General features: G+C 43.0%; 2 protein-coding genes across 2 annotated transcripts; both read left to right on the top strand.

Annotated features, from left to right (window-relative positions):
* The first annotated feature begins 14,296 nt into the window (after positions 1-14,296).
* Positions 14,297-59,886, top strand: GOLGA7 (golgin A7). Its single transcript, XM_082254900.1, has 6 exons — positions 14,297-14,434; positions 32,120-32,237; positions 46,693-46,845; positions 49,029-49,130; positions 56,281-56,330; positions 59,310-59,886. Exons 2-5 carry the CDS (start codon positions 32,130-32,132, stop codon positions 56,323-56,325), a joined length of 408 nt encoding a protein of 135 aa, XP_082111026.1. The 5' UTR covers positions 14,297-14,434; positions 32,120-32,129; the 3' UTR covers positions 56,326-56,330; positions 59,310-59,886.
* LOC309554664 (uncharacterized protein) lies at positions 32,406-40,251 on the top strand (the record flags this gene model as incomplete). The annotated part of the gene is made up of 2 exons (XM_082256374.1): positions 32,406-32,452; positions 38,599-40,251. 2 exons carry the CDS (start codon positions 32,406-32,408, stop codon positions 40,091-40,093), a joined length of 1,542 nt encoding a protein of 513 aa, XP_082112500.1. The 3' UTR covers positions 40,094-40,251.
* Positions 59,887-62,652: the final 2,766 nt, after the last annotated feature.

A 62,652-nucleotide genomic window follows, 5' to 3' on the forward strand; every position in this document is an offset into this window, starting at 1 on the left:
ATTTGGACCTGAAACTGAGTCAAAGACCCACAGGACCTCTGTGCAGTGTGCTCCGTGGCCGCCTTGGAGATGTGTGAATCGGATCTATTGAGAGCCGGTCACAATCTCCTGTCATGCGAATTGAATGCAGAGAAACCCTCATCCAATTTGTATAAGTGTGAACTAAAACTTAAAGTAGATGTAAACCTAATCAACAGAATCTCAGCCTTAACATGTTAATGTAATTAGTAATTTTTAATATTTTTAAATGTGCAGCATTCACTAAAGCTAAAGTCCAGGAAAAATCTAAAGTTACCCCCACTGTGGAGCTCCCCAGTGCTGCAAATGTTAAATGCTTATTTACAGTTTGTCTAGGAGAACATTATAAAAAAAAAATTAGTTAACTTTAGGTCCCCATGACAAGGCTAACTTTAGATCCCCATGACAAGGGTGACTTTAGATCCCTATGACAAGGGTGATTGTAGATCCCCATAAAAAGGCTTACTTTTGATCCCTATGACAAGGCTAACTTTAGATCCCCATGACAAGGCTTACTTTTGATCCCTATGACAAGGCTAACTTTAGATCCCCATGACAAGGCTAACTTTAGATCCCCATGACAAGGTTAACTTTAGGTCCCCATGACAAGGGTGACTTTAGATCCCCATGACAAGGGTTACTTTAGATCCCCATGACAAGTCTCACTTGCATGTTTAAAATAATCCCTAGTGATTCTGCCATGAGAGTCCATTTCCGGCACTTCCTTTTATACGGTGGTACAACTCTGTACCTAAGGCTGGGTTTCCACTAGTGCGACTTCAAAGTCGCGCGTCTTCAATAGCGACTTTGTACTTTGATAAACGCGCGACTTGTGTACGAATTTACAACGACTTGTTGCGGCTACGACTTGTTGCGACTTTGATGTATGCGACTTGCACATAAAAGATTCCTTTTCCTGCTAGTGATGTAATTCCTTTTCCTGCAAGTGATGTAATTTCCTGTTTTGGAATAGTAGTGTATGTTGCAGGAAACATGTTGGCTATGCAGTATGTTGGAGCAGCAGTAATTATGGCTGCTGTAGCAGCTGTTATTGATGAGGAAGAAGAGGACAGGAGAAGGAGAAGGCATCGCTTCTGGATCCATCCTGTCATCTCCCAAAGGGAAGAGAGAGGCCAGTTCAGGATCCTTTATCATGACCTCCGTGCTCATGAAGACAAATTCTTTAATTACACACGGATGTCAATTAAAAGGTCAGAACATATGTTCATGTCAACTCTTTAACAAATATGTCTCTATGTATGTTATTTTTTACATGGATAATGTTGATAAATGCCATATATGTTTTTTTTTACAGTTTTGATGAATTGTTGGCTCTGCTCTCCACACATCTAGAGAGACAAAACACTAGATTCAGAAGGAGTATTCCGCCCATAGAAAGACTGATTATCACATTGAGGTAAATTTTCCAACCTACTTACCTCCTGAGGCATTTGGAGAGACACATTATCATGTAATTATCATGTAACATATATGTAGTAGTGGTTGTGATTATGTTTGCCATGTTTTTTTCAACAGTGTCTTTCTCCTGCCTATCTTCTTCCTTCATTTCCTCAGGTACCTTCGTCCAAGCCAGTTTATGCATCATTCTAACATTATTTTTTTATTTTTAGGTACCTGGCAACTGGACATACCTTTACAAGTTTACATTATGAGTTCTTGGTTGGCAAAACTACTGCCAGCTATATTATCCATGATACCTGCAGAGCCATCTGGAATGTTCTTAAGGATTTGGTCCTGAAGAAACCCACTACAGAAGACTGGTGCAAGATAGCAGAATATTTCTGGGACCACTGCAATTTTCCAAATTGTGTTGGTGCAATTGACGGAAAACACATTAGAATATTGAAGCCCATTGGCAGTGGAAGTAAATTCTTCAACTACAAAAAATACTTTTCTTTTGTCTTACTAGCAGTGGCTGATGCCAAATACTGTTTTAGCTATGTAGACATAGGTTCGTATGGAAGCAGCTCAGACTCGAGCATATTTGCGAGATCCACATTCGATGAGGCTTTCGCTCTCAGTCATCATCTCTTAAGGCCCTATTCAAATCGGTCTCTGACTGTGGAAAAAAGAGTTTTCAACTACCGCTTAACCAGGGCAAGACGAGTTGTTGAATGCGCCTTTGGAATTTTAGCTAACAAGTGGAGGTTCCTGCACACATCTATCAATTTAAAAATGGATAATGCAATATGTGCAGTCAAAGCAGCATGTGTTCTTCACAACTATGTTGCACTTCGTGATGGGTACAATCATGAAGATTGTGGCATGAATGACATGGAGGGTGCAAGTTTGAGTGCCAGTAGGGGCACAAGCAATGGTGCTACTGTGCGTGAGGGATTCACATCCTTTTTCATGTCTGCTGCTGGTTCTGTCCCCTGGCAGCTGGACGCTATTTCATAATGTATCACACGTTCCAACACAGTCCAATTTTGAATAAAATTCTGTTATGTTTTCCTTATATTTCTGTGCAATTATAACCAAAGTCTGCATATTGTTCCAGTTCTAGCTATAATAAAAATACATTGCTTAACCTTCTGTTTTGCTGTTTTCTACTGTAGATATAATTATATAGCATACACACATTATTGACAGTACTATAGAAGCAAAAATAATCCAAACAAAAACCACAGAGTAGAGTAACAAGGTAATTTTTTTTATTTATTTTTTTTTTCAAAATTTAGAAAAAAATAAACTTTTTATAACAACATCACCAATGTTTTGGAGATACCAGCACCAAAACAATGAAAAAATAAATTAACAGGTAAAATGTTAACAACACCAAAAACAAAAAAAATTACAATTCCTGGTATATAATTGGAGATTCAGTGGACCCAGAATGAGAAATATTTGATGGGCCAGATGGGCTTGGGTAATCACTTGCAGATCCCTGACGGTATTGCCTTTCCGGGAAAGGCGTAACCTGCATGGGAGCAGGTTGGTAAGGTCTTGGTGTGCCAAGGGTGGAGGCAATAGGGGGCGGTATTGGGTGCAACATGCGGGGCCTGGAGATATTCGGCATGTTGCCATACTCATCGTAGTATGGGCGATTAACTTGGTGCCCATACTGTGAACTTGGTGGTGGTGGTGGTGGTGGTGGTGGGTACTGGTAATTGGGGGGATATGTGTGGTGGGGGGGGGGGGTTTCCATACATGCTGTAGAGCTTGCCTCCCCAACCACAAAAGATTGGGCGGTTGACATGAGAGCCATCCTTAGTGCATACTTTTTCTCAGGGGGGACCTGCTTGCACATACCCAACAACACGGTCATGAAAGCAGTGTCATCACACATGCTTTCCTTCATGTGTGCGTTCATTTCCTTCACCACCTTCAGAACCTCCTCCATGGGTTTACCACCCCTAGGATTCGCCCTTGATGAAGACCTTGAGGAAGATCTTCGTGAAGGCCTTTGTTCTGTACTAGGCCCTGGTTCAGCCTCCACCGCAGCAGGAGAATCAATAATGGACAATGGTCTTGATATTACTCCCTCTGATTCCTCACCATCAGGGTCAGGGTCACCAGGGTCTTGGCATCCCTCCTCCTCCTCCTCCTCCGCTGCCGCCTCCTGTGACCCCTCCTGCTGTTCAGAACCAAGTGAGGAGTCTTGCCAGCTTGCTTGGGTTCTGAAATATAATGAATACATTTCAAATTTTAGGAATATTAATATATTTTATATGTCAACTACAGTATCAAAAAAAATGCTGACAACTTACTCTCGCATCTCCAACACCGGCCTTAAAAATTCCAGCTCCTGGGCATGCGCATAGGGGACAATCCTGGAGGACCCAGAACCACTCCTTGCTTCTCGTAATTTTCTGAGATAGCGGTTATAGCAGTCCTTTATGCTTCTCCATCTGGTTTGTAAGGAGTGCACTGAAAAAAAGAAAATAAAGGTACTGTACTGTACATATGGGGGCAAGCAGCAATGTGATAAATTGCATATATGAAACACTTACATTTTTCAGTCCGTTCTGTACTTGTAAGACAGTCCCAATTTTCAAAATAGATCCTTGCAATCTCCAGCCATGCTCTCTCCTTCCTCACATGGTCCTTATATAAGGGGTCTCGGGTGTCGTATATTGAGGGGCGAGCTCTGACCAGACGTATAATCTCCTCATTATCATGAGAAGTTCTTTTATTCTTCCTGGATCTTGGCATGCTTGCTGTATATAACACTCTCCTCTCCTCTGCTAACTATGGGAAGTGATGTTCTTGGGAGGTGCAGAGATCATGTGATTTGGGGCGGAACATAACAATAAAAAAAATTTACTGTAAACTTCCGTGCAAATCGCAACGAAGTCGAGACGAAGTCGCGTTCAAAACCGTGTACTGCGACTTCGTTGCGACTTACATTACCTTCTATGAGGGACATATCGCACTAAAGTCGGCCCAAAGTAGTGCAAGAAGCAATTTTGAAGACGCTGCGTCTTGAGTCGCAGCAGTGGAAACGGTCCATATTGAAAACAATGGGTTTTGAATTGTCATGCGACTTGACATGTGTCAAGTCGCACCGCAAGTCGCACTAGTGGAAACCGAGCCTAATTGTGCTCTTGCATTGTTACTCTACCACAGGGGCTTTTGTTGGAGAATACAAATGGGCAACTTAACATACACTGCATGTGTACAATTTACTGTTGTCACCATTAGACCAGCTCTGAGAAAGGCCATGCAACCATTGCTGGAGTGCATGTATGAAGACAGGAAGTGACAGAGCTGCAACAAAGATTGACAAAAGATGAACTAAAGGCAAATTATTAGATTAGGAAAGGTTATAAGCCCAATCAGTTTTTTTTTTTGTTTTGTCATCTTTGTCCCAATGAGGAAATTTCCCCTCACTTCCTGTCTCATAGCCACAACAGGAAGTGAGAGAAAATCCCTCCTAAGTGAGAGAATCCCTGATTGTCACCAGGGTGACTAGAACTAGTGTTCCCGCTGGAAAACTACCCCTCTATTCCTGTTCTAGGGACATCTCAATATTTGGGATTTTCTTTCACTTTTGTTGATATAAACAGGAAACGAACCTCCATCTATTTGCATCCCTCCCTCAAAATGCTAACTAAATCCTTAAAAAACACATTGGAATCCAAAAAGCAATAGATGCTTACTGTAGACCCTGGCTTCTGGCCAATCCACAAATTGCTGGAGTGCATTCTACCATGATTTGGGATCCTCGGTTTTCCTAGGTTACCAAAAACAAAGATGGATGTAAACTTCGCAAAGCTGGAGTCTGCGGTAAGTAACTATTATTTTTTTCTGTCTACAAAAGCCCAACACTGACTGCAACTTTTGGGTCAGCACCAGCTGACACAACGGTTTACCCAGGTTGTGTAACCCTCTGGCTCAGACTATTTATTCTGGCATTTTTAAGATTTGGGGATTTTAATGTGTCTCTGGGGAAAAATAAAGAGTACAAAAGACTCACTCTTCCAATATGTCTGTTCTGTTTTATTCTGCTCTTTGTATAGATCAGTGGTTGTCCATTAATGAGCTAAAGAAAGCCTCAAATGCGCCCCCTGACATTACCAAAAGCAAGGGCATTGCCCAAGCAACAATTTTTTGAAGGCTTCCCTGAGTGTTTTTCCTGCCGTTTGCTCTACGGCTGATCTCTGTGTATCGAATTTGGCTTGTACGCCTGACCATCCCTGTCTGCTTGTTGCCCGGACCTTCGGCTCGTCCTTCTGACCATCCCTGTCTGCTTGTTGCCCCGACCTTTGGTTTGTTCTCCCAACTATCCATTTTTGCCCTGGACTGCTGCTTCCTCTCCTTCCACCAGAGCCAGCCGTAAGCATGAGCTGGGAGACCCTGGGGGCCGCGACCTGGAGTCAGTTGCAGCCAAGTTCATCCTCACCATCAGATGCTCTGGTGAAAACCTACTGGCTCTTAGACTCCATGCCCTGGAAAATCTTATGGTCTAGCTCCCTGTCCAGGACCGTGGCTGCGACCCTGTGTAGCTGCTTCTCTGAGCCATTGACCCTCACCATTCAGCCATTGGGTTCACAACCTCCACGGTATGCTCCCTGTCACTTGGTCCCGCAGGGGACGCCGACAGCACATTTAACGCAGTATATTTCAGTGCGTTACTGCGCGTTTAACGCAGTATATTTCACTGCATTACTGCATGTTTAACGCAGTATATTTCTGAGCATTAGTACATGTTTAATGCGGTATGTTTTTGTGCGTTAGAGCAGTTTTACTGCAGTATATTGTAGCGTGTCAGTGGAGTGTGTCTGTGTAGTGAGTACTCAAGTCAACCACATAATGACCGCCCACCGCAGCTCCTGGGCAAAGCGACGTTATGTTACGTCGCTCGCTCAGGAGACTCTAGGGGGAAAACGCACTCCCACCCCCGCTTGTCAGCTGGGGAGCCAGTGCGTGTGACTGGCAGCTCCGATGGCCACCAGCCACTCGCGATCTCCCGCAGCTGAGAGAGAAAGACAGATGGCTGATGTAAACACAGCCGTCTGTCATTCTCCCTGAAGTGATCACAGAGGCTATGTGATCCTGCTATATAGGATCGCATGTCTCTGTGATTACTTCACAAGCCACGCCCCCTGACAGTTAGCATCACGCCCCTAGGGATACATTTAACCCACTGATCACCAGTAATGTTAACCCCTTCCCTGCCAGTGTCATTTTTACAATAACAGTCCATATTTTTAGCTCTGATTACTGTAGTAATGTCACTGGTACCTCCAAAAGTGTCAAAAATGTCAGTTAGGGGTCCGATCTGTCTGCAAAAAAAATTGCAGATCGCCACTATTACTAGTAAAAAAAAACAAAAACAATAAAAATGACATAAATCTTTCCCGTAGTTAGTAAACGCAATAACTTTTGCGCAAACCAATCAAAATGCGCTTATTGCGATTTTTTTACCAAAAATATGTAGCAGAAAACAAATTGGCCAAAAATTTTAAAAAATTTTGATTTTTACATTTTTTTTGAGAATTTCATATAAAAGAATGTGAAACATATTGTAATTGTCTCAAAATTGTCGCTCTTTTTTGTTTATAGCGCAAAAAAATAAAAAAAATAAAATCGCACAGGTGATCAAATACCCCCAAAAGAAAGCTCTATTTGTGGGGAAAAAAGGACGTCAATTTCATTTGGGTACAGCGTCGCACGACCAAGCATTTGTCCGTTAAAGTAACGCAGTGCACAATCGCAAAATAGGGCCTGGTCATTGAGTAGCCAAATCCTCCGGTCCTTAAGTTTTTAAAATGCACCAAACACCACTTTCCATTGAATAAAGTGCATCTACGTACATATTTCCACATCTTCATTACAATTTGGTAATAAGCACCTTCCCATCATGCCTGGGAGGCCAACAAGGAGAAACAGATGTTCCCATGGCACTATGAGGGGGCCAGCAGCATATGTATCCACAGGCAAAGGTGAATGTGGTCTGTCCTCAGGCAGGGCATCAATTCCTCTGTTAAGTGATGTTGCCCATGCTATCCAGCCACAGCATGCAGAGGAGGTGGTGGACTGGCCAACACCCAAGTAGAGACTAGTGTGCAGTTCACTGCAGCTGCCAGAGCGGCTAAATCTGCCTCCTTGTCCACAGCTATTCCCGCCAAAGCCCCAGCATCAGGCATGGAAGAGTCAGCTGAATTATGTGAGCAGCGTCAGCCACTTGCTCCTTGATGATACACAGCCATTACTTGATGCAAATGTTGGTTCTGAGGTTGAGGGAGGTAGAAACATGAGCCTACAGAGAGGGGAGAACACTGGTACACACATTGGCAGTAATGTTCCCCCAGCCACAGTGTAATGCCAACTTGTCTTCAGTGACCAACCTTACACCTGTTACTTCTATTCAGTTTGCAGAAGATACACCAGAATTTATCCAAACAATCTCTAATCTTGTTCCTAATGCACTACATTGTGGCCTCATCATACAGAATGGTTCCTCAAGCCGTTGTTTTCAAAATAAAGAAAGCTTGCAGGGAAAATGTCATTTTTTTGGGGCTTTATAAATGCAATTATTTCTGCAACAGCTTCTATACATAGTACATATGTGCCACTTTACAGGTAGACTAAGGGAACCCCCCAGGCACTGTATTGAAAGGAATTTTCAATTTTTATTGTTATTTCTCATTTTGATGCTTTCACTTTAAGCATCAGTAAATCACTGCTTACTTAAAAATGATTTTTTTTGCAAACTTGTTTTCATTGATACATGTCCCCCAAGGCAGTGCCTGGACCCCCATAACCATTGTATGCCCAATTACTTGCATATAAGCCTTCAGTTCAGGTCCCATAGACTTCAATAGGTTCATCATTTGGTTCCGAACTTTCGCAATGTTCGAAAGTTCCGGTGCGAACCGAACAGGAGTTTGTTCGGCCCATCTCTACCATTTACATGCCTCTTCCTTTAGTGAATGAACACAGCAACCAATTCCTCCTGTGTCCATTCATAACTGAAGCAGAGTAAACTGTGCTTTAACTTATGACATTTTTCTCCTGTTGATTCATCTTCAGTGCAGCTGAGGCTACAGAGAATGAAATTGAAGAATCTGCGTTCTCAATTCCTTTTTCTGCCTCAAGTTGAGATATCAGGGGGTCTAATATTTCATTCAAGCTCCCCCAACAGTGTTGTAAAGAAAAAAGTTGTAAAAAGTAATTTCTAAAATGTAAAAAATAATGACAAATTGTAAAAATAATTTTTAAATATTATAAAAAATCATTTAAAAAAATAATTTAAAAAAATTGTAAAACATAATTTAAAAAATTGAAGGCTCATTAAAGCGAAGTTCCGGGCACAAAATCGGTATTTTTTTTTTTTTTGTGCCCCTCCGCTAGCTACACATAACCTGAAAAGGACATGGATAGTTATTTTTTTTTTTTTGTATACTCACCTTGTAATTGAAGATCGTAAATACTCACCTCAGGGTACTTCCTCCTCCAGCGCCGAGGCTCACCCCGAAGTGGCGTAGCGTGGGGGGTGCAGGGGGGGCCGGCCGCACCGGGCGCAACATCTGGGGGGGCGCATCCGCAGTGTCACTCTGTCTGTCTGACTCTGACATACACAGTTCACACACAGTCTGCGGCTGCCTCCATCTTTAGGCTGGGAGATGTCCAGCGCGGCCGCCCTATGGCTGAAAATGGTGGGTCGGGGCAGGGCTGGACTGTGCCTCACCTGTCCATTGGTGTAGGGTGGGGTGGCATTGCAAGCCAAGCCCCGCCTATGCCACCTCTCCTCACTGCTCAGTCAGTTTAGCAGCGAGTGAGTCAGCAGCCTGGCGCTGTCACAGAGTGTTTTTTTTTTTAATCACCTGACTAGAGCCAGAGGCTCTAATAGGCTTCAAAAAAGGGTGGACCTAGGGCGCAGAGCAGTGCGCCCCGGGCCCACCCATTGTGTGACAATAGCGAATGAAAATTCGCTATTGTCACACGGATCCTCCTCCTGGCCAATCAGGAAGCGGGTCTCGGACCCGCTTCCTGATTGGCCGAAAGGCGCACGCATGCCATTGGCCGAGGAGGAGGTGGGAGGACTCAAGGAGACGTGGGGAACTGAGTAGAAGCTGCCGCTGCAGGTAAGTCTTTCTGCATTGAAGGGGGCATGCTGGTCACTCTGCATTGGAAGGGGGCACGCTTGTCTCTCTGCATTGAAAGGGGGCACGCTGGTCTCTCTGTATTGAAAGGGGGCACGCTGGTCATTCTGCATTGAAAGGGAGCACAATGATCTCATTGCATTGAAGGGGGGCACGCTGGTCATTCTGCATTGAAAGGGGGCACGCTGGTCATTCTGCATTGAAAGGGGGCACGATGATCTCTCTGCATTGAAGGGGGCACGCTGGTCTCTCTGCATTGAAGGGGGTATGCTGGTCTCTCTGCATTGAAGGGGGTACGCTGGTCTCTCTGCATTGAAAGGGGGCACGCTGGTCTCTCTGCATTGAAAGGGGGCACGCTGGTCTCTCTGCATTGAAAGGGGGCACGCTGGTCTCTCTGCATTGAAAGGGGGCACGCTGGTCACTCTGCATTTAAAGGGGGCACGCTGGTCATTCTGCATTGAAAGGGGGCACGCTGGTCATTCTGCATTGAAAGGGGGCACGTTGGTCTCTCTGCATTGAAAGAGGGCATGCTGGTCATTCAAACTTGTATTTAGATGCATTTTACTTTAATTACATCAGTATTTTCATAACAAACAACACATGTGCTTAGGGGGTAAGGGTTTCTTTAACTAATCTAGTGGAAGAGACTCCAGTGCTAAAATCCCGCGGGTTGGGGGGCGCAAATTACTTGCCTTGCCCCGGGTGCTGACAACCCACGCTACAACACTGTCACCCCGTCACTTCCTGCCTCGCAATGATTTCTGGGAGCTGAACGTCATCGCTCCCAGGAATCAATGCGACGGCACCGGCCCCGCACGTCACTTCCGGGCGACGCCGCATTCCCCTGCTAAACAGCTTCTGGGCATGCCCAGAAGCTGTTTAGGAATGCGGCGCCGCACCGGAAGTGACGAGAGGGGCCGGTGCGGCGCATTCTGGGAGAAGAAGACGCGGAAGAAGACACCGAAGAGGACCGCGCCGGCTTCAGCTGCCCACAAGAGAGATGGAAACGCTGTGGAAGAAATTTTCAAAGTTAGTATTTCTTCTAAAAGGTAAGTGCGAACCGGGACAGATCAGAGGCTAGCCATTGTGGAATGTGCTAGCCCTGACTGTCCCGGGGGTATGTTCAGTAAAAAATCATTTCTGTGCCCGGAACTCCGCTTTAAAACAGGTTCTCTTGCAACATACAGTGTAAATGAGTGGTTGTTATTATATTCAGTATTATTATTAATAATAATAAAATTATATACAGTATAATTATTTTTATACTGAATTATTATATTCAAGATTATTACTATCATTATATAATGTAGTATTATTATTATTATTACAGTTGTGTTCAAAATTATTCAACCCCCAATGAAATTGATTGTTTTGGCCAGTTTGACATTGATTTTGATCATTCAGTCATCCTGCTTACAATTAAATCAAAGAGGCACGTGTAGGTCAGACAAATATAACATAACATTTATAATGAAATAACCACAAATGTCTTTTCTGTGCTCACATCATTATCAGTTTTATTCAACCCCCAAGTGACATTTAATCTTAGTACTTAGTACAACATCCTTTTACAGTTATAACAGCTTTTAAACATGAAGCATAGCTTGACACAAGTGTCTTGCAGCGATCTACGGGTATCTTCAGTTCAGTCACATTCTTAGGCTTGTGCACTGCAACTGCTTTCTTTAAGTCCCACCAGAGGTTCTCAATCGGATTTAAGTCTGGTGACTGTGATGGCCACTCCAAAATGTTCCAGCCTTTAATCTGCATCCATGCTCTAGTGGACTTGAAGGTATGCTTTGGATCATTGTCCTGTTGAAAGGTCCAACGTCTCCCAAGCCTCTGGTTTGTGACGGACTGCATCACATTGTCATCCAATATCTCCTGGTACTGAAGAGAATTCATGGTACCTTGCACACGCCGAAGCTTCCCTGTACCTGCAGAAGCAAAACAGCCCCAAAGCATGATTGACCCCCCCGCCATGCTTCATAGTAGGCAAGGTGTTCTTTTCTTCATAGGCCTTGTTCTTCCTCCTCCAAACATAGCGTTGATCCATGGGCCCAAACAGTTCTAATTTTGTTTCATCAGTCCACAGAACACTATCCCAAAACTTCTGTGGTTTGTCCACATGACTTTTGGCATACTGCAGTCGACTCTTCTTATTCTTTGGAGACAGCAAGGGGGTGCGCCTGGGAGTTCTGGCATGGAGGCCTTTATTACGCCGTATTGTCTGAGCAGAAACTTCAGTACCCACATCTGACAAATCATTTCTCAGTTCCTCAGCAGTCACACGGGGACTTTTCTCCACTCTACGCTTCAGGTAGCACACAGCAGTCGAAGTCAGCATCTTCTTTCTGCCACGACCAGGTAGCGTTTCAACAGTGCCCTTTGCCTTGAATTTGCGAATGATGCTTCCTATGGTGTCTCTTGGTATGTTTAACATCTTTGCATTCTTCTTATAGCCATTGCCCTTCCTGTGAAGAGTAATCACCTCTTCTCTTGTCTTCCTGGACCATTCTCTTGACTTCACCATGTTTGTAACCACACCAGTAAATGTCTAGAAGGAGCTGAGTATCACAGTCATTTTAAAGCTGCCTAATTGGTGCTTATTAGGCTTTATTGCTGCTCCCTGACATCCACAGGTGTTTTCAATACCTGATTGAAAACACTTCAATGAACCTCTGTTCTTCAGAGTGGTAGTCTTTTAGGCTGCATTCACACTTGAGCGTAGCGTTTTACCGCGTTTTTTTACCGCGATTTTTACTGTGATTTTCAGGCGTTTTTTTCAGGCGTTTTTGGAGGCAGGCATTGACAGCTATCAAAAACGCTGGTAATCAGCCCAAAAAGAAGCTCATGTACTTTTTTCAGCTACAGGCATTTTGCAAAATGCTCAGATGTGAACAGGGGCCATTTAAATGAATGGGGTTTTACTTGTTGGGCATTTTGGAACGTTTTTTTTTTTTGAATTTTTGGAGCTGAAAAACGCCCAGGTGTGAATGGAACCTTAGGGGTTGAATAATTGTGTCAATGAAGAATTCACAAAAGAAACATTTACTACTGTATTACAAAACCAATTGATGTCATTTTAGTTGCATATGGTTCTTTAAGAAGTCCTTGTAGGATTTCATTCTGAATACAATTACAAATGTACACTAAATTCCCTAAAACCCTTTACAGCATTGGGGGTTGAATAATTTTGAACACAACTGTATATTTAGTATTAATATTATAATCAATGTTATTATTATATTCAGTATTATTGTATTGTATTATATTATATTGTTATTGTATTATATTATATAATGTTATTCTGTATTATTATTATTATTCTTTTTAGTACAAATATTATAATCAGGCTCCATTCACACTACCGCGACTTGTCAGGCGACTTATCAGCCTGACAAGTCGCGGTCCATGCACTGCTACAAGGACCCGTTCTAATAGGAGCGACACAAGTCGCTCCGACTTAGAAAAAGGGTCCTGTACTACTTCGGGGCGACCTGGAGGCGACTTGCATTGACTTCCATTATGTGAAGTCTGTGCAAGTCACGCGGAAGTCGCGGTGCACGGGACTTCACAGGTCGCCCCCGAACTCCTGCAGAAGTTGTGCCGCTGCAGTGTGAATGCGGTCTCAGTGTTAATATTTTTTTTTTTCACAAATTATTTTTATATAGTTCACACTTGTGCGGATGCGGAGATCGCATGTAATTCGGAGCGCACTGCTCCTAAATTACATGCGATCTCATGTGCGGTGCGAATTTCAGCCATACACTTTGCATGGCTGAATTCGCACTGCATCCGCACCAAACACGCACATGAGGCATTTTTTCATTCGCAACAGAGTCGGATCGCATAGTGGTTCAGACTAGTGCCATCCGATTCTGTGCGAACTTGCAGATCGCACTGCGATATGCGATCGCAACTGGGGGTGTCGTTAACTTTTAATTGACACCCCCTGCGTATTGCATATGGCAGTGTGAACTGCCAGAGGTGCGAATGCGATGTGGGATCACGCTGCATATTCGCAGCGTTCCCGCATCGCACAAGTGTCAACCGGCACCGTTCACACTGGGGCGACCTGTCAGGCGACCTGGTCGCCTGACAGGTCGCCTGCCCATAGATTAGCACAGGACCCGTTCTAATAGGAGCGACACAAGTCGCTCCGACTTAGAAAAAGGGTCCTGACTGAGCTTCTTTGGGGCGACTGGAAGCGACCTGCATTGACTTCAATGATATGAAGTCCATGCCGGCCACTCCGAGGTCGCGGTGCGAGCTGCGCACCGCAATTTCACAGGTCGCCCCGGCAAGTCGGGTCGCGCCTGTGTGAACCGGCTCTTATACTATATTATGTATTAATATTATATTTAGTATCAATTTTATACTCAATGTTATTACCATTATACTTAGTATTATTATTATTAGTGCTGTATTGTTATAACATGTATTATTATTTTATTAAGTATCAGTGTTATATTCAGTTTTATTATTATGTATTATTATAGAATATTGATATATTTAGCATAACTATGAAAATCTGTGTTATTATTATTACATTATTATGTTATGTATTATTATTCTATTCACTATTATAATATTATGTTATGTATTATTATATTTAGCATCAATATTATTATATTTAATCAGCATTATTTTATCTGATGATAATATGTATTATTGTTACACTCAGTATTGCCTCCCATCGCTGCCTGACACACATGCCTCTGAGATGAGACAATCTCGGCTGTCACGTGGGCCCGTTTTCGGTCACGTGAGCCCTCTCGGCTCGGACTCGCTTCCTTTACGGCTGCCGCAAAGCATCGCTGGTTGCAGCTATCGGAAGTGGGGTGAGTTCGGATGGATTTTTTTTACTATTTTAGTTTTGTTTTTTTATTGTTCTTTCCGCAGAGCAGCGGTCCGGGGTGCTCGGTGCCTCGTACTCCGTCTTCTAGTGGTGTGTATGGGTTGGGGGATCACACCCAGCTCCGGCTATTATTAGTGGGAGGAATGTACCGTCCATGTCCCTTCCATAATGGTTGATTTAAAGTCATAGTCAGCCCTTAAAGTGACACAAAACGATAACATTATTGTCCAAATAAGAGAATATTTTTTTTAGGAGGGGGTTTGGTTGGCACCTGGCTTGACAGATACCTGCTCTGCTCCCACTTCTGACCCAATTCTCTAGGACAGCTGATCCAAGCACAAGTTTGTTTTTTTGTTCAAAGTCTCAAACATTATATATGTTTTAGAAAGCAGGGGCCCCGGAGAATAAAATGTTGGTCCTTCTAATTTTTATGACATGCAATATTTGCGGTCATTTATAAAACGCAATTTTTCAGGAAAAAATACACGTTCATGAATTTTAGTGCACACAAATACAGTACCCAGTTTTTTTTTTTTTGTAAAGTAAGTTTGTTTTCCCACGAATAGAGCTTTCTTTTGGTGGCATTTGATCATTTAGATTTTGCGCTATATAAAAAAAAAAGTGCGACAATTTTGAAAAAAAAAAAAAAAACAGTTTTTTACTTTCTGCTATAAAACATTCCCAAAAAATGTTTTTAAAAATCAAATTTTTTATCAGGCCAATTTGTATTCTGCTACATATTTTTTGTTAAAATACGCTTTTTGGGATTTTTTTAATTGGTTTGCGCAAAGGTTTATAGCGTTTACAAACTATGGGATAGATTTTTAGACCTTTTTTATTAATTTTTTTTGCTTTTATTAGTAATGGCGGCAATCCGCGATTTTTAGCGGGACTGTGACATTGCGGCGGACAAATCTGACACTAATAATGGCGCTTTTCCACTGCATGGAACCGAACGGTTTGGTTCGCTTTTGTGCTTTTCCACTGCTGGTACCGCATGGTATGGTGTAGGAACAATTCGGTACGGCGGCGCTTTTCCACTACATGGAACCGAACGGTACGGCTCGCTTAAACAGTGCCACCTGAGTTTTGGTTCCAACTGGGCCGTACCGGTACCATATCCCACAAACCTTTGCATGCAGCCTTGACTGTTTGTCACTACTAGCCACTGATTGGTCAGAGAATCATTGTTATCCCACCCACTTTACTTTAGTGGAAAAGCAAACCGTATCGAACCGTTCCAACACCGTACCATGCGGTACCATGCAGTGGAAAACCAACAGAGCCAAGCAGGGCCGAGTGGAGCCGAGCCGATACTCTCAGTGGAAAAGTGCCACAAGTGACACTTTTTGGGGACCAGTGACATTAAGAGTTGGTTCACACTGCCACGACTTGTCAGGCGTCTTGGTCGCCTGACAAGTAGCGCTCCATTCTGTGCAATGGAACCGTTCTAGTCGGAGCGACTTGCATTGACTTCTATTAGAGAAGTCGTTTGCAAGCCACGATTAAGTCGTGCTGCACGGGCGGCTTCAAAGTCGCCCCGGTGTGAATCGGCTCTTATACAGTAATTGGTGCTAAATATTATGCACTGTTACTGTATAAATGACACTGGCAGGGAAAGGGTTAATACTGGGGGTGATCCAGGGGTTAAATGTATGCCTAATTATGCTTGCTAACTGTGGGGAGGAAGGCTCTGTGATAGGCACACAGAGATCGGTGTTTTAGCTTAGCTGACACACACAACCTCGCTGTGCCTGTCTGACAGAAGGGCCATCTGCCTTGTTTAAATGGGCAGGTGGCTCTCCTGTCAGTTTCTCTGAAGATTGTGTGAGGCTGGCAGCAATCGCGCCCGCTCCTCCCGCAGTCTGGCTCCCACTGTGTCTAATCACAGCAGGAGCGTGGCTCCGGCGGCACGCGCACATAATTAAGTACAGCTATGTGATTATGCGCAGCCAAGCCACCCTGCCGCAGTAAATCTGCTTGGAGCGGTTGGCAAGTGGCTAACATGGTTTCCTATAGGTCATGTTCACATCTGTGAATTTTATGGAAATAGCCGGGGACTTTTTTTTTTCTGTTTTTTGGTTCCATAGACTTCATCAAAAAAGTCAAGTTCCTCCACCCCATACTTGCTCATCCATGTCTTTATGGACCTTGCTTTGTGCACTGGTCCGAATCATTTGGTGGAGGGGGGGATTATGGCGTGGGGTTGTTTTTCAGGGGTTGGGCTTGGTCCCTTAGTTCCAGTGAAGGGAACTCTTAAGGTGTCAGCATACCAAGGCATTTTGTACAATTTCATGCTCCCAACTTTGTGGCAACAGTTTGGGGTTGGCCCCTTCCTGTTCCAACATGACTGCGCACCAGTGCACAAAGCAAGGTCCATAGGCATATTGGTGAGTGAGTTTGAGGTAGAGGAACTTGACTGGCCTGCACAGAGTCCAGACCTCAACCTGATAGAACACCTTTGGGATGAATTTGAGCAGAGACTGCGAGACAGATCTTCTCGTCCACATCAGTGCCTGACCTCACTAATGCACTGCTGAAAGAATGGTCAAACATTCCCATAGACACACTCCTAACTTGTGGACAGCCTTCCCAGAAGAGTTGAAGCTGTTATAGCTGCAAAGGGTGGGCCAACTCAGTTTTGAATCCTACGGACTAAGACTGGGATGCCATTAAAATTCATGCGCGTGTAAAGGCAGGCGTCCCAATACTTTTGGTAATATAGTGTATAAATGAAAATTGATCTGATTTACATCTCATTTCTTGAGGCCCAAAAATGTCAGGATAGTACAGATATCCTCCAAAGGCCCTTTTTTGGAAAGTAGACCATCCAAGGTATTTAGTAAGAGGCACGGCAAGTTTTTTGAAGTAAACATTTTGTCACAATGTCTTGGAACATGAAGAAATTAAAACAAAATGTCTTTTCACAGTTCTTTTTTTTTTTTTTTTTTTTTTTACGTTCTGTTACCAGTACAGTATAGTATCTTCATATAACTGGAGTGGCGGTGATCAGGGACACTGACTGGTGACAGTATGTGTTAAAAAAAAGAAAAAGTAAAGTTTTTTTCAATTTTGTTTTAAATTTTTTTTTTCATTTTTTATATATATATATATATATATATATATATATATATATATATATATTTTTTTATCTTTTTGTTACAATTTCTTTTTTCTAACACATTGTGACCAGACCAATACAGTGTTACCATAGTAACACTGTACTACTCTGGGAAATTGATCAGGATTTTTATATATTTTTTTTTTTACATACGATTGCATATACCAGTGAATTTCGGTGTTAAAAGCAACTATTTTTACTGAATGAAACTGGTTCATTCATTATCCTTTGTTGTGATTTGCACTGATTGGCCAAAGTTAATCACATGGTACAGATGGGCTGTGATTGGCCCTATCTTTAATGTGTTATCGCTGTGACCAATCACAGCTCGCAACACAATTGTATACAATGGATGGCATGAAAGGAAGCCATCCATTGATTGTTACTGTCATGTGATCTGCTGTGATTGGTCACAGCAATCTAATGGTACTGAAAGCGGGCTGGTACAGTAATCAGTCATCACAATCATCATGGACACAGCCGGTGATAGATTGTGTGGCCCTTTCTGGGATGTCCTCATATGATGTTCTCCCAGGACAGCAGTGCTCCCGCTAGGCCGTCGTACTATAGGCCAAGCAGGAAGGAGTTAAAGTAGTACTTATAAAGTCCATTTTTTTTTTCTTTATAAATGTAGCAGTGTCACCTCACACTGAAACAAAGGATTGCTGGGAAACCTTACATTTACATAGTTGGTGAGGTTGAAAAAAGACACCAGTCCATTCAGTTCAACCTATGACGAGTGTGTATAAGTGTTTATGTCAATAATACAATGTATACCCCTGTATGTTGAGGTCCTTAAGGTGCCCATCTAATAGTTTTTTGAAGCTATCGATGCTCCTCGGTGATACCACTGCTTGTGGAAGAGAATTCCACATCCTTATCGATCTGACGGTATAGAACCCTTTACGCAGTTTAAGGTTAAACCGCTTCTCTTCTAATTTTGGAAAATTTTAGAGTTGCGCTCATTAGTGGGAACCTCATTAGAGACTACATGTCCCATCATGCTTTGTGCCAACTCATGCTTGCCCCTTCATTAAGAGAATCCAGCTGATGTGAAGAAGCTGCCCTGTTCCTCGCCTCCCCCAGAGAGAATGCACTGAAGCCATGCCGCTGCTCCTCCCTGCCAGTCACTGCCAATCATTTCTCTGGTAGAAGAAGCAGAGGTTGCCTGTGAGCATCCACACACATGGGAGAGCACACCGGTGTCTCCATAGGTCATCACAATGTACAGGAGACACCAGAGAACAGGAAAGCTGGGCGTGTGATGATGGGACCTACAGGAACAGGAGGCCGGCCACTGTTTTGCATTTTGGCACCCCAAAGCATTTATTCATCTTGCGTATCGTGCATGCACTTTTCTCACGTCAGATTAATAGGGTGCAGGTTCTCAGACTTGCCCTGAAATTCCTGAGTAGGAAGGGCACGTGGCCTTATGGTTAGGTTCTCCCTATCTCAAAAGGTTTCTGTTTGGGGGAAGTCCCACCTAGTATTTGGGTGGGTCTTCCTCGGCAGGTCCCCTGAAGAATGGGGTCCGCCTGTTTTTGGCCAGGTGGACCATGAGTGCCCCAGTCTCCATCTGGAGTCTTGTGATCCAGGGGGATCTGGGCCAGGGTTCTTTCTCTTCAGAGGAGGACCTTGTGTGCTTATTTTTGTGCTTCACTTATGTGCTCACTTTTTTTTATTGCAGCTGGCGTGAGTTTCGAGAGTGCGCACCATGGAGCAACAAGACAAAAAAGTTAAAGGCAATCTGTATATATAAAAAAAAAAAAAAAGGGGAGAGGCAGCCATACAGCGAAGGTAAAGAAACCCACTGCTGAAATGGAAAAAGTTTGCCTTTCTTCCAGTTTTTTCCAGTCCATCTCCCTTTTTGATTCAGGGGGTCTCCATGTTTGCTTGCTCCCTGAGACAGGACTATGCTAAAATGTGTATACTGCCTGCAGCCCAAGATGAAAACAAGCAGAAGACACACCACTGGGATTGACAGCGGCTCCACAGCACAGGCAGTGTCTTCACATTGGGCATATTTCATCAATGAAGGGACAGGCATGAGTGGTATTGCAGTGACTGATGGGACTTGTGGTCCTGAAAACTGTGATCAGGTGACTGAAGATGGGTACATATGGATCGAAATTTGTCCAGTTCAGCAAGGACCAGCTGAATTTCGATCTGTGTTTTAGTCCTCCGTGTTCAACAGGAGTCAATATTTAGATCGGCTTCTGTCAAATGGACCCACTGGAAAACCTCTTTTGATTAGTGGCTTGCAGCCAATCAGCTGCAGTGCTGATCATTGTATTCTGCCATCAGAGAGTTCTTACTGTCAGAATACAATACACTGGCAGGAGGGATTCCTCATCCATCTTGCTTTTTCAAAAAAAAAAAAACAAGCCATGTGTGCCCAGTTTACTTGTAGAAGCAGTGCTCCCTGCCTGGAAGTTCATGTGATCGGCGATGAGATATACGGAAGATGAAGCTGTAAACCACGAGTCATGTGAGTCGCTCCGCACTGTTAGACAATGAATGGTTGATCAGCTGTTGCTACATTTGTTTTTGAACAAATTGTTTTAGATAAAAATGATAAGGCTTTAGCACAGCTTTGAACCAGCTGAGTTGCTGCAATAAAACATTCAGCAAAAACTGTTTCCTTTGATGGAAAAGGTAATCTACTGACCTGTGCAGTGGGCAGGGTCCTCCTACCTTTCCTGTGTTCCAGCACAGCAGCCTCCATTACTCTTCCAGCATTTGATATTTGTGGGAGCATCTGTGTCCTCTACCGTGTGCTGCGGTTCCTTCCTTTAGCCTCGGTTCACGCTGGATGTGGTGCAAATTCACAGCGAATTTATTAGCTGTGGATTCAGCACTGAATTTAAATCGCAACTCGTCCATGCAAACCGATTGTGGCGTGTATGTCAATGACACCCCACAATCGATTTGCAAAATGCAGCGTGATTTTCAGAATTGAATCGTATGGGTGTTGCCACATTCTAGTGCGGACAAAAAAGGGTCTTGCACCAGTTTTGGATGTGAATTATGTGCGATTTAAGCCATACAAATCCATGGCTCAAATCGCACCCCAGAGACACCGCATGTAATTCGCACAGGAATGTGCTGTGATTTCTGTACAAATTTACATGCGGTTTCTCGTACTGCATTAGTGTGAACCCAGGCTCAAACACTTCATCACAACCGGACTCAGCAGTTACGGGGCTCTGAGGAAGAAACCACAGCATGTAGTGGGGGACACAGACCTCTGACACTCTGACAATCTATTAGGAAGCAGTGTTGTCACCTTAGGACAGAAGGTGTGTGAGGACTTCAGAACACCTCCATCTTTTCTCCATAACTCAAAGTCTTGTTAGGGTTTACACACACTGGAAAGATTAACACCACCTTTTGTACCATGTTATACCCATATTTAGGGTGTAACATGGTGAAAGACTATGATGCCACCGCCCGCACAACCACATCATTCCTTAACAGAGATTTGTGTGTGAGTGAACTACAAGTCCTGTCTGCCAGTGTGCCAAATAGACTGGTAGTTCTGAGTGGTCTATTGACACTTCCTCCAGCTCTCCAACTAAAAGTCTGTACCTAGGTAAGGGCAGAAAGCTGCGGGAGCCTGGTATTGCCCTGCGATCCACTGGTCGTGGCATTACAGGTTCATTTGCAAAAAAAAAAATACTTTTTTAAAAAAAAATAAAAATGTGTGATTATTATTTATGTAAGAGGAGGAGAGGATGGTAATTCTCATAGGCGACGCTTAAAAAATGTTTAGAGTTACAGAGGAATCTACAAGTCACTACTTCCCTCCGTTCATGTGGGTGTAGATGCCCTGCTAACTGAGTGGTGTTCGGAGGAGCAGGACTTGGACATTGAAGACTGGGAAGATCTCTGGGACAGCCCATTTCAAGCACTAATATCGACTAAAGACTGGCTGATCCAATTTAAAATAGTGCACAGAATTTACTTTACACCACAACGACTACTGTACATCTTATATACCCTAATTCCTCTTCTTACTGTTGGAGATGCTCTAGTGACCCTGCTGGATTTGCCCATATCTTTTGTGAGTGCCCTCAGATTAGTAGCTACTGGTGGGAAGTGACTCAGTTTATATCTACCCTAACTACTATACAGGTCCCTGTAAAAGTTGGTGTTTGCCTCCTCGGGTTAGTTGACTCTGGTTGTCAGTAGGGCGACGTGTACTCTCTTGGGTCTCTTATTATTTATGCTAGGAAGGCGATAGTGCTCAAGTGGAAATCAGGCACAGCCCATAATCTGCCCTGGAAGCGTTTAATCAATAAGGTTGTACCCCTATACAAAGCTACTTATTTGTCCCGGGGTTGCCCTAGGAAATTTGAGAAGGTCTGGCACTTGTGGACAGATTCGGAGCGTACAACACATGATCAAGAGTCCACAGACTGAATTCATTCCCCCCTGATCAGGTTTCATTTTGTGTAGATATGAAGGGACTCGCATTACATTTGTTCAGGTAGGATTCTAAACACGAGTTGATATTCTTCCAATACATTATCGTGATGGTTGAGAGGGAACAGGAATCTCCTTAGATTCATCAAACCTTGAAGTGATTTTTTTAAGAGAATGACAGAGCAAGGTGTATGGAAGGTGTGTTTGTTTTTTTCCCCCTTTTTTTTTTTGGGGGGTTCTATAATAGGAGGTGTTGTTAGTAGTTCTACATTTTCTGTATTAGCCGGGGCATGCTCAAAGGCTATGTTTTGTACCTATACGTCTTAATTTTTCAAAAAAAAAAAGTTACAGAGGAAGTCCTGGGCTAGAATTGTTGCTCTTGCTCCAACGTTCATGGCAATACCTCACCCTTGTGGTTTGAAGGCCGTTTACATATGTGGGTGCGACGTATGTATGTGATTGCTTCTGTGTGCGAGCACGGAGGGACGGGGTCATTTTACATTGTTTTTTTCTTTTTATATTTTTACACTTTCCTATTTAATTTTTTATCGCTTTTATTCTTATTACAAGGAATATAAGCATTACTTGTAATGGGAGTAGGGCATGGCAGGTCCTAAGTCCCCACATCTTTCCTCTAGGCAGGAAAGACTGAGATAAATAACACGACCTCAGCCTTTCCAGCCATGTCCACAGCAGTATTTACAACTTCCATGCCGGATGTGATGTCATACCATCACCGACGGATTCCTTCTCCGGCTCACCGATCGCATGGGCGAGCCGGTAGAAGCATCGGATGGAGGTGGGGGGTCATCCCCTTCCACCGCCTGTAAGAACAATCAAGCGGCTGAACTGCCACTGTGATTGTTTTTATGGTGCAGGGAAGCGCCGGCTTATAAAGATGATATGCCTGTGGCTGCGGGAATCATTCAGATATCTCCACTCAAAGTCCAGGACGTCATATGACGTCCTTGGGCTGGAAATGATTAAAGAGCACCTGTTATTTCAGATCCATCATGGCAGCGCCTGTTAGCGGGTATCCACTCACCTGCTGCCACCATGTCCCTCACCTTGTTGTGTCACTGCCGTCACCAGCCATCCTATTAAAGTGAATGGGACTATCAGTGGGTCAACAGCGGGAGGAGGAGCCACTGCGGGACAGACAGTTGCTCTTTAAAAATTAGGATTTAAATCGAGACTATTTACTACTGATTTAAATCAAATCAACCTTGTTATATAGTAGACAGGGGGAATCCTTTTTATAGACCATGTCATTTTGTCCTGAATGGCGAAGGTTCTTTAAAGTGGAGTTCCACCCTAAAATTATACTTACCTCCATCTTCTCGCTCCGGGTCACCTGAAAAACAAATGGATAATCGCAATTTTTTTTTTTTGTTTTACTTACCTCGTTTAGAAGATAATATACTTACAGTACCTTACTTCCTCTTCCTCCCCTCGGCGGCCACGGCGAGTCGTCACTTCCTGGCTTGCAATGATTCCTGGGAGCTGAACGTCATCGCTCCCAGGAATCAATGCGCCTGCACCGGTCCCGACGTCCGTTCCGGTGCAGGCGGCGTCATACCTTGCAAAACAGCTTCTGGGCATGCCCAGAAGCTGTGCAGGGATGACGCTGCGGCACCGGAAGTGACGGCGGGGCCGGTGCAGTGCATCGTGGGACAGAAGACGACGGAAGAGGACACAGAAGAGGATCGCGCTGGCTTCAAGCTGCCCACACCTGAGATGGCAGCGCTGGAGAATTCATTTTCAAGGTAAGTATTTCTTCTTGTAGGTAAGTGCAACCCGGGACAGATCAGAGGCTATCCATTGTGGAATGCACTAGCCCTGACTGTCCCGGGGGTATTTTTATTAAAAAAAACGTTCACTGGGTGGAACTCCGCTTTAAATTTTGAGATGCTATGTGTGTAGTAACAGTACTTTGCAATTTATTATGCGTTATCCAGAGCGGTTTTATAAACTACAGATTGATGTTCTAACCGCTTGACCTATGCAGGTTTATTACTGGCTATGCCTTTACATAGCATTATGCAGCATGGCAGGGCTGCACAGATATCTGGAAGTAGAAGACCAGTGACACCTGGCTCCTAACTTTTTCTGTGTTCAACGTGGAGTAATAGATTTCCTTCAACTTCTGTTACAGACTTCTGAGGCCAGTACATATTCTTTTTAAACTAAAGATGTCATAATAGAAATATGGAGGTTGGCTGTGATGACCTCTTCAGTTGAAACTGATGACTTTCTGTCATTACTTTGAGTCACTGACCCACAAAAATCCTTCTGACATGGACTGCTGATTTACACCATCTCTATTCTTGTTCCAGGTCAGTGACTCAAGGTACTGAAGCCTTAGCATTAGGCCTTATTCATACAGGCTTCAAGAATATCTTAAGCTCAAAAACAAAAATGTGATATATTGCAGCTTACCAGTCTTTCGATGTGGTGGCTGCTTTCGTTTTTTTGTTTTTTTAGGCTTCTTTTTCTTTTATTTTCACGTGGTGATCTAACTGGTAACAAACTTCTTGTCTTACCCCTTCACCCCAACCGCACACAAATATGTGGCCTCATGGAAGTAGGCGTTTTTCTGTGGGACCACATGTATGTGTATCTCTTTGTGCTGGGAGTGCGCCCCACAGTGCGCTCCCAGCACAGAGACGGGGCTCACTGAGAGTGCTGGGTCCCATACTAATGATCAGCACCTGGGACTCTTGGTTTTGGGTCATCTGATCGCTTTAATAGTCCCTGATTGGCCTGCCCTGGTGTTTAATTATTCTTCTCAATGAAGAGAAAGGTGCATTGCATCTACGTCTTCTTACAGGAGAAGAACCGGTAAACAAACCAAAGAGTGCAAAAAAAATAACAAGATCAAGGTTTGCCAAGGTTAGTGTTAGGCCCCTTTCACACATGCTGTCCGTTTGTCTGTTTTTCATCTATCCGTTGACGGATGAAAAACGGACATCAATGCATGTCTATGGAAAAACGGATGTAAATGGATGATCATCCATTTATATCCGCATCCGTCATCATCTGTTTTTTTTAAAACGATCAAAGCTCGGATGAAAAAAGGATCGGATGAAAAAAACTGATGTAAACTGATAAATGGTCAGTTTTTCATCCGTTTTGCATTGGTAGTGGAGTTAAAAAAACTGATGACCACTGATGAAAAATTGATGAATACATCATCCATTTTGAAGTAACTGAACTGATTAAATGAATGGTCTGTATGTGTGAAAGGGGCCTTAGGGTCACACAGGCTTTCCGCCTGGCGGACTCCGTTTTGCTCAGCAGGGAATCGATCCGCTGATCCCCACTGAGCAGGCGGATGACAGGTCTATCTCTACTCACTGTGCTGAGACAGACCTGTCAGATCCCCGCTCTCCTCTATGGGCGATCGGATGAAAACCGTCCACCTGTCTGTTTTCATCCAATCAGATCCTCCAGACAGATGGAAAATAGGGTTTCCATTTGTCTGGATTTCACAGACAGGATCGGATTGGATAGCAGCGGGTGTCCACGGACATGTCCCCACTGACATCCTCTTCTCAATAGGGGTGCATGGAGCATCCGATCTGGTGAAAGGGGCCTTATGGTCAAGGTCGGGAGCAAAGGTCACAGTTCGCATACTTGAGGTAGAATTTAAACTTTTTTTTTTTTTTTTTATTTATTCGTATGAGTGTCAGTGCAATTTAGGCAGAATGTACTACAGGTATAAACAACAACTAACATACACATATGTGGTATTGCTGCAATAGCCAGGAGTAGGAGAATTTTACTTTAGGCCTCTTTCACACGGTCCGCCTCTGTAGGCGGATCCGTGTTGCTCAGCGGGGATCGATCCGCGATCCCCGCTGAGCCGGCGGATGACAGCTCTGTCTCCGCTTGCAGAGCGGAGAGGGAGGTGTCTCAGCCCCCGCTGCCCTCTATGGGGGATCGGATGAGAGCAGACTGCCTGTCCGCTCTCATCCGATCCGATTACTGAACGGATGGAAAAATAGGGTTTCCATCCGTCCAGATTTCAAGCACAGGATCGGATACGGATGGCAGCGGGTGTCAGCGGAGGTGTCTCCGCTGACATCCGCTGCCTCATAGAGCTGCATGGAGGATCCGATCAGATCCGCCTAAAAAAACTGACAGTCGGATCTGATCGGATCGCCCGTGTGAAAGAGCCCTTAGGTTGTTTTTTGGCGGTAAACTGGCAATAGCAAGAAATTTACATTTAAATTTTTTTTTTTTACTATTTTGGGCCAGTTTTCCTTTGATAATAACAAAAAAGCCCAATCTGTCCTGGAAAAAAAAGGTATAATCCCCTTGGATACAAAAAGTAGTTGTGGTGATATGTACAGTTTTACTAACACATGTCAAAGTTGCAAAATTGTGCTTGGGCATTTAGATTTGTTTTAACCTTAGGCCCGAACGGGTAAAGCTGCTCACAAAGATGGATCGCATTTTAGCTGGTTAAAGGGATTGTGAAGTCAGAAGGTTTTTTTTATCTTAATGCATTCTATGCATTAGAATAAAAAGCCTTCTGTGTTCAGCAGCCCCCCTCAGGCCCCCAGTACTTACCTAAGCCCCCTCCTTATCCAGCTATGTTCACGCATGCCTCAGCCTTCTGGGACACTCTCTCCTAAATGGCTGAGACACAGCAGTGGCGCCATTGGCTCCCGCTACTGTCAATATAACTCAGCAAATCAGGAGAGAGGGGGCGGGGTCGAACGACAGCTCCGTGTCTGAATGGACACATTGAGCTGCAGCTCGGCTCGGGTGCCCCCATAGCAAGCTGCTTGCTGTGGGGGCATTCAACAGGAGAGAGGGGCCAAGATCTCCAGCCAGGGACCCGAGAAGAGGAGGATCTGGGCTGCTCTGAGCAAAACCAACTGCACAGAGCAGGTCAGTATAATATGTTATTGTTATTTTAATTAAAAAAAAAAAAAAAAAAAAGAGACCTTATGACTTTAAGCAGGGACTGGTTGAATTTTGATCCATCTATGGCCATTCCCACTTCACAGAAGTCAATCCAATAATGAACTTTGTTAAACGGGAATATTGTAAACTTTGCATTCAATCAGTGGCTGCAGGCAATAGTTTGTAGCGCTGATCAGTGTATTCTGAGAGCGGAGAAGTTCCCGCTGTCAGAATACAATAGCACAATGGTTTTGATGGGTATATCCAGAGCTATACCTTTACCCATCCTCATCCTGCAGCCATCTGGGATACGTACGTTACATATCCTGGGATTTAACAACCACAAAATCCCACAATATCTTGTTTCTAAATGAAACTATTTAGAAACAAGATATTGAACCAGATCTCTACTTGTGCATGCACAAGATCTGGCATTGCGTCACCAGGGGGCCGGCTGCCACAATTTGGAATTGACAGCCCGCTCTTGATGGCATCACAGGAAGGGAACAGCTTCAGGAGAGTTACAGGTGAGAAGAGGACAGTGTTGGACTTGTATGTATGTCTATTTAGAATAACAGCAACACATGTAACACACCTCTGGGGTTTTTCCTTGATCTAAAGGTGCAATGTCCACTTTAAGTGATAGTACTACCTTTTTAGAATCAGTTTTTAACCACTTCAGTACTTTCACCCCATTCCTGCCCAGGCCAATTTTCAGCTTTCAGCGCTGTCGCACTTTGATTGACAATTGCGTGGCCATGCAACACTGTACACATGTGACAATTTTAGAATTTTTTTTTTTTACACAGACAGAGCTTTGTTTTGGTTGTATTTAATCACCAATGGGTTTTTTATTTTTTGCTAAATAAACAAAAAAAGACACATTTTGGGGAAAAAAACGCATTTATTTTGCAAACAATTAATCTTTCTTTATAAATGTAGGCCAAACTGTATTCTACTACATTTCTTTAGTGGAAATTCCCCAAATCAGTGGTTATTATTTAGTCTGCATGAAAAGTTAGTCAATAAACTATGGTCAAGGTGCCGGTTCACACTACTCCAACTTGTCAGGCGACTTGGTCGCCTGACAAGTCGTGCTCCATTCTGTGCTATGGGAACCGTTCTAATGGGAGCGACTCAAGTCACTCCGACTTAGAAAAAGGTTCCTGCACTACTTTTGTCCGAAGTCGGAGCGACTTGCATTGACTTCCATTATGTGAAGTCCGTGCAAGTCGCGCCGAAGTCGCGGTGCACAGCGACTTGTTCAAGTCGCGCTGAAGTCGTGTCACCATAGTGTGAACCGACTCTTAATGTCTGAAAATTGGTCAATCTTGATGTACTGACATTCATCTCATTTCTTGAGGCCAGAAAATGCCAGGACAGTACAAATATCCAGCAAATTACCACTTTTGGAAAGTAGACTAGACAGTCCAAGGTATTTAGTAAAGAGGCATGGAGAGTTTTTTTGAAGTTGTAACTTTGTCACAATTTTTTGGAAAATTAATACATTTTTAAAAATGTTTTTGTTTCACAATTTTTTAATTTTTTTTTTTTTTTTTAAATACGGTCACCAGTGCAGTACAGTGTCCTCATATAACTGGTGTAGTGGTAATTGGTGACCAGGCACACTGACTGGTGTCAGTATGTATAATAAAAAAAAAAAAAATTAAAATTTTTCTACATTTTTTTTTTTTTTTTTTTTTTTTTTTTTCATTCGTATTAATTTTTATTTCTTTTTTTTATACATACTGTGACCAGATCAATTCAATCTTACCATAGTAAGGTAAATTATCAGAATTTTTTTTTCCCATATCATTGCTTATACCAGTTAATCTCATTGTTAAAATAAATTGTTTTTACTGAATGAAATTGATTGTTTATCATTGTGGTTAGCTGTGATTGGCCCTGTCTGTACAATGCGATCACTTTGACCAATCACAACAAGCAATAATCCTGCAGTTTATTAATCATTAGATGTGATGGCTGCATTCGTTTTCTTTTTTTTTTAGGCATTTCCCTCCTCTGTTTTTATCTGGTGATCTGGCCAATAACACACCTCCTGAATTAGTGTCCCCACTCTGGATGAAAGGGCACAGGGGCACCTTTGGACAAAAGCATTGTCCGTCTGGTGAGAAGGGAGTGTTAGATGGACTACCAGACTGACAAATGTAGGCCAAACTCCAGCTAACACTTTAAACAGTTACAGCAACAGTTGTTTTTTTTTTCTTTTGGGGTGAAGGTTTTTCATAAATAAAGCTGATCATTGTTGGCACCCCTCTCAGTGTTAAATGGTTTGTCCCATCCCTGTAACTGATGCAGCGGCAAAAGAGCTTGTTCTGTTGAAAAACTCTAGAAATACTGGCAGGATCACCAGGTGAAAATAGCAGAAAGCAAGCCCAAAAAAAAAAACTAAAGCAGCCATCACATTTAAGAATTGATAAGCTGCAAAATAGTAAATCTTTGTTTTTGTGTTTAATACTGCTTAATATAGTTAGGGGTACTTAAAAGAGAAGTGTTTTTTTTTTTTTTTTATTTATTCACACTTACCTAGGTGGATGCAGCATCGACCCCCCCTGCCGGCTCGAAGACTGAGAACCGAGCAATAAAACCCCACTGATCGCTCAGTGCTCTGTGAGCAGAGAGCTGGTGACTCCCAGTCACTGCTGTCTGCTCTACTTCTCCTTTAAGTAATGCCCCGTACACACGTGCAGATTGTCGGCCAAAAAGATTCGGCCGACGACCGATCGGCCGATTTTCGGCTTGTTAGTATGATGCTTCCGACAGCCGACAGCGCACTTTCGGCCGAAAATAATCTGTCGTGCAAGCATTAAAATTTTTGTATGCCGACACCAGAGCGGCCGATTGTTCGCCAGTCAATACAGAATTCGGCCGACAGACAGCAGATTTGCAAGACTGGGCATGCCCAGAAAAGAAAAAACACACGGAAAGTTAACCATCACATGACATCACTTCTGCAGTCGGCAGACACAACAGCCCGGGGTCAAAAGACGGCCGATCGTTCGGCCGAAGATCTGCACGTGTGTACGAGGCATAAGCTGATGAAAGGTGCAGTCAAAAGCTTAGTCCAAAGTTCGAAGCATCAACAGCACACCATAGTAGCAGGACATTTATTCGCTACCAAACAATGCAACATTTACAGTGCATCCAGAAAGTATTTGCAGCGCTTCCTTTTTTTCCACATTTTGTTATGTTACAGCCTTATTCCAGAATTGATTAAATTCTATAAGCAGTACCCCATAATGACAACGTGAAAGAGAGGTATTTTAAAATCTTTGCAAATTTTATTAAAAATAAAAAAATAAAAAAAATCGCATGCACAAAAGTACTCACAGCCTTTGCCATGACACTCAAAATTGAGCTCAGGTGCTTCCTGTTTCCACTGATCATTCTTGAGCTGTTTTTACAATTTGATTGGAGGCCACCTGTGGTAAATTCAGTTGATTGGACATGATTTGGAAAGGCACACACCTGTCTATATAAGGTCTCACAGTTAACAGTGCATGTCAGAGCACAAACCACCCATGAAGTTCAAGGAATTGTCTGTAGACCTCCGAGACAGGATTGTATCGAGGCACAGACCTGGGGAAGGGCACAACATTTTTTTTGCAGGATTGAAGGTCCCAATGAGCACAGTGGTGCCCATCATCCATAAATGGAATAAGTTTGTAACCACCAGGACTCTTCCTAGAGCAGGAAGCCGATGATCACTCTGACAGAGCTCCAGCGTTTCTCTGTGGAGGGAGGAGAACCTTCAAGAAGAACAACAATCTCTGCAGCACTCCACCAATCAGGCCTGTATGGTGGAGTGGCCAAACGGAAGACACTCCTCAGTAAAAGTCACATGAAAGCCTGCCTGGAGTTTACCAAAAGGTCCCTAAAGGATTCTCAGACCATGAGAAGCAAAAATATCTGGTCAGATAAAACAAAAATTGATCCGTTTGGCCTGAATGGTAAGCGACATTTCTGGAGGAAACCAGGCACCGCTCATCACCTGGCCAATACCATCCCTACAGTGAAGAATGGTAGTGGCAGCATCATGCTTTGGGGATGTTTTTCAGCGACAGGAACTGGGAGACTAGTCAGGATCGAGGGAAAGACGAATGCAGCAATGTACAGACACATCCTTGATGAAAACCTGCTCCAAAGCGCTCTGCACCTCAGACTGGGGCAAAGGTTCATCTTCCAACAGGACAACGACCCTAAGCACACAGCCAAGATAACAAAGGAGTGGCTATGGGATAACTCTGAATGTCTTTAAGTGACCCAGCCAGAGCCCAGACATGAACCCAATAGAATATCTCAGGAGAGATCTGAAAATGGCTGAGCAATGACCCCATCCAACCTGATGGAGCTTGAGAGTCCTGCAAAGTAGAATGGGAGAAAAACTACCCAAACATAGGTGTGCCAAGCTTGTAGCATCATACGCAAAAAGACCGGAGGCTGTAATTGGTGCCAAAGGTGCTTCAACAAAGTATTGAGCAAAGGCTGTGAATACTTATGTACGTTTGTTTGTTTTTTTTTTTTTTTTTTTGTTTTTTCTTTTTAATAGATTTGCAAATATTCCAAACAAACTTCTTTCACATGGTCATCACTGGGCAATGTTTGTAGAATTTTGAGGAAAATAATTAATTTAATCAATTTTGAAAAAACGCTGTAACATAAAATGTGGAAAAAGTGAAGCGCTGTGAATACTTTCCGGATGCACTGTAGGAGCTGGCTGAAAAAGGGGTCCTTGGTGGCTTCGAAATGTCGTATTTTTTGATTACAAAAAAAATGTCCTGCTGTTTGTACTGCCACTATAGTGTGCTGGCATTGCTTTATACTTTCACACAGTGACTGTCGGTTCAGACCTCTATTTTATCAGTTCAGCAAAGTGCTTCATTTTCTGTTGCCATATGTGTACTGTAGATATCTAACTGCAGTTTTGATATTTTATTGTTAATTTGAGGTGCATTCTGTAAGAACTTGCCAAATACATGGAGCAGATCATTTTGCACATTGTATTTATATAATGGGTGAACTACATCTGCGCGTTTCATGTTTTTGGTGACCTGCAACCAGTAGCTCTCTGACCCCACCATTTATTTCTGAACGTATGGAGAGATACCTGCATGGTTAAACCGTATATGTCTGTTTTTAACATCGATTGGTACAGTACACTAATAGATATTTGAAAATTGTTTACAGATTTGTGGCAATGAGACCGCAAGCGGCTGTGGCCGGTAAAGTGTTTATCCAGAGGGACTACACCAATGGCACGTTGTGTCAATTCCAGACAAAGTTCCCCTCTGAACTGGAGACCCGGGTAAGTGTATAGGCAAACAATCTTATCATGCATGTCATTCTTACTGGAGCACAGATATTTGATTTCATCTCTCATAAGATATTCACTTCTAAGATAACCCTCCCTCACTTCTTCATTCCACCTCTATTGGCGTATCACCATGAAGGAATGCCTCACTGACCAATAGGAATGTATGTGAAGCAGGATGAGATGGGTAAAGAATGGAACAACTACAGGTTGTAGCAGGTGTGTAGGCACCTTTTTTTAGATTTGAGTTTTTTTTGTCAATTAATATATATTCATAACCTGCTTAAAAGCCCCAAGACCCTGGGCATTTCTCTAAAGTCATATTCTGCTTACAAAGTGGTACAATACCCCACCACCTCCTGGTACCTGGCTATTGATCCATCAATGTGATGGATAGTCTCTGTGACCAATAGTGGGGTGTGAGATGTGGCAGACCAACACTCAAAACAAGCCGGATTCTGATAATGTATAATAGATCTTCCAAAACATTGATACACTTATTGTATTGGTCGAAGCTTAGTATGAGTTGGTTGGGTTTAACCACTTTACCACCGGAGGATTTTGCTGTCTTACGTCTGGGACACTTTTTGCGATTCTGCACTGTGCGACTTTAACTGACAATTGCGCGGTTGTGCGACGTCGTACCCAAATGAAATTGACGTCCTTTTTTTTCCACAAACAGAGCTTTCTTTTGGTGGTATTTGATCACCTGTGCGATTTTTACTTTTTGCGCTATAAACAAAAAAAGAGCGTAAATTTTGAAAAAATAACAATATTTTTCACATTTTTTTTATATGAAATTCCCCCCAAAAAAATGTAAAAATCAAATTTTTTTTACATTTTTGGCCAATTTGTTTTCTGCTACATATCAGTGTTAATTTTGGCAGCAAATTTCAATTTAGTTTTAGTCTTAGTCTTAGGACTAAAATGGCATTTTAGTTTTAGTCCCATTTTAGTCTTCTGCCAGTGTTTTAGTTTTAGTCGTATTTAGTCGACTAAAACTCCAGTATATTTTAGTCGACTAAAATGCCCTACATTTTAGTCGACTAAAACTCATTTTAGTCATCTATAATGGAATGGGTGTAGTTCAATTGTAATTTGTAATGCATTATTTAAGCATTTCTCTACAATTTCCAAACTCATTATATACTACTGCTGGTCCTGGAGTGAAAAATCTAATATGTTATTATTTATGCTTTGAGCATGCACCAGTGTTAATTTTTGGCAGCAAATTTCGATTTAGTTTTAGTTATAGTCTTTTGACTAAAATGCCATTTTAGCATTTTAGTTTTAGTCGTATTTTAGTCATCTGAATTGTGTTAGTCGACGAAAACGTTTTAGTCGACGAAATTAACACTGCTACATATGTTTGTTAAAAAAATCGCAATAACCGTATTTTGATTGGTTTGCGCAAAAGTTATTGCGTTTACTAATTAAGGGAAAGATTTATGTCATTTTTGGTGTTTTTTTATCGAGTAATGGCGGCGATCTGCGTTTTTTTTTTTTTTTTTTTTTTTTTTTGCGGGACTGCGGCGGACAGATCGGACCCCTGACTTACATTTTTGACACTTTTGGGGGTACCAGTGACATTACTGCAGTAATCAGTGCTATAAATATGCACTGTTACTGTAAAAATGACACTGGCAGTGAAGGGGTTAATTTTATTGGAGAGGGAGGGGTTAATGTATGCCTGGTGCTTACTGACGTGTGTGGGGGGAGGTGACTGTGTTACACAAGGACAGATCGAGGACAATCTGACCCTGCTTGTCACTTCGGAGATCCGCCCACTTGTGTTTACACAAGCGGGTGGATCTCCACACTCGATTCCCCGACGATCGGGGAAGAGCAGCGGCGATCGCCGCTGCTCCTCCCCTGGCCCGACTCCCGCTTTGACTGAGTACAGCGGGAGCAAACCTCCGGCGGCGCGCGCGCGCCGCCTAGAAGGGGGAGGGTCTGCTGACGTAGATCTACGTCGTCAGACCTACAAGAGCCACTTTGCCGCAGTACAGCTCTAGTGAGCAGTCGGCAAGTGGTTAAAGGAAACCTGTACTGAGAAAATGTATGTTTCAGAAGCTGAAAAGGGCTTAGCTGTGTTTGCTTGCATTTCATCTGAATTCTGCTACTATGGTTAGTGGAGTTGGCTTTCAATATTTTAAAATTGTCCGTAAAGCCTAGTTCTGCAGGGACCGGCCGAGATTCAAACCATGTATGGGCAAGGATGACTGTGCCCAAGTTGAGCAATCGATCAACTTGGGTTCAACCAGCCTGTCGGATTTTTCTTGGGATTATTGCCAGCGGCTATAGCTGCTACCTATATTTACTGTGTCATCTCCCAGCCCTCAGCCAGGAGAACACAATAGAACACAACAGCACTCGAGCGATTTTCTTTCCTCCCAAAAGGAAAGAAAAGTTGCAGGAAAGAAAGTCGCATCATCTATGGCCAGTTTTACAGTTTACTGCTATCAGGGAACTGCCTTTGCCTTGGGTATTTCTGCTGGTCAGGAGCTAACCAACCCTCCAACTTTTCTCTTTTCTTTTTGGTATGCATCCATAATAGCTGCTTTTACTGTGATTTGTTTAGGAGCAGCTTTTAGATAAGGTCAGTGTAGCCATCTAGCAGACCTGAGTGCTAGCATATTGTCTGTTGTGTTGAACTGCCATTCACACACACACACACACACACACACACACACACACACACACACACACACACACACACACATATATATATATATATATATATATATATATATATATATATATATATATATATATATATATAAAATATTACCGTATAAGACGACCCCCTAATTTTCCAGGTAAAAAAGTGGTCTGGTCTATCAGCTGTTTATACCCACTGATCAGGCAGGATTATAAAATGTGAAACTTAAGAGGACTCCAGGTTTAGGACTACCAAGTTGGCCCAAAACGAACGTCCCTAATCTGTCAGCCCGCTGGAGTGCGGTAATACTGTATGTACCGTAGCTTCGGCTACATACAGTATACTGCGCTGAGTCAATCACGATGAGCGATGTATTCTACTAATAAATACAAAGCCAGCTCCGATTGGCTGAGTCAGAGGTTGTAACATTCTCAGCCCGCCTCTTTGACTCCGCCAATCTGAGCAGGCTTTGTATTCATTAAAAGAATACATTACTCGCGCAGTATACTGTATGTAGCCAAAGCTACGTTGCATACAGTTTTACCGCACATCCAGCAGGCTGACAGATTAGGGCTGTTCGTTTTGGGCCAGCTTTGTAGTCCTAAACCTGAAGTTCTCCAACGTTCACATTTTATACTCCGGGTATAAGGCGACCCGCCGATTTTGGGGGATGTTTTTAAGGTTAAAGAGAAAGTAAACTCTCCTCTGCAACTTGTACCTATAGGTAAGCCTATGATAAGGCTTACCTATAGGTACTGTAAATGTTTCCTAAACATGTACCGTTTAGGAGATATTTACTTTGCATGCAGCCAGTGACATCACTGGCGCATGCGCTCTGAAGGAACGGCCGCTCGTGCAGTTCCTTCAGAGCCCTGTGCCGTGAACGTCGGCTCCCGCGAACATGCGCAGGAGTGACGTCATCGCGGCTCCAGCCAATCAGGTGGCCGGATGCCACAAACCCGGAAGAAGGGCGACCGAACATGTCACCCATGAGAGAGTTGAGCGGGCGGCACTGCGGGGCTTCGTTCTAAGGTAAGTATTTCATAATGAGTTAGTATGCGATGCATACTAGCTCATTATGTGTCTGTCTTTCAGGTGTTTTTTTTTTTTTTTTAATTTCTGAGGTTTACAACCTCTTTAAAAAGTCATCTTATACGCCAGCATATACAGTGTGTGTGTGTGTGTGTGTGTGTATATATATATATATATATATATATTATATATATATTTATGTAATATATACCGTAATAGTTTTTTTTTTTCTAGTTTCCTTGTGCAACAGGTCTTATTTAAAATTTTTAATAGTCCGGAATAGGCTTCTGCAAATTGGCAAGCTGAGAATTTGTGACTTAGACCAGAGGCTATTGCAAGGGTTGGCTTCCACCTGTTTCAAAGAGACAACTTAGCCTGAATACTTTAATGACTTCTGGATTCTGAAGGCCTTGAAGAAAAGCTTCTTTATGTTTTCTTAGGATGGTTGGCAACTCTTTCTTTGAAAATAAGCTTTGCTAGCGATTTATGAAGATTTTGATGACATTTGTCTGATACTGAGTAAAACGTTCCTGGCAGTGCTGTGGATATTCAGCAAGGATATTTAATGTGAGAGGGTGATATTGACAGGAATGTAGTTTCCTAGATCTCTGCCCATATTTTGATGGTGTAAAATATCATTTGACAAGAAAGCTCTGATTTGCAGCCAGCCCGTAGCCATTTGTGTTCAGAAGGGGATTTGCAAAGTTTATTTTTTTCCTCTTGTGTTGCAGAGCTGCATATTTAGTTTGGGTGCTTTTACAAATGCTGGTCTGTGCTTTATCTTCATTGTATCTCATGGAAAGATTACGCTGACAAGCCGCTCTTCACAGAGCTGAATTCACTCTGCTGCCGACGGTTGTAAAGTAATCATTTGCATCTGAACAGGCATCCAATTCTGCCAGAACTGGACCCAGTGGACACAGGCTGTTTCATCGTCTATACTTGCCATGTCCCCAGTTCTCGTAGGCTTTTTTTTTTTTTTTTTTTTGTGCTACACATGTTGGGGGATCTGGCAAATTGCTCACCTAAAATGCCGGACAGTGAGAGATCTGCCCTTCCTTGTTTAAATTGGGTGATGTCACAATCCATGCTCAAATTTTCTGAACTACTTAAAATGTAGACTGTAGGGGATATTTACTAATACTAGAGAGTACACAATCTGGTACAGCTCTGCATAGAAACCAATCCGCTTCCAGATTTTAGCCCTTGTTCACATTGAACGCAGGTTTGTAATTTTGCGAGTTCAGCTGAACTCGCGCAATTTCAAACCCGCATTTCAGTGCGAGTTCGGAGGCAATTTGAAAGACATCTGTACAGGTTCATGCACAGATGTCTATTGAAATCACCCCCAAAAGTAGTGCTGGAAATCAGTGCGGTGCTGCAAAATCAGCTTTGCACCGATTGGGCCAGTGCTGTTGCCAGCAATAGGCTGTTATTTGGCATGCAATTTGACATGTCAAATCGCACCGATGTGAATGGGGGACTGATTGTCAAAGCTTAACTAAACAAACCGAAGATAGAAGCTGATTGACTACCATGCACAGCTGCATCAGATTCTGAGTGCTCTGGTTTTAGTAAATCTACCCGTGTGACCACCCATTTAAATGCTTTTCTCTAGCACAACTCGCATGGCAAACTTTCATACAGCTTTCCTTCTAGGTGAGCTGCTACAGCAGACTGTCACAGAGCCTGTGTGCAATCCTTAGTCCAGCATGTTTGGAGGACTGCACATAGTGTGCATATGTGCGTACTGAGCCTATTTTGCAGTCCTCATTTTGTGACCCTCTACTTTGTAAGGCTCAGATTCTTACAAGGAATTTATTGTACCTGTACCTTCTCAGTGGTTAAAAGGAATTTAACATATTTGTACCCTCACAGGTCGCACATTCTATCAGTGTATACATGCAACTGTTACATGGAGTTTGCCATACCTGTATCCTCACACTTCTTGCATTCGTATTACATTATTGGCAATGAATGGGAATTCTTTAACTCCATTCATTGTTGGCTTTGCAGTATGGTATTTAGAGCTGGGCTTCGTGATCTCTTGCACTATCAAAATAAACCTTCCACACAATAGCAGTACATTTTCACACCTCAACAACCAAAAATGTCACTCCTGCTGTATCTTTTTGGAGCATATTGCAATACACATCAAAAAAGTTGGATTACAGTAATGTCAGTATTGGTGTCAGAGGACGCAGTATTACCCCCCAGCATCGGTGTCAGTGGACGCATTAGGAACTCCAGCATCGATGCCAGTGGACCCAATATTAACCCCCAGCATCGATTTCTGTATATGCAATAGTAACCCCCAGCATTGGTGTCAGTGGACACAATAATAACCCCCATCATTGGGTGCAATAATAACTCCCAGCATTGGTGTCGGTGGACGGAGTAAAAAAACCCCAGCATTGGTGTCGGTGGACGGAGTAATAACCCCCAGCATTGGTGTCAGTGAACACAATGATAAGTCCCAGCATTGATGTCTGTGGATGCAACAGGGCTGTGGAGTTGGAGTCGAGGAGTCGGAGGAAATTTTGGGTACCTGGAGTCGGAGTCGGCAAACAATGCACCGACTCCTACTAAATTTAGATTGGAATTAAGAAAAAAGCAAGTTTAAATGTCCCAATTCACAAAAAGTTATAATTAATGACTTAGTATAAGGAAACTTATAATTGAGGAGGCCAAATGTAAAAAGGAAGAAGTACAGAAAGTTCTGAAAGGACGTTTTGTCTTCCTTAAAATGGATGCATGCACACGTCACAGAGTCAATTATTTCGCTATTAATGTTACATTTGTGGATGAAAATAACAAAACAATAACACGGACCCTCGGATTAAAGGACACTCAGGCACATCACACCAGTGATTACCTTCAGAAGTTAGTGGAGGGTGTTCTAGAAGATTTTGAAATGACAAAGGAACAGATTTTATGTGTTGTGACAGATAACGCTTCTAACATGTTGAGCACAATTAAGAAGATGAACGCAGATGAAGAAGGTAACAAACAGGTATTCGAGTTAGAGGAAGACAGCTCTGCAAATATTGGAGAAAGTTTAGAAACTGAAGAGATTGCTGACATTTTTTTAGACAACTTTGTTGAAGAAACATTGAAGCTTGCTACTATTCATCATATGCGATGTGCTGTTCATACACTGCAACTTGTCATAAGAGATGGATTAAAAGATCGCCATGCAGCTACACTAATTGGCAAATTACAGCAAGTAACTGTTGCAGCCAGGGCCCCAAAAACAGAAGCAATTTTGAAAAGACGTGCAGGAAAAGGAGCCATTTTGGATCAAACAACTCGCTGGGGAAGCACTTATTTAATGGTGAAGCGTTTGCTTGAACTTAAAGACTTCATAGAAGAAATGGACAATGAAAATCTTGCATTAACTAAAAGCCAGTGGACACAAACAAAAGAGTTGGAGAACCTTCTTTCTCACCCCTTCACTGTCACCAAGAGGTTGCAATGTGACGATCTAACCCCGGGTAAATTCCTCTTGGAATGGAAGAGCCTGTTATATCGCCTGAACAAAAATGGAGGGTTAATAGCTGAGGGCATTGCATCTTCAATGATGAAAAGAGAGAGTCTTTTGCTGGAAAATGAAATCTTGTTAGCAGCTATTTATGTTGACCCAATGAGCCGACTTTTATTGAACAGTGAACAGACTGCTACTGGGAAAAAGGTCCTCTATGATGTAGCAGTTCGCATGAAGGGATTACAACCTGTAATGCCTCCACAGGATGGAGTTCTTTTAAGCAATAGTGGTAACTCAAGATCATCTTCTTCAAATGAAGAATTAGACTTTGATTCCTTCTTAGACAAAATGGAAGTTGCTAAAGGAAAGCGACGTCGCATAAGCGTTACAGAACCAGTAAATGTCCAAATAAAAAAATTCCAACAGGAGTTTTATAAAGCACTAAAAGAAATTGAAAAGTATGATCGTTCATCAAAACTTACTGTTGAAGAAGACATCCTTGTTTATCCAGAGATCGTTAGTGATGTGGCCAGAATAGTTACTGCAATGCCACCCACCCAAGTCAGTGTCGAAAAATTATTTTCAGCCCTAAAAATAATAAAGTCTGACTTAAGAGCCTCTATGAAAGAGGATCTGGCAGAGGCAATTCTCTTCCTTAGAACTCTACATTGAATTGATTTGCATTCGCTAAGCCTATAACTACATTTCAAGATTAAGATAAACCATTTCTAGGTTTTACAGATTTTGTTTTTGGTTCATATAGATAAGCTTTGTTTTTGTTCTAAAACAACCAAATAATGTGGTTTGTATTTTTGAACAGGTAAAGTTCCTGTTCCTGATGTTTATGCCTGCTGCTACTATACAGCCACTTGATTGATTAATAAAAAAAAAATTAATAAAACTGTTGTTTTCATTGTGTTTGTCTTTTGCTTAAAGTGGAGTTCCACCCTATTTTTATACTTGCCTCCATCTTCTCGCTCCGGGACACCTGAAAAAGAAATGGATAATCGCATATTTTTTTTTTTTTTACTTACCTCGTAGCGAAGAAAATATACTTACCTTACTTCCTTCTTCCTCCTTCCTCGGCCGCGGCCCGTCGTCACTTCCTGGCTCTGCAATGATTCCTGGGAGCTGGACGTCATAGCTCCCAGGAATCATTGCGCCTGCACCGGCCCCGACGTCAGTTCCGGGTCGCGCGCGTCATCCCCTTCTAAACAGCTTCTGGGCATACCCAGAAGCTGTGGAGGGATGACGCGCGCGACCCGGAAGTGACGTCGGGGCCGGCGCAGAGCATCGTGGGACCAAAGAAGGCGGAAGAAGATGCCGAAGAGGACGCGCTGGCTTCAAGCTGCCCACATCTGAGATGGCAGCGCTGGACAAGACGTTTGCAAGGTAAGTATTTGTCCTAACAAGTAAGTGCAACCCGGGACAGATCAGAGGCTAGCCATTGTGGAATGCACTAGCCCTGACTGTCCCGGGGGTATAAAAAAAAAAAAAAAATCCAGGGTGGAACTCCGCTTTAAACTGTTCAATACAGTAGACTGTTGGCTTCCCAGCCAGTAGTCCTGTGGTAATGACATGTATGTTGCCTTTCTTTCCTTCAAGGAATGTATAAAATACATTTGCATATTAATACAGAGGAGTCGGAGTCGGGGAGTCGGAAGTACAAAAAACTGAGGAGTCTGAACATTTATCTACCGACTCCACAGCCCTGGGACGCAATATTAACTCACAGTGTCAGTGGAAGCAATAGGAACTCCAAGCATCATTGTCAGTGGTTGCAATGATAACCCCCAGCATTGGTGTCAGTAGGCACAAAAATAACCCTTAGCATTGGTGTCAGTGGACGCAATAATAACCTCCAGCATCAGTGTCAGTGGAGGCGGTAATAACCCTCAGCATTGGTGTCAGTGAGTGCAATAATAACCTCCAGTATCGTTTCAGTGGATGCAATAATAACGCTCAGCATCGGTGTCAGTGGAGGCAGTATTAACTCTTAGCATTGGTGTCGGTGAGTGCAATAATAACCTCCAGTATCATGTCAGTGAGTGTAATAATCTCCAGTATCATGTCAGTGGATGCAATAATAACCCCCAGCATTGTGGACGCAGTAGGAACTCGGTAATACTAAAGCCTTGTTTTTATTTTTTTTAAATACAAACATGTTATACCTACCTGCTGTGTGCAGTGGTTTTGCTCAGAGCAGCCCGGATCCTCCTATTCTCGGGTCCCTCGCCGGCGCTCCTGGCTCCTCCCTCCTGCCAGGTCCCCCACAGCAATCAGCTTGCTGTGGGCACACCCAAGCAGGCCTGCTCCCGACCCACGGCTCTGTGTGTCCACTCACACACGGAGCCATGGCTCCCACTGCTGCCTAATAGGGGGGGGGGCTCCTGCACACATAGAATGCATGAATGTAAAAAAACCTTGTGCCTTTACAACCACTTCAAGCATTGGTGTCAGTGGATTCAATAATAACCCCTAGCATTGGTGTTGGTGGACGGAGTAATAACCCCCAGTGTTGGTGTCAGTGACTGCAATAATAGCCTCCAGTATTGTCAGTGGACACAACGAACAGCATCGTTGTCAGTGGATGCAGTAGGAACTCCAAGAATCTGTGTTAGCGGAAGCAATAATACTCTCCACCATTGTGTCAGTGGATGCGAAAAAAAAAAAAACCCTGCATCAGTTTTGCTCTTGCGAGAGTAGCATTGGGTGTAGCCACAGTTTGGTCAACAGTTTTCTGCCCGATTCCTTCAATTTGTCATTCGAAAGATGTTGGGTGGGAGGGGGAGCGATAGGGCCACCCACTAAGCAAATTTTGGCTGGTTCATCAGAAGCCAGATGACATTTGTACAGTGCCGGGCCAGTTTTAAGTGTTATGTCCTTTTGTGTTTCAGTGTCATATCTGCGTTTTGCCGTTATTTTAGGTTGCATAAAGCAGCAGTCAGCTGTAATTTGCAGTCTCCAGAGAGCAGTCAGTATATTACTGTTTAATAGCAGCTATGATTCAGGAAGAGGGAAGGAGGCAATCTATCATGTATCAGTTCTCCCACCATTTATGCTCTGTTCTCCACATTCCTTGTTCTTTGCTGCCTCAGGGCTTCTCTATATCACATGCATAAAACTAATATTTTTCTGTACGAAATCCAGGTCTGATTTGATTTTGTTGGCTCGGCTTTAAGCTGCAAATGAAATGGCCGAGACCCCATCTTCTGCAGGTCAGCTCTCTCCAGTCCAGACCTCTCTCTGCTGTATGTCCTACCACACAGAGAGCTGTGTCCTGTGTCTGCCTGGGAGTGTTTATCTATGGAGCTATAGAGATGTGCACAGTGATTAGACACTATCTCCATAGATAGAGGAGGTTCAGCATGGGGTGAGATCTTATGTGAGAGCCCCAAAGTGTAATGGCCTGAACAGAATGTATATGTGTGAGGATGGATAGCCGGAAATCTATGCATCTGTTAAGCAAGACTGTTACAGTATAAACAGACCGACTGCCTAAAATATAAGCCTTAATTTATTTTAGGAGTTTTTGTGCTTGAAAAAAAATGGCTACTGTTAATAAAAAAGTTAGGCAAAGGAGAAGGCCCCTTTCGTGCGGCCGGTTTGTTGCGGAGGCCGGATTCCTGCGGCAAGAAGCTGCAGATTCTTGCTGCTGGGGGACGTGTGCGGGCTTTCCCAAGCATCGGCGGGGCATGCGCGGTGACATGTTGGCGCCGGGCGGCGCCATTTTTAAATGTAAGGCGCCTCACTGACAGGTAAGTGAGACTCCTCCGCAGCTCCTGCATTTCCTCATGCAGTGCTGCGGGCATGGTACAGGACATTCTCCTGTACCATGCCCGCAGCACTGCATCTCCTGTACCATCACGTGTGCCATGCCCGTACCATCACGTGTGCCATGCCCGAATCATCTCCTGTGCCATGCCCGAACCATCTCCTAGTCCATGCCATGCCTATAGCCCTGCATCTCCTGTACCATGCCCGCATATATAGCCTTAGCCAAAAGATTGGAGAATGTGACACACACATCAATTTTCAAGTCTGTTGACTCAGTTTTCATGATGGAAATTTGCATATACAGTTGTGCTCATAAGTTTACATACCCTGTCAGAATTTGATTTCTTGGCCATTTTCCAAGAATATAAATGATAACACAAAAACTTTTCTTTCACTCATAGTTAGTGTTTGGTTGAAGCCATTTATTATCAATCAACTGTGTTTCACTCTTTTTAAATCATAATGACAAAAGAAACTACCCAGATGGCCCTGATCAAAAGTTTACATACCCCAGTTCTTAATACCGTGTATTGCCCACTTTAACATCAATGACAGCTTGAAGTCTTTTGTGGATGAGGCTCTTTATCTTTTCAGATGGTAAAGCTGCCCATTCTTCCTGGCAAAAAGCCTCCAATTCCTGTAAATTCTTGGGCTGCCACAAAAGGACCAGCTAACATCATGTCAGTCAGGGCTTGACAAATTTGCTTTGAATCTAGGAGCCAGCTAAAAAAAGTTAGGAGCCGTTTTTTTTTTTTTTTTTTCAGGCCAATTTTCAGTGCTGTAGTACTTTGAAAGGCAATACTGTACCCAAATTACATTTTTCAAAATTATTTTTAGACCGATAGAGCTTTCTTCTGGTTGCGTTTGATCACCACTTTTTTTTTTTGCTAAATACATGAAAAAAGACCGAAAATATTGAAAAAAAAAAAAAAAACCCTTTATTTCTGTTATAAAGGCTCAGCCAGGCTGCACTGGTGGGACACTGATGAGTCAGGCTGCACTGGTGGGACACTGATGAGTCAGGCTGCACTGGTGGGACGCTGATGAGTCAGGCTGCACTGGTGGGATGCTGATGAGTCAGGCTGCACTGGTGGGATGCTGATGAGTCAGGCTGCACTGATGGGACACTGATGAGTCAGGCTGCACTGGTGGGACACTGATGAGTCAGGTTGCACTGGTGGGACACTGATGAGTCAGGCTGCACTGGTGGGACACTGATGAGGCGGAATTGTTGGGCAATATAGGGGCACTGATCAGGCTGCACTGATAAGGCAGCATTGATGGGCACTAACATGGGCACTGATGAGGCTGCCCTGATAAGGTAGCATTGATGGGCAGTGATAAGGTAGCATTGATGGGCACTGGATAAGGCAGCCTTGATGGGCAGTGATAAAGCAGCATTGATAGGCACTGACGAGGCTGCACTAATAAGGCAGCATTGATGGGCACGAATAGTTAGCCACACCAACACAGGGGGTAGTGAGCTCTTGGGGTAGCCAGACTCAACTCAGAGCCGCAGTCAAAGCTCATCTGGGGGGGGGGGGATCCTTGCAAGTTGGTGTCTAGCTCAGGGGCCATTGCTGATCCCGTTCATAGCCATCGGTTCCTGCTCTAGGGAGTCTGCCTGGACAGCTCGAACTAGACACGCACCCAGCGGGAGGGAGGAGAGAGCCGCAAAGGGCACACTTCCTGCCAGGGGCCCCACTCTGCCCCTGTCAGCTCCACTCCTCCCCCAACCCGCACTTCCTACTACTTTACAGCTCCTCATCTGCTCTAACCCACTCCTCAATGTCCTGCCCCTCTCCTCTTTTAACCTGGCTTCACAGCACTTCCCTTCCCCACCCCTGGCATCAGAAAACAAACGTACCGGCCAGCCACCCAGGAATTGTGCACCCGGCTGCTCCCCCCATGCTAGCCACTGGGGCTGACAGCAGCCCAGACGCCAGTCTGCATTTTCTAGTCACAATGACGACCTGATGCCTGGGGTTTGTCAATCCCTTATGTCAGTGATTCTCTCATTTACACAGGTGTCAGTGTTGAGGAGGATAAGCCTGGGAATCATCCTGTAATGCTGATTGAGTTAAAATAGCAGACTGGAAACTTTAAAAGGAGGATGGTGCTAGAAATCATTGTTCTTCCTCTGTTAACCATGGTTACCTGCAAGAAAACGTGTGCAATCATCATTGCTTTGCACAGAAAGGGATTCACAGGCAAGGATATTTCTGCTACCTAAATCAACCATTTATTGGATCATCAAGAACTTCAAGTAGAGGGGTTCAGTTGGGAAGAAGGCTGCAGGGCACCCAAAAAAGTCCAGCAAGGACTGTCTCCTACCGTTGATTCAGCGTTGGGATCAGGGCACCACCTGTGCAGAGCTTGCTCAAGAATGGCAGCAGACAGGATTGATTGCATATGCATGCACAGTGAGGTGAAGACTTTTGGAGAATGGCCTGGTGTCAAGAAGGGCACTTCTCTCCAGGAAAAACATCAGGGACAGACTGATATTCTGCAAAAGGTACAGGGATTGGACTTATTGAGGAGTGGGGTAAAGTCATTTTATTCTAATGAATCCCCTTTCCAATTGTTTGGGGCATCCAGAGAAAACCTTGTCTGGAGAAGAAAAGGTGAGCGCTACCATTAGTCCTGTGTCATACCAACAGTAAAGTATCCGGAGACCATTCATGTGTGAGGTTGCTTCTCAGCCAAGGGATTGGGCTGACTCACAATTTTGCCTAAGAACACAGCCATGAATAAAGAATGGTAAAAAAACATCCTCCGAGAGCAACTTCTCCCAACCATCCAAGAATAGTTTGGTGAGGAACAATGCCTTTTCCAGCATGATGGAGCACCTTGCCATAAAGCAAAAGTGGTAACTAAGTGGCTTGGGGAACAAAACATTGACATTTCGGGTCCACGGCCAGGAAACTCCCAAGACCTTAATCCCATTGAGAAATTGAGAACTTGTGGTCAAGCCTAAAGAGGCGAGTGAACAAACAACCCCCCCACCGATACACACACAAATTCTGATAAACTCCAAGCATTGATTATGCTAGAATGGGCTGTCATCAGTCAGGATGTGGCCCAGAAATTTATTGGCAGTATGATGGGGAGAATTGCAGAAGTCTTGAAAAAGAAGGGTTGACACTGCAAATATTGACACTTTGCATAAACCTAATGTTATTGTCAATAAAAGCCTTTGACACTGATGAAATGCTTGTAATTATACTACAGTAAACCATAGTAACAGCTGACAAAAAGATCTAAAAACACTGAAGAAGACTTTGTGAAAATTCATTCTCACAAATTTTGGCCAGGGCTGTATTGTAAATTCTCAGTCTTGTATGATATATATCATTGGCCTAAAAATAGATTGTACAACCATGACATATGTAATACGGTATGTGCCACTAATGTGAGGACCATAAAGGATAGTTGGCATGAATTTGCACCTAAAGTATAAGATCATTTCCTAGCTGCTCTCTCTCTCTTCCCAGATTGACAGACAGCAGTTTGAGGAGACTGTGAGGACGCTGAACAACTTGTATGCTGAGGCAGAGAAACTAGGGGGACAGTCGTATCTTGAAGGCTGCCTTGCTTGTCTCACTGCCTATACTATATTCCTGTGCATGGAGACGCACTACGAGAAGGTGAGTGATTTTACTGCACCCTGCTTGCAGGCCTGTAGGCCACATAGCATGTCTATTTTGCTGCTTTTAAGCCATTGCCGAATCGTTTATTTTCTTCCTGCAGAATTAAAGCTGAGTGTGGATATAAAATGTGCCGTTTTTATTTGCAGTCAGCTGTGTTTAATTGAGGTTTCTTGGAGAATGAATTGAGACCTTTCAGCAGCTTGCCACGTACAGACAGATCCTGGATTTATTTATTCAGTCAGGGCTGGCCAGACTCCGGTAAACCCTCTCTCTTCCATTGAGCATCAGGAAGCAGCCTTCCTATGTACACTATTGGGCCCAACACCAAAGTGGTTAATAGGCAGCAGCCAGTGTCCTCAACACCCCCTTTCAACCTGACAGTAAATATTGGGTTGTTGGACAGTTCTTCCTAAATGGCTCAAGGAAAGTGGTGGATGTGGATGAATTCACCTCTGTCAGAGATAGAACAACATGCAAACATGCACTTTCTTAAGAAATGGAGTTTATGTACTACTTCATCACTCTGTTCCTGTCCATTAACCCTTGTGGTTCCAGAGATGTCTCTCTAAGACAATGCTGTATAATGAGCAAAACCAAAAATGTACATTGGTATGAGAACATCTGTGTTTGTTTGAGATTGCATTGTCTTGGACAGTCTGACTCACAGCAAATCATGTTTTCTATATTTCATCATTTGCATTTTATCTAAGGGAAATCTAAAAACCTTTTGAGTTTTAATGCACGTGCATTTGAAGTAATTAGAAACACGTGTCAGCTAATGCTAAAACGTGTTTACATGCAACACTGTGCATTGCAGTGCTTATTACAGAACACAATAGTGTGCATTAGAGCTGCACGATTAATCCTTAAAAAATTGCAATCTGGATTCACCCCCCCCTCGATTCATACAAAACTGTTCTCTGCTCACTCACAGCTGTCAAAAAAGAGCCTCTGGCTGTGAAATAACTATAAACACAATGTTTTACAAGGTATCATTTAGTTCTTTTAGATCAAAGGAATGAACTTCCATCTCTAAGTGAGGGCAGTTTAACCTCTTAAAGACTAAGCCTTTTTCTGACACTTGTTGCTTACAATTTAAAATCAGTATCTTTTGCTAGAAAATTACTTAGAACCCCCAAACATTATATTTATATATATATATATATATATATATATATATATATATATATATATATATATATATATAATTAGCAGAGACCCTAGAGAATAAAATGGTGATTGTTGCAATCTTTTATGTCACACTGTATTTGCGAAGAAGTCTTTCAAACACAGTTTTTTGGAACAAGAAAATACACTTTAATAAATAAAAAAAACAAACAGTAAAGTTTTTTTGTATAATGTAAAAGATGTTTCCCCGAGAATCGTGATCTTCTAAGCAAACAAATTGTGATTCTCATTTTATCCAGAATTGTGCAGCTCTAGTGTACATTGGCATGCTTTTACATTTTATTTTAATGAAAATATGGGTCTCAAATTAGAGGTGTGGCTGCAGCCTAAAACCTTCCTTGTTGGGGTACTTGAAGCCTAAAGTTGAAAAACCCTGATCAAAAGCAACCAATCATATTAGTCCTCTCATTTTCCCATAGAGCACTAGGAAGGCAGCCCTGAGAGACTATTCTGGTGACTATCATCATTGAAGAGGCCTGAATGCAATTATTTTTTGTTTGCTATTCTTGAGAAATTCTATAGGGGTCATTTGGGAACCAGATTACAGTTCTGTGCTGTGCATTCTTGCTACTGCTATGACTTGGTATTGCTTACTTTGTACTTTTTAGAGGGTTGCAATGGCACTAATGGAACATGAAAATGTTACAGGGAGAAATTTGTGAGACCTCGCTCTCCCTGAAAATGCCAGTTGCCCGACTTTCATTTCAGTTCAGTAGTTTCTCTAGTTAAATGCACTGGCCTAGAACTGGCATGCAGATAAGGAGTTCAGACTTCTCTCACTGTAAGCTTCTTTTGGGTCAGTCAGCTTAAAAAATATGGCAGACAAAAATGACAGCCTTCATGTTCCCCTCAGTACTTCATTACAAGAAAAGGCAGTTTGTAGAGTCCACCATTTATAAATGTATTAATATTATTATTTTTCTTTTTCTTGATTTGTTTTTCTTTTATATGTGTTGTGTTTATTCATTTTCTTTTGTTTCTTGTATGCTCAGGTTCTGAAAAAGATTGCAAAGTATATTCAGGAGCAGAATGAGAAGATTTATGCTCCGCAAGGCCTGCTCCTCACTGACCCTATAGAGCGGGGGCTCCGGGTGGTATCCTTTTCTCATCTCAGTGTGGGTCTTTAAAATATCTACTTTCAAAATGTTTCACATTTAATGTATTTTACTAGTACCTAGTTACCTGTCATGGGAAAACATGTATGCTTCTATTGCTGACATCTCCCTTTTTGAAAAAAAAAAAAAACCCCAAAAAAATGTTTTTGGCTGTCATACTGATGCTTAGGCTTCAGACCCAGAACTGTATGGAGATAAGTGATTTCAATTTCCTGATACTCATTTACAGTACAGCTTGCTTGTTCTGGCACTCAGATCTAGAAAGCAGAGATTGCAAAGCAGCTTGCATTTTCAGAAAAAAAGACAGCTTCAGCAACCTCCATTTTGGTATCACGAGTTTAAGGAATAGGACCTAGTTCCCTGCTGGGACTTTGGTCTATTATAGGAAAGTTTGTTTGTTAGTTTGTGATTTTTTATTTTTTTTATTTTCACTAGTTTGTTCCTGAGGACCAAGATCCAGAGGAACTACAAGCAACAGCCGGCTGAGGTTTCGCACTGGATAATCTAGATCCTTAAGGTCTCCCAGCCTGGCCAGCGAGCAGGTTATAGTCCAGAACTAGGCCTCACCACAACAGTGCCCTGACGGATGGGGGACGAGCGTGCGAGTGGACCGTCTCGATGGGACGCACACGACCTGGAATGCCCTGAGTCTTGGCTTCCCTTTGGCTGACAGCACCCTCATCCCGGGTGGGAGGTGATCTGTTTTGGAATGGCGCCCACCTGGTACTGTGGTATAGTGAGTAAATTGTTTCCCCAAAAACACCTGGGGTCTCGGGGCGGACGTGGGCCCTTCCCTGAAATAGTCGGACCTTAGGGGCTCCCTCGGTTGCCCTGGCATCTCGTAGGACTAGCCTTGGCAGCCAAGGAGGTGGCTGAGATTCTGGCCTGGGCGGAAAATGTATTCCAGCCCTCTCTGCTGTACACATTCCAGGTGTGGAGAACTGGCAGGCGGATTACCTGAGTCATCAGGTGTTGGATCTAGGGGCGTGGTGCCTGCACCAGAGGTTTTTCATCTCCTGTATATTCGGTGGGGGACTCTAGAGGTCGATCTGTTTGCTTCTCACCTCAACAAGAAGGTTCAGAGATTCGCCACAGACGCTCTGGTGGCTCCTTGAGGTCCGTATCGACTAATTTATGCCTTTCCTCGCTTGTAACTCCTGCCAAAGCTTCTGGGCAGGATAGAGGTGGAAGGGATTCCAGTCATTCTGGTGACTCCGGACTTGCCTCGCTGGTCTTGGTACGCAGACCTGGTAAGGTTGGTCGCCAATGCTCCTTGGAGACTTCCTCTCAGGGAAGATCTACTGTCTCAAGGTCCAATCTTCCATCTTGCTTTACAGTCGCTGGCTTTAACGGCATGGTTGTTGAAAGCCTGGTGTTGCAAGATAGAGGTCCTTCTGACTGTGATTTCTACGCTATTGAAAGCTAGGAAGTCGACTTCTAGGAAGATATATCATCATACGTGGAAATCGTATATTTCATGGTTTGAATCACTGAAGGTGCACCCTTGCTTGTTTTCGATAGCTAGGGTCTTGGCCTTTCTGCAGAAAGGAGTTGAAAAGCGGTTGGCTCTGGGCACTATCAAAGGCCAAGTGTCGACTTTGGCTATATTTTCCAACGCTCGTTAGCTACGCATGATTGATTCATACCTTTTATACATATACCTCCGAGAAGGTCCCTGCTACCTCCGTGGGACCTCGATCTGGTATTCTCTGTTCTTCAAAAGCCTCCTTTTGAGAACATTCAGGAGATTTCTCTGCTATCATTGTCTCAGAAGGTTGCCTTCTTGGTGGCTATCACTTCCGCTCGCAGAGTGTCTGAATTGGCGGCGTCCCGTCGCTCACCTTATCTGGTGGTACACAGGGAGAAAGTGCTACTTTGACCTGATCAGTGGTTTCTTCCTAAGGTTGTTTCTGATTTTCATCAGAATGAAGACAGTGTTGCCTTCACTCCGCCCTAAGCCCAGACATTCTAAGGAATTTGCATTGCACTCTTTGGATGTGGTTCGGGCGATCAGGGTCTATCTGGAGACTGCTGAGTTTTTTTACAATATCAGACGCTCTTTTTATCCTTACTGAAAGATCTCGTAAGGGATTTGCTGCGTCTGCGGCGACCATAGCCAGATGGATCGGGCAGACGGTAGTTCAGGCTTATTCACTGAAGGGTCATGTTCCTCCTTTCCTAGTGAAGGCACATCCTACGAGAGTGCTGAGTGCCTCTTGGGATTTTCACCATCAGGCTTCTGTGCTGCAAGTTTGCACAGCGGCAACTTGGTCGTCCGTGCATACGTTTACAAAATTCTACAAAGTAGATGTGTTGGCATCTTCGGATGCTGCTTTTGGCCACAAGGTTTTGCAGGCTGCTGTTTAAAGAAAACTTTTTTTTTTGTTGTTTCTCTTTGAGGGTGTATTGTGTTTTCAGGGTGAGCTCCATTTGTTCCTGGTTGAGCTCCATGTTCCCTGGTTGGCTAAGTTTAGCCTTTTGGGGAGTTACGTTTCCGCTTGCGTTGTCTTCCCATCCCTTATCAATATACTGCTTTGGGACATCCCAATAGTCTATCGCTAGATGGAGCTGCGTCTGTCGATGAATGATAGAGAAAACTGTTTTTTGTAAGCGCTTACCGTAAAATCCTTTTCTATGAAGTTCATCGACAGACGCAGCACCCGCCCCCCTACTTCTGAGTGAATGGGGTTTTGTTCTATTCTAAACACTGCTTGCAACTAAACTACTTGATGATAGCAGGGTGTGTGGGGTTATGCCTGCAGGGACAGCCCCCATTGGTGTGGTTAAGCTTTTTTCCTGCCTAGTGCCTATTCCTGATAGGAGGAGCATAACCCTATATTCTCTGACTAGATGGAGCTGTGTCTGTCGATGAACTTCAGAGAAAAGGATTTTGAGGTAAATTCTTAAAAAAGTTTTTCCCAAAACTTGTTGCAATCTAAAATATTCCATGGACTCGTGCGTTTTCTATAGACATGACATCTTCTTTAGGGTGCTCTTTTTGGGTAGGGGTGCCAGGGAGAACATCCGGAAAATGCCTCTCCTGCAGCCAGCTCACTGCATCTGGATCGTAAATGTGGATACAGAAGGGCTGTGATGATCTCTTCCTGGAATTTTATGAAGGGTCCACTTCTTCCTAAATTGAAATAAGTATACAGATACTTTCTTGTACCAGCGTCTGGCCTTACGGGCAGTTAAGTACGGCGCCATCATCTGGTCGGTGAAATCCACCCCTCCCATGTTAAGGTTGTATTCGTTGACACAAAGGGGCTTTTCAACAACACCAGTCGCCGTTGCAATTTGGACTGTCGTATCTGCGTGAATGGAGGACCGAACGAAAACATTCCGTGTGTCTCTCCACTTCACTGCAAGCAATATATTGCACTTCTTCAAGCAGGTTCTCTCCCCCTGTCTAAGTTGGGAATCTACAAGCCTTTGGGGGAAGCCCTGGTGATTAGGTTGTATATGGTGCCACATGCGCCAACTCCAGAATCAAAAAGATGCCTAAAAAGTGGCATGCGTGGGTAATAATTGTCCACGTATAAACGGTACCCCTTTCCGAAGAAGGATGACACAAAGTCCCAAACAATCTTGCTGCTGCTCCCCATGTAGCCTGGGCAGTTGGGGGGGCTCCACATTGCTATCTTTTCCCTAGTAAATCCGGAAAATACATGTATAGCCTGTTGCCTTTTCACAGAGCTTATACACCTTTTTTTTGTAAAATTCTTTTTATTAAAGTTTTCACACAAGCAAAACATACAAAAACAATGGACTAGCTCACCCCAACACGGGGGAGTCACATACAAACAGCAAAACAGCAAAATCCCCTCCCCCCTCCCCCCACCCTGGCAACCCAACCCCTAAATTCAACCGGACTCCTGTTGAAAAAGTCAGGATTATGGGACCCGGAACGACTGAACCCCGGCGCACCAACGCCCAGTCGTCCCCGCTCCTAGCTCACACATCAAGGAAACATCACTCAATAAGGTGCTCAGTATCAAGGCAGATTACAAATGGTATCTACCGCACCGTATCAGAAGACTCTACCCATGCCCTCCACACTTTCTCGAACTTCTTGGGGCACCCTCTGGACAAATACGTCGCTTTATAAAGGGGCAGCACGGCATTTACCAGTCCCTTCCAGTACAACAAGGTAGGCGGAGCTACCTTCTTCCAATGTAATAATATGGCCTTCTTGGCATAAAATAATAATATAGTCAGAAGGGTTCTATGTGCCACCGAGGGAACCACCTCCTCCACCAAACCCAAGAGCTTATACACCTTGACCCCATATTTGGCACGCTTGCTGGGGAGAAACTGTTTCAAAGCAAGAAAATGTAATCAGGGACTCCTCAACGCAGACAGCTTGTTGGGGCATTTACAAGGCTGCAAACTTTTGGTTGAAATGATTTACGAGGGGCAGAATTTTTGTGGAGCCGGTCATATTCAGGGTCACCCCGAGGACAACAGAGTTCATTGTCACTGAAGTGCATGAACCTCAATATTTGCTTGTATCTAGTCTTGGCCATGGCAGCAGAGAACACGGGCATATAATGAATTGGGTCAATGGACCAATACGACCGCAACACACTCTTTTTAGTAATAATGCCCATAAGGAGGGATAGGTCTTGAAAGGTTTTAAATTCGGAAACAGTTATACGTTTCCATGCAAATTCTCTGGCAAGGGTTAAATTTGGATTTGCGGCAATGAATTGATCAGCATGTGAAATTGCTTTGGTCCACAATAGATCTATAAAGATCTTCTGTAAAAAAAAACGCTCATAAAATCGGCTGTTTCCACCTGAATTCAGGGTTGGCCAGTGAATGGGGGGAAGTACGGGCACTGCAGAAGTGGTGGGCTCCCAATCAGGATTTGCAAAGGCCTCAGGAAGGACACTGAGCTCTACGGGCCTGTCTTCAAATCATTGGTGGCTGCGGGACACTACTTGTGCTAGCTACCACACCAGCTTGAACTGCAGTTATGCAGCTCGCCACGTCGCCAAGTGTTACTGCAGTGCTGGTTTGACTATGACCAGGATGTACTAGGCCGCTGGTGCTTGCCAGTTCATCAGAAGTTTGAGCGACACTATATTTATACTTAATGGGTGAATGCAGCATTGGTCCGATGCTGCATCTGTCCCCCGGCTCCTCTAACACTGAGAACCGAGCGATCGAACCCAGCCAATCGCTCGGTTCTCACAGTTCCGTGAGCAGAGAGCTGGTATCTGTCAGTCATAGCTCTCTGCTCTGTCCCCTCCTCGCTCACTGGAGCGATAGTGTGTGGATGAGAGAAGCGGCCGGCTCAGCCTTTCAGCGGCTCGCTGAGAGGCTGAGCCGGGTGTCAGTCCAGGGTTTGGCGGATCCCGACTCCGTGGTCGTGATGACGTGGACATTAGCCGCTCTCTGCTGAAAACGGGTCACAGGAGTGCAAAACAATTTGCACTCCTGTGATCCAGAGGAGTACAACCAAACAAGCTTTGGCTATACTTCTCCTTTTAATTGGCTGTGACATTTAGTCTGCTATTTTGGTATTCTGTTTAGGCTGTCATTGAGTCCGGACTCTGTTTTATGTTTTTATCGATAACAACATTATTTATTGTGACGAGTGCATTATGACACATTGTGTCTGTGCTTTTTTTCAATTTCATATTACAGTCCTCCATAAAGTATTTTTGCTATTACCATTTGAGATCTAACATCGGCATTGTGCTGATCCAGCTGGACCATAGCGCACAGCAGACGCTGTGTGAATGTACCCTTACTTGTTAAGTATGCCAGTTGTTTTTCCAATCTTATTGGTGGCTTTAAAGTTGTTTCGCCCCATCACCCTTTGGATCTGTTAACTAGCGCCATGCTTTTGTTGTTTCCTCTTGAATAGTCAACCTGCGCCATGATGAAATAGGTTTTCTAGCAGACCTACTAAAGTAATTCTAGATACTCATCTTTTTCTTTGTGTATTTGCATGCAAGTGAACCTGTACATGTACCTATATATAGCTCAAGAAACCAAGTCAAAGAAGTGTATGGGGGTCAACTGCACAGAAATAGCGAAGATTTCAACTGGGGGCTGGCAAAAGTTTGGTGGATTGTGGCTGTAGACTCCTGATAAGTATACATCTGCAGTGGGGTGGGGGGTGCTCTTCCAGTCAGGGGGTTAGTAGAGTAAATGCACTTATCCTTTAATTGATGCCAAATCACATACATACCGTGGCTTCAAGTGGTTGTACCGGAGTGATGCCTGCAGCTGCAGTACCAGCTACCCGTACCATTTTTTAGAGCTGAATGTTGGCTTTCTACTAATAACTGATGCGGCTAATCAGCCACTTGGCTTTTATTACAAGCAGCAGGAGGGGACGTTGCTAGCGCAAGACCTCCTCTGTAACTCTAAAAAGGTAATCATTAAAAAATTTTAAAGCGTCACCTATGCAGATTTTTAAGTACCACAGTTTATCGCCATTCCACGAGCATGCACAATTAAAAGCATGACATATTAGGTACCTATTTACATAGTTAGGTTGAAAAAAGACACAAGTCCATCTGGCTGAACCAATAAATCCGTAACATCATCTTTCACATTATACAAAAAAATTGGGCTAACTTTACTGTTTTGTTTTTGTTTGTTTTTTTTATTCATCGAAGTGTATTTAAAAAAAAAAAAATTGCATTTGAAAGACCACTGCACAAATACAGTGTGACAGAAAAAATTGCAACGACTGCCATTTTATTTTCAAGGGTCTCTGCTAAAATATATATATATATATATATATATATATATATATATATATATATATATATGTAATGTTTGGGGATTCTAAGTAATTTTGTAGCAAAAAATACTGATTTTAACTTAAGCAACAAATGTTAGAAAAAGGCCTAGCCTTCAAGTGCTTAATGAGCTGAATGACCTGACAAAGAAGGGAGACCTAAAAACTCACTGTTGGACATAAAGGAACAAATTGTAATGGAGTAGTTAAAGAACTTGAGGACAATGTGACCCAAACTTTGATATGCCTAGCAACCGCCATTTTATATACATTACTACATTGTAACTCTAAAGTGGATATTTTATAGGGAAATATTGTGTATGTTGAACTGATAAACATGTAGATCCTATTCCTTGACATAATGTACAGATTGAAATCACAATCTACGAGGACAGAAGTCTGACTGGCAGATAGGACAGGTATGTGATGGTTAGCTAATTCGTTAGTTTTAATAATTCAAAAAATTGAAAGATTGGTGGCAAAACGTATCTGAATATTGCTGTATGCATTGACAGCCGCATTGCTGGAACAAACAACAGCAAGATTTCAATTTCTTCAAGTGACTATAAAAAAGCTCTTTTAATGCGTGTATGCTACTAGCAAAAATTAAGTACAATATTTTCTATTCTACGACAACGAATGGACTAGTATCCATTATTTCTTGAACCATGGGTACGGTCATTTTTAAAAATCCACTTCTCTTTAAAGCGGTTGTAAAGACTATTATATTTTTTTTAAAATAGCAAACCTGTTATACTCAGGCTTCATGTACACTGCAGCTCCTAATTTTGAGTTTAGGAGTTTTGTGGGGGGTTTTTTGGCCAACATAGGTTTTTAGGATTGTTTAAGAGCTGTTGCGGTTAGGGGTGTTTCAACCTCCCTCTCCTGAGTGCGTAAGAATTGAGTTTAGGAGAGGAACGTTTTAACCGCCAGCCGCAAAACGCAGTAAAATTGCGGCACGATTATGCTGTGTTTTCCCACGCCTGGTGGTCTTAATAGGCTATGTGTACATGAAGCCTTACCTGCTCTATGCTATTAAAATTGCACAGAGAAGCCCCGAACCTCCTTTTCTGGGGTCCCCGCCAGTGCTCTCTGCTCCTCTTGTTCTCTGTATGCCCCCATAGGAAGCCGCTTCCTTTGGTAGCACACCCACTCCTGAGTACCAGATTGATAAAGGACTCAGGTAAGTATTTAGGGAAGGGGGGTGGGGGAAACAATTAGTAGAAGTTTTTTTTTTTTTTTGCCTTAATGCCGGTTATGCATTAGGGAAAAAAAAAAAAAAGCACATTAAATATTCTAAACACTTAAGTGAATCAGCAATCACAACAATAGAGGTGTTGTAAAAACAGCTGATCACCTCAGAGTAAAGTGGAAGAACTGTCTTGTCAGTTCCTCCACTTTGCGCTGATGTAATTGCCCATTTTTACCATACCTCTGCTGTTGATGATTTACCCAACTATTTAAAGGGAGGAGAATGTTTTTAATGTTTGTATGCCTGGCTTGGAAAAAGAGTGATACTACTCTGAAATATTACCAATCCATCTAGTGAACGTTAAATCATTGGTAATATTTATGTGTTGGATTTACTGCAGCAGCAGTGTTACACTTGCATTTGGAAAAATAGCATTCATTCACTTTTATTGTAAACATTTTTTTTTTTTTCTAGTATAGTTTGATCTAAAATGCAGTGAATTTTATTGTAGTTTGCTTCTCACATATTTGCATTAAAAGAACTGTTTTATACTTTCAAATTAGAAGTCCCATGGTGCATTTGGTGTAAATTGAAATATGCAAATAATGCATTTTGGGTTATCTTCCACATTGCTTTCTTCAGTTAACGACTTTACTTATACTTTTTTGTGTTTTAGCTGTATTAATGTAATAACTTTAAAGAGACTGACAAAAAAAATAAGCTGGTGACAGGTATAAAGTGCAGTCACCTAAAGAGAATATTGTTTAAAAAATAGTAATTTGCTAAAAGCATAGTAGAATTAAGCTTAAAGGGAAGGTGTTACAGTTTTTGTTTCATTTAACCACACAAAATGTTTCCCTCTGCCATTTTATAAAATGGCGCATGCCCAGATGCGCCACAGTCTCTCCCAGGTATCTGGGAGTTCGCAGAGACAGGTGGCGCATCTGCACATGCACAGTGAGGAATCTAAAAATGCTCACAAATTTTACCAGCTTCTAATAGATGGGCACTATAGCACCCTGCGGCAGGTGTGAGCATGCGTAGAAATTAAACGCAAAGTTGTGGCTTAGTAAGGCAGTGTGCCTTCTGGGATAGGTGTGATTAATGCTGGGTTCACAGTGCCACATGGAGCGGCTTACAGCAGGGGTCTGGCGCGTCCCTGTTCACCGTTTCAGGTCTGATTTCAGTCCGAACTTTTGGCTGAATTCGGACCTGAAACGGACAAGAAGACACACAGGACTCCTGTGCAATTCGCACCAAAAACGCTCCGGAGATACGTGATCCGGCTCTATGGAGAGCAGTTCACAATTTCCTGACATGTGAATTGGATGCGGTAGAAATCCGCATCCAATTCGCAATAGTGTGAACCCAGCCTTAGCAATTCCAGGAGGCAGTGGGGGCCTGACCTAGTACTTTCTGAGGTCCAGCTGTGCTCCTCTTACGGGCGCCCAGTGTCTGCTATTGGATGACCTCTTCAGAGAGAGGCATCAGAGAACCTGATGACTCCTGTTCATGATATCCATATAGCTGTGAAGTTAGGGTCCATCAACAATTCCTACTTAATGAGTTACAGGCGTGTGTGCAAAGTGCTGTTTGTAAAACCAGCAATTTACCTGCAGTAGATATGGTTAGTTGTATGCAGACAGACTGGAGTTGTTACTAGAACTGGAGAGTGCAAAATCTGGTGCAGCTCTGCATAGAAATCAATCAGCTTCCAGGTTTTTTTTTTTGTCAATGCTTATCTGAACAAACTGAAGTTAGCTGATTGGCTACCATGCACAGCTGCTCCAGATTTTGCACTCTCCAGTTTTAGTAACTCGCACGATTTCAAACCGGAATTTCAGTGTGAGTTTGGGGGAGATTTGAGACACATCTGTGCGGGTTCATGCACAGATATCTATTGAAATCGCCCCTGAAGTCGCCAAAAGTAGTGCAGGAACTACTTTTGGGAAGTTATATATTGACTATTCTGACTTCAGTACCAAAATTCCAATCACCTTGGAAGATACAGCATTGGAAATGGGGAGAAACTCAACAGATCAAGGAAAGTATTTCTGACCATTGGATTGAAATTCTCGTCACAGTAGGGCTCCTTGTCTATGTATACCTATACAGGTCAAGTGTGTAGTCTTGGTGGGTGTAGGTCTTGGTGTAAATCATTTTACCCACAAGGAAATAATTTGCTGTGCACTGTTTCTTTACACAGGTGACCAATTCTTTGTGCTGTAAATACTTTTTGCTGCAAAGACCGTCCTCCCTGACATTCCTTGAATTACCATTCCCATATCTGCAACACATCCTTCATAACTTCTCCTTTTTTACCTCATGGACCCAGTGCCCCCTCCCATGCCAATCAGTGACCCTGCAAGCCCGCTGTCCTTATGGCTGAACATTCAGAGAAGAGGGATGAAGATGGCTTAGCGGAATGGATATCGTTTTCAGGGGAGAATCATGGGCTTGGGATTGTGCCAATCACTGTATGGAACTCCTGTGCTGTTGCATCTTTCTTACAGTATCTGTTGTATTTCAGTAGCAGTAGAGTGGAAGTGATGTGTAGTAAGAATAGAAACAGACAATGGCTTGAGGAAACTTATTTAATGATGGGGGATTTAATTCGCACAGATGGAGGCGGTTTGGGGGTGGACATGATTTTCTGATTTCAGGCTGTCAGTTGAGTGGCCTGTTGAAGAATTATGGAATCTTCCCCTTCTGTCATCTTATTATTTATTTCTATATTCTAGAATTACATTATCCCTTTCCTGGCCTACTTTTTCTTGCATTATTTTTTTTATATATATTTCTTTCCTTTTTGTGTAACGCTAGACATGTGTCTTTTTCATTATGAAGTTGGTGCGGATCCTATTTTTACTTGGCACATTTTTGAAGTGCTTAAATGGCAGTTGTCCTGTGGCCCACACACAAAGAGTACCAGTTTATATACACATACATTGATTGGCTGAAACTTGGGCAGCTCTGACTGAAACGGATCGTAAAATGTACAATTGTGATGCCAATTCACATTCCAGCATGACAGCTGCTGCTGACTGGTGCCCTTTTCCGCCACCCTTCTCTCTCCAGGACAATCTTGCTGCTGTGCAAGCTGCTTGTAACTGAATGGTTAACAGATTGGCTGTGTGTGGTAACTGGTTCTGTGTTTTTTTTTCTATATATAAGCCAATTGCTCATGCCATGTACAATAATTCACTGTCACAAACCATGTGCTTTTATGTATTGGATTTATTATGAATAAACATAATTTATAGGGAACTCTTTCTGCGATTTATCATTTTTTAGTTAATTGCATTAATTTGGCAACTACAATAAAGGGGGCAAAGTGGGACTTTGTAGGTGCAAATGATGGAGAAAAATCTGAATTCTCAAAAATTACACATTTTATTAAACATAAAGAATTAGGACAAAACAGCACATTGATTTAAAATGTTAAAAGCAAAAAAATGCACTCGATAATATCAACTCTACATGTTTCGCCATCTTCATAATAGCTTCTTCAGGAGTTTTGATAGATATTTCTCGAGAGTGAACATTTCTAAATTGCAAAAGAAAAAACATGAAAAATAGGACAATTATACTTTTTATGGGGCATATAACAATGGTCCTAAATTGATTGCCCAGGTAAGTTCCGTAATTCTAGTACTAATATCAAAATGTACCTTAAGAGGACCTGAACCCTTTCTTTTGCCGGGAGTGAAGGCAACGAAGGTGCTGAAACCGAGGTGAATAGAGAGGGGAGGACTGAGACATCTGACCTCTTACAGTTGACCCATAGAGAAGATTATAGCCAAGCCGGATATAGCACGTATTGAAAATAAGAGACTGCAATATAGGAATACATTTCAGACGATGTAGATTGCATGACCTCCTCTTAGGGAGTGGGTATCAAATTGCTGAACTTAAATATATTTACCAATTTGAATAAGGAGTGAAAATACTTCAGGGGGCACCCCAATATCAAAAGCGGGGAGGGAAAATTATCCCATAAAAATCCCAAGAAGGAGGGTATCCCTTTAAGAAAACAGAGAGAGATATTATAAATCCTAAATTGGGGGAAAACTGACAAACGTGTTGATAGTCTGTCCAAATATAGAAAAATGGCTATTTACCCTGATGGTACAATGTTGAACACATCCAAATTTTCAGGCACAATTGTATATAGAAGGCCGCCAACTCACAGAAAGTCTCCCAATGGTGCGCTCCAATGTAGGGGCTGCACAAGAGAAAAAAGGGGCACAAGGCAGTTTAGTCAGCATATCAAAGCCTAAAAAGATGAAAGGAGAGTCAAAGAAAGAAGATTCCATTACCGCATACGTCTCCAAATGAATGTGTGGTTCCCCGGTGGTCTAGTGGAATACTGACCATGTTGCGCCGGCATTTATACATCCTCTCCACTCCCACGGCGTCTGGCGTCACAGAGGGAGTGAGAGCAAGGCGCGCCCAGTTGTCCAATCGGAGCCGGACAGGAAGTGCGTCATAGAGACGCGACAGCATCACATGGTGAAGCCCGGAAACCAGAAGACGAGGATGACAACATCCGGTCCGGCCACCATGTAAGCAGAGGAAGTACCTAAGTCGGAACGAAGAGTCCGAGGCGAGTTCACACCCACAATAAAACAATGCCGGGATTAAAATTCCAGCAACGACAATGCCTGAATATTATCAAGTATTAAGGAAGACTTTATAGGAACTCAGTCACATACAAAAATCGACCCAATTATTTGTCTCTATATTCATAATAAAGAATCATGGAAATGTTTACTCATCTAGCAGAAAGGGGATTCCAAAAGGGGAATAGCATAAGGCTCCAATGGGGGACAGACTGGGAATCAAAGGCGGTGCTTCTACTGACCAGGTCGGACCAAAATACCTGGAAAATAATGTAGGGCACAGCGGGTGCCCATATGGGCAACAAGAACAGAGGCAGAAAACGGGGCTCAGTCCAAAGTTCCTCTCAATAAGGTGAAAATAGTCACCTAATCGGCTCACCACCCATAGTCATATTCACTTACCGGCAGGAGTCAGGAATCATCAAAAAAAGGGTTGAACCAAAGAGAATCCCTTATTCAATCATGAGTAGATAAACTACATCTGAAAAATGTAATGCAGATAATTTGTATCCAAAGAATGCTTGTTATCACTGCATAGAGCAAAAGAAAAAGAGGATTTGTAACAGAAGTACAAAATCCAAGTTGTTAGTTTTCAACCAAAATTTGGATTAGACTAACAATGAATTATATTGACATTATCCTAGCCAAGAAAGGGTTTGAAACTAATGGATTAATTTATACCAGGATACTGAATGGCTGATAGATTGAATATCCACTTAGTTTCACGTTGCAATAAATTTTTATCTACACTTCCACCTCGTTCACTCAGTGGAATATGTTCCAAAGCAAAGAAAGTCATCATTTTATCATTGAAACCATGGTACAGGCCCATATGGCGGCTAATGGGACTTTCGAACTTTTTGTTCTTGACAAGTTTAACATGATCACGAATTCTATTAAAGAAAGGTCTTTTAGTCTTGCCTATAT

This window comes from Pelophylax lessonae, assembly GCF_965119305.1.
Source record: "Pelophylax lessonae genome assembly, chromosome: 4".
Lineage (NCBI taxonomy): Eukaryota > Metazoa > Chordata > Amphibia > Anura > Ranidae > Pelophylax > Pelophylax lessonae.

Coding starts and splice junctions, on each gene's coding strand:
- GOLGA7 (XM_082254900.1), top strand. CDS start 32,130: ATGAGACCGCAAGCGGCTGTGGCCGGTAAAGTGTTTATCCAGAGGGAC. Junction 32,238..46,692: donor CCTCTGAACTGGAGACCCGG/GTAAGTGTATAG, acceptor CTCTCTTCCCAG/ATTGACAGACAGCAGTTTGA. Junction 49,131..56,280: donor TAGAGCGGGGGCTCCGGGTG/GTATCCTTTTCT, acceptor CATAATGTACAG/ATTGAAATCACAATCTACGA.